General features: G+C 40.4%; 1 protein-coding gene across 12 annotated transcripts; it reads left to right on the plus strand.

Annotated features, from left to right (window-relative positions):
• Positions 1–25,528: 25,528 nt before the first annotated feature.
• On the plus strand, positions 25,529–53,626 carry pax2b (paired box 2b). Of its 12 annotated transcripts, none has more exons than XM_070926518.1 (15): positions 25,535–25,577; positions 25,826–25,828; positions 27,240–27,405; positions 27,986–28,183; positions 31,165–31,244; positions 31,337–31,456; positions 32,178–32,187; positions 34,439–34,460; positions 35,581–35,593; positions 39,397–39,602; positions 42,431–42,545; positions 49,640–49,645; positions 50,409–50,510; positions 52,626–52,712; positions 53,505–53,626. In XM_070926518.1, the coding sequence occupies exons 1-15, from the start codon at positions 25,535–25,537 to the stop codon at positions 53,624–53,626; spliced, it is 1,293 nt and encodes a 430-aa protein (XP_070782619.1). The 12 variants fall into 12 exon arrangements, with proteins under 12 accessions (XP_070782631.1, XP_070782619.1, XP_070782620.1 ...); XM_070926519.1 differs by having other exon boundaries at positions 53,486–53,562; XM_070926530.1 differs by lacking the exons at positions 32,178–32,187; positions 34,439–34,460; positions 35,581–35,593 and having other exon boundaries at positions 25,529–25,577; positions 39,427–39,602; positions 53,486–53,562.
• The last annotated feature ends 16,874 nt before the right edge of the window (positions 53,627–70,500 follow it).

The following is a 70,500-nucleotide window of genomic DNA, read 5'->3' on the forward strand; positions in this document are numbered from 1 at the left end:
AATTCATAAAATGTGAAAAAATACAAAAAGAACATTTTTCAGGCTAAACTTCTTAGAGGGCATTAAGTTGCAATCGAGGAATTTGGACTCATGACCTATTTTCAAATTCATGCTACATCTCTGCCTTTTTATGAACACTTTTCTTTTAATATGGCTGTTTTAGTGGCTTGTTGTCTTGGTAATAACTCTGCATATATCATTATGTAACAAATATCTACTCTGTTTCAGGCATATAGTCTCAGAATATAACTACGTCTCTTGGGATATCCTAATTAAAATGCTAATTTCATGAACAATGTGAAAGTACACAATTAGCTGCAAATTAAATCACAAGGAGCTGCTTCAAATAAAAAGGCAAGCATGAACTGGTTAATCCTTTTTGCTCTGTTTAAAATGAATCCTGACCTCTTTAACTACATTTCTGAGGATATTAAGAGAAGTAATGGTAAAACAATGAATATGTAAGAATGTCATAATCCACAAAAAAGACACCATTTTAATCCCCAGCCACTCAAATATGGTATGATAACCATTGGAGGCAGTGACTTTTAAATCTGGGACTTAAGAGGGGAGGGGGGAAAGGATCAAACAATGAACAGGAAGTGGAGATGAAAAGAGAGGCTGCATTAATTAGATGACGGCGATGGGCTACAGCAGTGAAGACAAGGCAGGGAGAAAAGGGATTGAAACTGTTTGTAGGGTCTGCCAAACAAATGGTGCAGGTCCCTGCGGGAAAGAGATTATTATGGGCTCTGTGTCTGTCAAACATGCGAACACAATACAAAAGAGGAAGGGAGGTGGGGAGGCAGGGGGGGCCCGAGGCGGTGCTGCAGCCTCTGAGGGCCCACGAAGACCCGGGCTCTCTCCGCAGCAACACTGGCCCTGCCAAAGAATGTCTGTAATCCGCAGGCTGACTGAGGTGATCCTGTGGCTCTCCCCGGCAATGCAGCAGGCTTCCCTATTGTCAGCAGCGCTCAAAGAGGACAGGGAGGAAGCCAGAGAGAGGAGAGGAGGGGGAGGTGGGGGGGAGGACTGGGGAGGTGGTGTCCCTTTTTCAGCCCAGCCTTATGAGAGCTCCCTGCCATTGTCCGAAAATTACAATTGCACTTTTCTGATCTTTTGTGCACTCCTGTTGACAGTGGTTATTGACTAAGCGGTTGGACATGGAAAGGATATGACCCCCACCCTTAACACCCCCCCCTCTCCCTCCTTGCCTCCCTCCTCTCGTTTTTTTTTTTTTTTTTTTTTTTTGTCGTCTTTGGGGGGCCTCCATGAACAAGAGAGGAAGCAGGTCCAAGGTTTACATGTAGCATTAGACTTAAAAAGGGTTTGAGGAGGCTTATGTGAAAAAGGAAGACAGAGAGGGGCGGAGGCTTTGGCTCTGACAAAGACGGCGGCAGACAAAATGAGCAAGAGAGAAAGTAAGAAGAAGAAGAAGAGAAGGAAGAAGAAGAAGAAAGAACAGACTTTTTCCTCAACAAGAAGATTTTTCCCCCCAGTTTCTCCCTTCAAACAGATGCTAAGGCAGATGGTGGTGAATTAGCAGAAAATGGGTGAAGAAGAAATGAGACAGTATATTAGAGGACGGGGAGGACGGACATGACGAAATAAAGATTAAAGTGCCACTGCAGAGGGGAGGAAATCTCACCCAGGGGTTGTGGGAGGTCTGAGGTGTCATCGCAGAAACATAATGTACAGTGGCTTTGGTGATGAGCGATATGCTCTGGGCCTCATGCAGCAAAAGACCCATCACACAGCAGCAGCAGCAGGACACTGTGTTTCTCAGTGTGGGACTCACAGGGTGAAAAACATCTTATTAATGTAATAACGGGGATAAATTAGATTGGGTTAACAATGGAGAGAGACTCAGCAAACGGATGTTCAATTCATACTCTTTAAGTGAGAAGATGACCTATATATAATTTTCATGTATGCTTAATAGTGTTATCAGGCCTTTACAAGAAATATTTCCTATTATTGAAAGTGGAAAAAGAGCTAAATCACAAGGTAAAATGGTACAAAACTCATGTAAGTATTCGTCTAACCTCTTTTTCGCCTTGTACTACATTCTATAAATCTATAAATAGAAAGCGGTCCCCAGCTATTTCTGCTGAGTATCCATTAGTTTGAGAGATTGACAGAAATAAAAATAGTGAAAGAGCAGACTAGGTTAAGACTACACAACATTACAACCAGTAATTCTGGCTGCCTATTAGATTTATCTGTTGCAGGCTGAGGGAAAGCATGCACTTTGTCTTCAGACATGAAAACAGCATCTCAAGTGTTACAATTCCAGAGGGGGTAAAGTGGAATTGCTGTTTTTACATTTCTGTATCATTTTTTGCCCATAAGGAATATGGATAACAAATGAAATATTCAGCCCCATTGTCTGATTTATTTCTTTTATTATCTGCAAATATCACCCCGGCAATTTAAAGGATAGCTCGCTTCATCCCGGGCCTTTTCGCTGGGGGCTTGACAGCCTATCAACTTTATACCGCATAAACAGGTCAGGATTGTATATGTTATACTTTAAGGTTTTTGAGCTCGCAGAATTTCTAAATAGAAATTGAAAAAAGGAAAAAAAAAAAAGAGAAAGGATCCTTAAGGGGATGCTAGAGAGCCCCTTGCTCAAGAAATGATAAATTTGCACTGTGTCCGTTTTTGAAACGGGGGAACAAAATGTTATTAATTTCAAACCAACTGGAGACCTCCGTATCACAATTTCTCAGACTGTAAGTAATATGACTCTCCTGGAGAGGATGATTGACTGACAGGCGGCTCCGGCTCGGCTTTTTGTGCGGGCTGAGTGTTTTGGAGCATCCCTGCGCTCCAGTTTGTCTTGAAGCAGTCAAACGATATAATAAGCCCCAGTTCTTGTCTTCTGCTGCTGCTCTGACTTCACAAAAACTATTAGTGTTTCATAACTGACCACAGATATGCAATTAGGAGCCTGCATCCAGGCTGAAGAAGTATATAAAGAAATGAAGGATTTCATGAGAAGACTTGGGCCAACCAAGACCATTTGTACTGGAATTGTATTTGATTGTGTCAAATGAACACTTCTAGTCTCGTGATACAGCCACAGGTTAGCTGTCACATATTCAATCCAGTTGGTATCAAATTAATTGATTGTGTAATTTGAGAAAATAATTGCACTGAAAAAGAGTTGCTGTACAAGTGACCTCTACATTTGTTGCTAAAAAGAGTTTGACGTCCTGGAGTCCCCGGGCTCAAAAAACATACTCACCATTGTTTTACCACCTTCTTGACTTTACCTAATATTATGAGAATAGGTTATAAATATCATTTTGAACTGATGTCATTTTGAACTGCTTAGGGTCTCAGACAATATTTGTTATGCAGCACTACACCTAGTAGTGGTCTATTTGGATTTCTGTTATTGGAGTTTTGCAAAAGTTTGTTCATAAGAGGCCTTATCCATAGTATGCCTTTGTCTGTGCATGACTTTTTGGCTAACAAGAATATATAATATACATTTGTTCATGCATAGCCCATATAACATATGAAACTTATTAAAAGTTAAGTTATTAAAGTATTTTCTTATGGGAGTAAATAACAATGCTTTATGGTAATTTTCATATGTCACCTTCATCAAATGTGGAAGTCTAGTTTGTAGCAAAGGGAAACGTTACCACTTCAATACTTTTCTACATATTGTGTTTTCAGAAGAAAATAGAAATATATATTTAAAGAAAAAATGCTGATTTTGCAATTAGTATCATTATTATTATATTTACACATACAACAGCAATGCCAATGTCAACCAAACACAGAATATTTGGCATAAACAAAGCCGTAAGACAAAAGACATAAAACTTTCCCTTTGAGAGCCAAATAAAAACAGTTTCATTGTTGTTGACCAATAACTGAGACAAATTTATTGGACAGTGACCCGCCTCATAATAACCAGGATGCATTCAGTAAAAAATGTATCATAAACTTGGCCAGGAAGGAAAAGGTTTGGCCTACGACCTTGAGAGGAACACTCTGCTGCAGGTTGCTTTGCCTCTCTGTTCCTTCCAGGTACGCTGTCCCTCCTCTCTGCATTTCCAAACACGCTGCATGGCTAAAGATAGTTATTCCACCTTGAACCGATCTACATCACCTCCCCAGAGAGCACAAGTCCCTCTTGTGAAACCTTACACAGTATAGCATTTCTCGCTTCCTAAAAGGGGAATCGAATGGCAGGAGGGGGTGGGGGGTGGCACGGGGAATATTCAGCAAGCCTCCCTTTAAATCAAGATAAAAGACAGAAATGGAAAATAATAGAGGGAACAAACCCCTGGACGGCCCAGGGCCCCTAATGGAAACACATGGCTGAAGGCTGAGGTGTTGTCAGGAGCCAACACTGTGACATTCCTTTTTGATAATCTGGCTTGCCATAAAATTAGAATAGCAAATACCTCCTGACAAAGATGCATGTTCCCCCTCTATTGTGCCATCATAAAAAAAGGGGGGAAAAAACTCCACTGGTGACTCTGAACGCCACAAACTTCAATTTAAATTTACAGCGCTGCGAAAAAGAGAAGTGATATGCACTCAAAAATTTTAATAACCTATTAAGTTACGACTTCAATTTCATTTTATGAATATTTTCCTTGGGGAGCACAGCCATCACCAGAGAAAGATAGAAATTTAAAAAAGATAAATAGTGCCATTAATCTACAACATTTCTCTTCCATTATCCCTGAAAATGAGGAGTTATTTTTGCTCAGATCCTCACATAATTAGCTCCTTACACTTGATTCACTAGCCAGAAAATGACCATGTTCAGAAAATTAAAAATTTGTCATTAAGTGGAATTTAACATAATATCATTTATCTTTATATATTCCACAGCTGACAAGCGGCAGCCTTGGATGTTGATCAGGCTTTTGTGTCAGAGGCAGTGTGCAAGGACTTAGCATTACGAGAGGAGCAGGGCTGTTAATGTGTGCTGGGTTACCAGGTGAATATTGGTTTTTAGATGCTTTCACTCAGAATATTTATCCTACTAATGGTGCTGTCATTTGAAACAGGGACTTGCTATTTGTGTTGAAATGAGAATAGGACTGAAACACCATGTTAGACTGTTAGATTCTATTATGAAGACAGATGTTAACTTTCAGTTATGATGGTCTAAAAAGGCAGTTGTGTAGTAAGGACTCTTAATATCCAACTTAATATTGTACCTCAAGACTTGAAATAGCAATAAACCAAATAATTTGAGGTATAATTCCAAAATAAAACTGGAAAATTAAAGTTGTATTAAACTGAATTTAGAGTACATTTTTGTTAAGAAATAAATATATCCTTTGTGTTTGTTTTGATTTGTGTACTAATGTACAATGTACAATGTCAGTATTGTAATTGGATTGGTTGAATGTATGTGTGGGCGGCCACTAAAAATGGCACTTGGTGAAAGGTACGGAAAGGTCATGGTCTTGGTTAAATACAGAATCAGAAGGCAGAAAAAGTCCTCAGTGACTTGAGACACACTGTGTTAACTAACATTTAACTGAAACCTCAATCTTTCCCTGACCTTAACCAAAGTGCTTTTGCTGACTACACCAGACAACAGATGGTAGTCTGGATGTGAAGCCCAGACCCCGGAGTCCAAGTCCTGCACTTTGTACGCCCACCATCCGCCCTGACCACCTCGCTATGACTCCGGTGTAGTACATAAATGTAGCGCCACCACAACGTAATTGGGAAAACAATTCAGTAATGTATAAATGTAATTATTAAAATACCATGATCCAAAAGTAACGTCCAGTGGGGATCAGTGCTAACATTAGCAAGCTGGGCTAACCTAGGCTTTCCGTGTGGAGGTGAGTTAGCTTCTACTTTATGAGTGAAATACAAAATTAAAAGCTGATGGATCCTCCCAAATGTTGAACGTTGTAAAGAGGCAGACAGCGATATGTGGGCTAGTTGAGAAAAGGTCAAGAAAACGTCTTGTATCAATTTTTGTTGGCTATACAGGACTGTGGAACGATTTTATTCTGTCCTCTTTTGATAGCCGCAGAATGATTATAGTTTAAATTCACATAAAAAGTGAGACGTAAAATTTCAGTTCGACTTTGAAGAAGAAGCTCAGCAGTCAGCAACGCCGAAAGCCATAAAGGATTTACTGGTATAGAAACTTTCATTAAGGCTCAAGAAGTTAATGTTCATTTTAAACACCAACACTGGAAATAAATGATTCCAAAATGACAAACAAAACCACTAACAACACATTTATGATGATGTAATCAATGACTGAAACATATAGAGACAGATTTGAATGGGACGTTCAGTTCGGTGCTGCTGGCTGCTGTGTGTGTGTGGTTTTGTCATTTACTTAGTTCAACACAAAAACATGTTGGTCATCATCTCACAGCACAGCAGGCTATCCATTAACATCTAATTGATCATCAGATGGAATGGAAGGAAGAAATGGAGTTGATAATGGTGAGAGAAATCATTTTGTCTCCCTCCCATTAGAGTAACAACATTCTTGTTTAGTTATTATTCTCCTGTGACTATGAAAACAAATAGTGAGGAGCCACATGCTGCACTTTTCTATTGAAAAACTTTTATTTCTCATAATAGACCTGTGCAAATCCTGTAAACCTTTAGACGCCTGTAGATAAAGACGATGAAAAAAGAATTACATGAAAACGCATGACATTGTGACAGGAAACAATGCACGATTTGTTCACTATTGCAACTCATACAATCATGTACCACAGCTGAACTGTTTTGCAATGTGCATGATGTCACGGTGCTGAACCAAATTAGGGCTACATGTAGTACAATGGCACTTTCACGTCAAGTGGTTAATGCAGGTTCTCGTCACCCATGCCTGCTCCCCTAAAGCAAAAGCACATTACTGCTAGCTTTAAAACTAATAAACTCATTTCATAATAATATGTGCAGCTGGGCTGGTAATAAATCATTATGAGACTCCTTGTTCCCCTGATACAGTATTGAGGCACTGACCCCAATCAAGTGCCTGCGACAAATATTTGGAAGTACAGGGTGGAGATGGATAATTTCACCAGATTCTGGGATTCTTTGAGGAGATAAACTATAATAGCTTCTGCTTTAAGAGGAGAAAGTCTACAAGACCTGACAACTGGAAAGAGGAGGTTCATGTATATTCATCAGAGGTAGGAAGTACATTTCCTCACAGACTGTACTGCACTGTGGTGAAATATTCAACTTTTTACTCCACTGTGGAAGCTGGAATTACTAATTACTTTGCAGATTCAGATTCATTCACATCAGATCATGAGATAAAATATTGACTTTTAAGGGACCATAAAAACAGTAATAGGTAATTCCTCAATCTGTAGAGGAACATGCAATCTCATTTGAAAACAGGAAAATGCCAAGATGAAATATTGTTTGGGAATTAACATAGCTCATATTGCATCAACACTACTCTGACAGGAACAATTCTTACAAGTGAGAACTGTTACTTTTGATAGGTGAATAGATGCCAAACCTAAACACTAACAAACACCAACACCTTTACACAACTAAATATTAACTCAAGATCCATCAAATCTCTGAATTTAATGCTTCAAATTTCACCTGATTCGGGGACAGGGTGCTTAAATGAACCTATTAGCTGTTCATACTTAATATAAGAGCAGATTGAGATGCATAAGCAACATTTAGGGCTTCACTTTGGTCACATGAAAACTTTAGGGGACTTCTAATGTGTAATGTCTAATGTGCAAAACTGGTCTCAGACTCCATGGAGTTAAAAAGGCAGATATTCAAGATGTCATCTTAAGTATGGGCGCGTGCGGGGGGGGCTGGTTGACACACATTGAGAAAGCGTGAACATGGTAGTCAATCACTTGCAATAGCAAAGGAACAAATATGCATCCTGAGGACGCGCCAAAGTCCACCACGCACATTTTTCACCAGCCCCTCCCTCCGAACAAAACCGAGCAACCTTACATGCAACTCACATCCATTCAGCTCCCTGGGGTTCAAACCAATCTCTCTTGTCTCCAGCCAGTCTCTCTGCTTCAACCTGCAACAGCCATCAAAGCCATTAATCCATCCGCCGAAGATGACTGTGACTGATTTGGCCGCCAAACAATCAATTTGTATCTCTCTCGCTCTCTCTTCTGGTGTTGATGCACAAAACATCATGAAAAAGTGTCAGTGGTAATAGTTCCACCAGAGTGAAATAATAGAGTAATAAGACAATCAGCGTTTGACCTTGGAGGACAGCTAATTCATCCACCCATCTGTCTTAATTATTTCCTCTGAAATGGATACAAAAGACAAACTGAACATTTCATTTGTTCTCAGGTGACAATTTCATTTTTTATCTGCTGGTAATGCCTCCTTTTTTTGACATGATGCAGCATTTCTTTGCTATGAATTCTGGAGATTGGTCAACAAACACTACACCTGTACAGACTGAGTAGTTCAGCGTTGCCACATTTCAAGGCCAGGACCTCTTTTGGAATACAGTGGTTCTGATTCAACGTCTCTACATATTATACTGTACAATGATCCGACACAACAAAGTGTTGTCAGAGGAATTATTCCATGACAATTTAAAGCTATTCAGACTCATAATCCTCTGGCAACTTTACTTTATCAATTTCTCATTTTCTCCGATTGGTGTAGATTCAGCAGACCCTCCAGGAATGAACACAAATTAAACTAATCCCAGAAATATTTGGGAGATCTTTTTCATATACTTCTTTCTACAAAAAAAAGAGTCATATTTAAAGAATCCTTGGTCATTTTAGCATAAACTATTCATCCAATTCAGAGCTAAGTCAATTGTATTTATATAGCCTAGTCGAAAATCACTAGTCACAAAGGGCTTAACAATATGTACAACACCCTCTATCTTTAGGTGCACTAAGATGCCCCTTAAGGCTCAAGTGACAGGAAAAATGCGTTCAACCTGGTTAGCTAACTGCACAGGCCAGTGGCTGCAGACATTGCTCTCACCAAGCCTCGGACAGACTATTTTCAGAGTTACAAAAACTGAACCATCTCCTATATAGTACTGAAAATAAATTTACTGGCACAAGATGGCTTGGCAGGAAGGGGAAAATATGCGTCTAACTTCCTGGTTAGCTAAATGCTAGCTACTGACATTGTTCACACCATTTTCGAAAGTTACCAAAACTCTCTCATTTAATACAAAAGTATGTTTGCTGGAAGACCTAAAAGCATGGAAGCACAAAGGTGCCCTTAAACACGAACAAAGAGTTCATTCAAATTTCTGGCTAGCTAAGTGCACAGGCTAGCTGTTAGCAACAGAAATGCTAACAAACAGAGCTTTCCTGAGATTCCTAAACTAATTTTTACTCTCACTGGAGATTATTACCATATATATTGTGATTACCAGTAACTTCTGGTTAACTGCTGGTTTAACAGCATTTTATTGCTAAATAACTTTTTGGAAAAGGGGCTGCAAATCTGGAAATGTTGGGCCACAATCACAAGAGGGACTGATTTAGTGCAAAATGAAAGAGAATTTGTGTGAAGTTGTGAACTGTGGATGGCTGCCAAATAATATTCCAAACATAATAATTGGGAAGAAACTCCTGTTACTCTTTTGGTTTTCCATCATTTCCATCAACCTTTTTTTGATAAAATGATCATTTTTATTTAATGTGAAGACTTCAGAGACTGAGGTGTCCTGCTTTTAACTTTATTGGGGCAATAACAACTGTGGCTCTGTCTGTCCTTCAACACTGAATCGCTCAAGGCTAAAACTGTCGGCTGTCAGCTACAAAGTGCTGGTGAGCAGCAGTTTGAAGCACTTGTAGCTTGTCAGTCTCAGTTGGTCTCCGTCAGCGGGAGTTTTTGAGAGTCTGACAGATGATTCAACATGTAGGTTCGGTGCTGGCTGTCGGTCAGCTGAGGGCAGAGGCAACCAGTCCGTGTTTGACAGCCCTAAATGATGCTGTGGATGGAGGAAGAACAAAGCTTTTCTGGTAGTTGACTGGTTTGCCTTTATGTGTTCCCACACATCCTCCTGGTTATCTCTTGACATGCTGGATTTTCTGTTTGGTCTAGCTAGCTATGTCCATTAACTGAGCTTTTTACTGCATATCTGGTTCTTGCAATTTGTTGTTATTGTCTTTCAGCTAACTGCAACAGACTGCAGCCAAACTGTTCAAACAAAACTGCTAATTCAAGATCAATGGATTTGTTTTTGTTTTTTTTACTTTATTCTTTCTAACTTGTGAGATAATCCAGTCAATGGTTATTTAAGAGTTACTTTTATCTCACATCAATATCATTTAAATTACTAAAATAAAGATGACATGGAACAGAAACTATGCATAGGTACATGCAGAACCTTTTAAAAAATAGGTTGAATTTTGCGAAATCAGTTGGTTTATTTTCTGTTGTGTATGTTTTTGTTCTGCATTTTCCATCTCACAGTTAATGTGATTTTCAAATTGCTGTTTGCTTTTCAATGTGAGCCCCAGTAAGACTTACAAACACTTAGTGGAAGTCAATGGGTACCCAAATAAAGAATCAAAAATTAAACAGAAGCCTGATAGAAACAAGTTGCATGCTACAACATTTGTACTGATTAGCTTTCTAAATTATATGAAAGGACTTCATCAAATGGCCCATGTTTGATCAACTTGCATTTGCAATTACACAAAATTAAGAAGACGGTAAAGCCCCTAAAAATCCCAGTTTACCCTTGTTTATATTTATAGAATAGCGCTCCCCCACCTTTAAAAGCTGACTTTTTTTTTTCATGTAAAATCCAAGCATGCATTATTGTAAGAAGTATCAAATTGAAGAAAGTTAAACAGATTATTTGATGCCTTTTCTCACCTTATAACTGTTTATCGCTTATACCAGTAGTTGTTTGATTACTGACAACTTCACTTCCCTCCCCATCCCTGCAAATGTAACGACAATCACGTACCTTCCATTCATAGAATTTACTTTAAAAAACGGTACAAAGCTTTTGCATAATAATCCCAGTTCAAAGCTAAAGAGGGAAACAAGCGTTTGGCAGTTTGGATACTGACACTGTGAATGTGATATAACCCTGTCTGATGCTGGGCTTCCAGCAGCCGTGGAGATAAAGCAGCTCATAGTGAGCCATGCGGGAATGCAAAGCAGGCCATCTGATAGCAGAGAGCAGAAGGTAGGAAGGAGGCATGTGTCTGGGAGAGGCAGCCGAGGAGCATTTGTCAGGAGACAGTGACAAAAGGGGGTTGAAGGGGCCTTGCTCGACGCTATTCAGAGACAATTTGTAAGCCCGGCTGTTGAAGCCAGGCCAAAGACTTGCGAACAGCTGGAGCCCTGCCGTGATTGATAAATGTGGGCCTCCAAGAACTTCATTTTGATATGAATGAAGACAAAAGCGCGACAACATTCTGTGAGTGTTTAATATTACCGTCATTAAGTGGCGACAGTGGACAAACGCCCTGTCCTCAGCTGGGGATACACAACAGCCAAAAGGGAGGTCAGCACCCCCTGGTAATTAACATTTTTATGACAAAATACACTTTTTTTTGCAGCGGCAGATTTGTAATTAATTCAGGTTTCAAGCTGAGTGATTAAAAGAACATTTAATCAGGATTTAAATGTTTTGAATTACACCAAGGGATAATTAACAAAGAAACTCAATTTTATAGCTTTAATGATGATGAAACATTATTTTGGCCTTTAATATTGGTGGAGATAGCATCAGCTTTCTTCTATATATGTCCAAAATTAACAATATAAACAGGAAACATGCCACTGATATGTCATATTTTACTATCCATCCAAAATGTTGAATTTTCTTTCTACATCTTCAGAAAGTATAAAAAAATAGAGAAAGGCCTCTCTTTTCTCACATTGATATGTATGAACACTAATCTAATTACACTGCAGGCAGTTTGTCATACTAATCATGCAATAACCAAATTTCAACACGTATTGACAGCGCACCATGAAAAGAGTTTCACTGCCTCTCTGTCACAGGCTTTTGCAGATGTTGTGACCCATGCTGACACGGGTCATTGAGAGCGACGGTGACCAGCTATGATCCATTCACTTACTGGGTTCACTGGCTTTTAAACCTGCTGGAAACATCTTTATCAACAGCTGATTTGTATTTCACCATATTGCTGAAAAGTGAAGAAACACAAATAAACAGGTAAAATGCAATGAGGTAATCCTTTTTTCTTATTGATTATGCTTTTTCAAATAAGCTGTTTTATCAACATAACACAGGGCTTCCCATCTCTTTTAAGGAATTGAGAGTAAACTATGCACAGTCATCCCTGACCTATTTAATGGCTGGATTGCGCCAAAGACCTACACGGGAAAATTGAAAAGTTTTCCATCATTAAGTGATATATATGGCTGTGACCGGAGTCCATAAAAATTGGGAATTGTTCTATTCTAATTTAAAATTCAATTTCAGACACTCCTCACAGTGACAAAGGAGAACATCCATCCAGTAATACAGTCGAGAATTTGCTGCCAGGATTCACGATGAATGAGTGAATATTGATGAAGTTGAAAACTCCACCGGGTCCCTTTTTCTACATCCCTCCATTGGAGGATGGGATGGGGGGAAGGGTGGGCTCATACTGGGTTTCCATGGAGTGAGGCACCTTTCTCAATATTCAGAATCCCGGTGTTCTGTGCCGAGTCTCAAAAGGAGATCAATCTCACTTTGAAGCACTGGGGGCTTCATTTGTTTGTGAAGGATGTGAGGTGCTGCCTAAATGACTATGCCAATTCTTCAAAACCCACTTGCAGTTGACACTCGGTGCCTCTGCATTCATTGTTTTTTGGGGGGCTCAAGTTCGCAGACACATGATTGAATCCGGCCCACTTTGGAAAAGCTTGCTCAGGATAAAGACCTGAGCACTTGGAAGTCATATTTGTTACTCAACACCAGTACTGCGCAGGTCGAAAAAAAGAGGAGAAGGAAATGTAGCTGTGTGGAAAAGAAAATCTGCAATAGATGTGTCAGATCTGCAGAAGACACCACCATTGTGAGTTTAGTGAGTCTTTTTTGGAGATTTTGGAGTAAAAGATAATTATTGTGGGGCATCTGGATATACTGAATTATCCAAAAAGATTAAATAAGCAAGTCATGTACTAATGCAAAATGTGCTTATAATGCTTTTGACCCGCCAGCAGTGGAAATGATTACTGACATTGGAACTCGAGTTTCAATCCACAGAATACCTTTAATACCTTGGTTTACTTTTAAATGTCCCCTCACAGTGACTTGTTTGCATGCAAAAAAAATCTATATTTTGGATTCAATTTTCTTTTGAAACAAAGGTTTAACAAATTAGAAAGTGCAGGTGAGTCAACTCCACCCATTGCATCTTTAAAATAACAAATAAAGGGAGACTATAGGTAACTCAATGTAACCTCTCCCATATGCACTTTTAAACAACATTTTTTTGCTGTCTGTTTCATTGTTGTTTGTCTCTGAATGCAGAATCTTCCTCCCGCAAACCAACTCTATGAATAAAGAACACTTGGACCTTGACCTTGATGTGGCATTTTACATAAATTCATATAATGCTGTTTATTTATTTATTTTTTTTCAGAGGGATCAGTACATTCAGTACAATGTGTGTCTGCCAGTGGAGCCCAACATAAATAAGTCCTCCCTCAGTCGCCGGTGCTTAAGTAGCAGCGCGTCAAGCCATTCTTCTCACAGTTTTAGCAGTGCAATGGCCCATGCGGTTCCCTCACAGTGTGTTTAGAAGAGGACCCTCCATGTCTGCTCAGTTGTGCCTGGTTTACCAACACTATTGATTGCAGGTGATGTTCTGGACAGAGTCCATCTGACCTCTGGAGGGGCTTAAATACATCATTGTCCAGAGACAGACCTCCTGAGACTCTGGTTATACTGTGTGTGCAGCCCTGGGCTTCACTCCCGGACACACTGATAAAGTGGCAACAAAAAAAGTCAACAGGACACATGGATAAGCACTTCTTACTCCTTTTCAGTGCTCTGCAAAATCTAAAAATACTGCTGGAGGACAGACAACTATGTTGGGTGATAGTCTACTCCACAGTGAAGCAGTTAACACATCTTATGTTTGTCTTCCTTCAACCTTTGGACGTTAAAAATGTGGTATGAAATGCTACGGCCGAGCTGGTTTATGTATGTTGTGATTCTTCAGACAATCCCACTTGCTCTTGTCATAATCACGCTGATCTGCTCTTCTCGTTGCCTTGCTGCGAATTCTAATTGGCGTTATTAATCAGCAATCATGTTAACACTCTCCCTAATCTGTGTGGCAAGCTTTTGTTCCATACACACCTCAGAGCCATTGATGGAAATCCAATGAGACATAGGTTTACCTGCCATGAAAGTACCTCAGCAGCAGTCATCAACACATTGTGGGGAGTGAGGGGGGAAGTACACTTTAAATTAATTAACATCAGACCTCTTGTAGCACTTCATTTCTGTAAACAAACATTCTAATATGAGGTAATTAATTAGATATGCCAAGCTTCCTCTATGTTCCTCTTGTTGATCTTTCTTCGTGCACTTTTTTGGGGGTCAAATTTTAGGGTTTATCTCAAACTGCAGGACATGTCAGTCCTCACAAAGGAGATGCAACACTTGGTCTCCTTATTTTCCTTTTCAGCTAAACTAACAGAGTTACAATATACTGAACCAGAGGAAATGCAAGGAGCTCATCCTCAGATGTCAATTTTATTTAATATTACAAATAATATAGATATTACATGAGTACATTGCAAAACTACAAGGGCACATAAGAGTAAATACTTGAGAAATGTAGTAGTTAACATTAAATCAGCTTTATTAAATTATTAAAAGGCAGAAATTGTCAATATATTAAAGGCCTAATGCTTCTAATGCTAATGCTGAAGAAATATTTTCAATTAAGTTCAGCTTGCATACAGTAATTGAGAAGTTTGTCCTAATGAAGAAAATAAATAGTATTTTATGTGGGTTTTTCTTTTATCATAATTTAAATTTAATGTTTTTGAACATTACAGATATAAACAAACCTTTAAAAGCATCAGAAAACATTCATAACTTATATCTATAACTATAACTTATTATAGTAATTTATTTGTTATGTAGTGTATTAGCCTGTCAATCAATGTGTTTTGGTGGAGGGTGACCTTTTTGTTTAGGGTTAAAATCACAGATTCAATCATTTTATTTTCGTGCCTAAACCCAACAACAACTGTGAGTTTATTTCTCAGTGACACTTATTCCAAAAATAGGGCCCCACTTTCTGTTTTCCTGATTTCCATTTCATATCTGCAACACACACGCGCCCAGCTCTGCATGATAGCTGCTCATGGGTGATGATTTTCGAATCGATTTGCCATTCTCACAAACGAAGGGCACAAAAGGCTGAGCAATCAGTCCAAGGCTGGCTGCTTTTGGCCCAGAGAGAGGAGAGATACTCTGTGAGTGGAGGGCAAGCATGGCTGATCTGAATCATGAAGAATAATGTTTAGCCTGGCAGATGATTAGGGATGTTAATTTTTTTGGAGGGGGGTGGGGGCAAAGGGGGCTGGCACTTGGTGATGTCACTTTGGCTATCTGAACAATCTGGCAGGGCCGATCCTGGCGAAACGCTGCTCAATTTGCTGGGGCTCCTGCTCCATTTGCCTGTTAATGAGCACTGTTGTTGGAGGTACCCATGTGTACCATGTCATGAGGCTAGCAGGCAGCACCTTCACCTGACGCTCTGACCACAGAGGAAAATGGCAGCCGCCGTGACAGATGTTTTCACAGTCCTGGGGAGAGAGCCATGGGAGACCTGTACAGTCAGAGGGCCCCGATATATCGCCGGCAACAACTGCTACAACATGTGTCTGCTTCAGTCTACATCCAGCATGCACCCAGAACAAGGAGTCAGCTCTTTTCTCTAAAACAACACCAAAAAGACATGAGTGGGTCCAGTGGGTCAGTGTGACTACATTTAACTTTGGGTTTTAAAAAAAAGCTACACAAATATTTAAGTTTGAGTGGATGAAGTGCTGTTTCCTGGTGTGTGATTCAGTGGGAGGAGCTCTCAGTGTCACAGGATGGATGGCCGGGGTAAACTCATTACGTCACAGCATGACAACAACACTTAATTACTAATGAAAGAGTGAGCTCTCCACAGTCCACCTCTGGTGAATGAATCTAGGATTAAAGGACCGTACCAGTGACATTGATTGTTTTAGCCATTACACGTTACCACTGACTATTTCGCAAACTATACTATCATGTTCCTGATTTTTCTTTTCTTTCTTATGTTTGTATTTTGGTTATTTTACCTTTATTGACAGCAGGCAGTGGAGACAGACGAGAGAGACGAGGGGATAATTATACCTTCTTAGTTTGTTTTATCATAATACTTTTTAGAGGGCTGACAAGTTAAAAAAGATTCAGTAATTCAGTTGAAAAATGAAAGGATTAGGAGAAAGTCTAAAAAAACATAGCAGAAATATTTTTTTCTGCTTTTCTATCCATCCTCTGACCACTCAGACTTGTGTTGCGACCCCTTGGATGGTCCTGACCCCCAGGTTGGGCACCTGCTGCTGAAGACAGCAATTGGTGTCCATTCATTTCTTTATGGCATGAAAATCAATTGCGGAAACTTGCTCGACTTGTGTAATTCATCACTGTGAAGGCTGTAAAGTCAAGTCAAATGTAATGCAGCGAAGGATTCAAGATTTTCATACCATTCTGAAATCAATGGAAATCAATAGCTGTCTGGAAAGAAGGAAAAATACATTCAAAAATTTTAAAAGTCTACAGCCATGGTTTGGAAAATGATCGGCAGCACTTTGAGGAAAATAACCAAGTGCATTTACTCAAGTACTGTACTTAAGTACAATTTTGAGGTACTTGCACTTTACTGGTACTTTATACTTCTACTCCACTACATTCGAGATACAAATGTTGTACTTTTTACTCACTACATTTATGTGACAGCTATAGTTACTTGTTACTTTTCAGATTTAACATACAAAAAACAGGTTCTTCTTCTAAAATATGACACACTATGTCTCCACCAGCTAACATTAAAATGCTGCTTACACGTTACAAGAAATATTATGAAATACTGCAGTAATATAACAGTATGAACGGGACCATTCTGCATAATGAGTACATTTACCTTTGACAACTTTTGTATACTTTGTACTGATAGGTGGAGTTTGTACTTTTACACATTTTGAATGCAGACCTTTTACTTGTAATGGTGTATATCTTACACTGCAGTTTTTCTACTTGAGTAAAGGATCTGAGTATTTCTTCCACCATTGATGGAATATTGTACATGATTCGTTGTTGGGGAGCTAAAACAAAAACGACAAGAATTGTGGGATACGAGAAGCATCTGAGTTGAGATGAAAGTTGAAGGTTGCTGTGGTTATTTATTGACGCCGCTGAGTGAAATGTGCCAATAGCCAGGCTATACATTGTAACACTATTACACAGTGCATCATTAAACAGATCCATAAAACAGACAGGCAACCAGACCAAATTTTAATGACAAATGCGCTGATCTGAGATAAGTATAAATACGGTGTAATTCAGCAAGGTTTCATGCCTGGTTAAGCATGTACATCTTTTGGCGGGCCCACTAACTGATATTACTTCAGTGCAATATTTCAGAGCACATCAACATCCCGCTGAAATTAGCTCTGATGTGTGAGCAGACCCGGGTCCGGCACTCCAAACTGTCTCGTGATTATATCGAGATAGATAGAGCAAGTCGTGCACAAAACTCCCCACAATCTACAAGCTGTCCTGGCAAATTTAAATACGCCTCGGAAAAAACAAAACAAATGGGAGAATCACTCTCTAATGTTTGTGCTGCTGGAAAATAGGTAATAGATGCAATGCCCCGAGAGTGTTTTTGGAGGCAGTTGGTTTTTCGTCTGTCTGATTACTAAATCCAGGCTTGATATACAGATGTAAATATGCTGCTTAGGAGCCCTCGTCCTCCTCCTCTACAATCCCTCCCTCCCTCTTCTCTTCCATCTGGCAGACAATAGTTTAAAATTCTTAATCCATGAGCAACCATTGAACATTAGTGAATTGCAAATTACAGATGTTTTACTGTCTCTCCCTCTTCTTTTTTTCTGTTTTGATCTGTGCATCCCACTGTCACTCAGTGTCGGGTACGCATCCCTCGCTCCTCTGCATTCATTAGACACCCTGTGCCATCATGGCACCATATGACACTGTCATCATTTGGTAATTAAACCTTTGCTCGTTTAAATATGAAAAGCTGGCAAGGGTGTGATCATAAACAATGTTGCGCAAACCAGATTTTCCAGACTAAATGAGAATTCAAGCGACATCATGCCAGAGATTGATTCTTTTTTTTCTGTCTTCACTTGGAGCAAATCAAAAAATGAAAAACAAACATTGGAAAAAGTTGCTTTCTTGCCAAACACATCAGACTGTCACACATTAAAATTCATACAAACAGACACTTTATTTAAAGCACAAAACAAACTCCAGCTTTGTGTCTAATGTGACTGACAGCATAAAAGTGTGTATTTTTATGGTCATAGTCACAGATTACAGCTCTCCTCTTTCAGTCCAGGGGTAAACAATGACAATAAACCAACAGCTGACAACTTCCAAAGCACAATAACATCTTGATGTGATTTTTAAATTCTACACTTAAATGGTAAGCACAGGACATAACATCAATGTTGCACTCTTCTATCCCCTAAACACAGTTATGTGCTTTATCATGTTGGACCACCAGACAATAAAATCTCCCCGGTGCCTGAGGACAAGCGTCAACATCTCCCAGAGTCTCATCTACATTCACACAGGCCTCCATCACTGAAGATTTAGCCAAATGGCTGTGGAGAGGAGGAATGCCCGAACCATTACAAGCCAAACTACTGGCTTTTTATTACCACTAAACAATCTTCCTTGGAGCCGTCCTTTAGCGCACCTCCAAGCTCGGAGCCGGTGAGAAAGTATGTGGGAGGAGGCCATTCAGTCACATTATGGCTTTCCATAGATCAAGGTCACAATTTTCATGATCATTACACCACTGAAGGTGACAGGAAGCATTTACAGAAGTGATCAGGAGCTTATGTGAGAGCTGCTCATCCGTAGATTTCTGGGGAGAGGAATATATGTGTATACACAGCCTCACACACACACACACACACACACACACACAAACTAATCAGCAAATCACACTGTGCAGCTGACAGTCCTCAAATCATCACATCATCATTACGACAACTAGGAAAGACAAAGACAGAAAAATGAAAGATAATAACAAGACAAAGAGGGGGAAAATTTAAGAAATCAACTTGTGTGTGATGGGAAAAAAAATCAACATTTGTGAGGTCAAAGCCTGCCACCAGGAGGTGACTGCTACATTATGCATTCACATGCCATAGGCTAACACATGTCAGCAGCCCAATGGACAGAAGCTCTGTTTCCCATATTGCTGACATGTGATTTGAAGCTGTTGGCTGTCTGGTTGGGACAGAGACAGCTGGCGGGACACCTCCGAGCCGCCTCAGGCTGATCTCTGCTTCACTCACACACACACTGATCCACTGAAGGATCCAGACGTGGGATCAACTTCTCCCCCAGTGATGAACCCAGGGCCTTATGGGAGGACTGGCTGGTGTGCGTGCTGCCTTCATCCAGTGGAGCAGAGGCTTCTCATGGTGGTTGTTGGAGGTGGAGATGATGAGGATGATTTGTTAGTTTAGCTGCTTGTTTGTGTAAAATAATAAAAGAGAAAAATTAGGGAAATGTCACAGTTGGAAATCAGGATGAACTTGAAAAGTAAAGCTAAATGATCAAATCTTCATACTTTAATATCCCTGACTTTAGTTTCCAATGCCCTTAAATTGTTACTGTAAAGCCACTCCAGTCTTTGTTAAGTCCCAACCAGAGGGGCACATATTTAACTATTCATGTGGAAAGTTTGATGGGGGGGAAGAGGAGGGATTTAGCCCTTGTTCCCAGTACAATAAATGCAACACGGAGGATACTTTTGAAAATGACAAGATACAGACCTATTTTTAATCCAGCACTGCAGGGCATATTTAACAATTACTCGCAAATCTGCATAATGAATGAGCAGCGAGAGTGTATTTCAAGTCTTTGGCGCTTTATTCCCCAACTTAGTGTGTAAATGCAATGGAGATGGAAAGTGTCAGAAATATGTAGAATATTTCTGGTCATTTAGAATTTTTTTGGACATGAAAACAAGGAAATAAGATGCTTAAATTAGCTTTAAGTAGTTTTATATAGCTTGTAATAATAATAATATTTATAATAATAATGAAAATAATATGTAATGTTGGTTTTTTTTGTAATTCGGTCCTTCTTTCACGTTTAAATGCAAATGAGATGTTAATTTTTCTTAATGATTTGCTGTACCTGAGGCATGGAAAAGCTCAGAAACTCAACTGTCTGACTGCTTTTGTGCTCAGGGTATGAAAAGTAATTTAACAAAGTGTTTTCTAATCAAAGTAATGTAACCTGATCTCACTTGCATTTGGATCTTTAATACAATACAAAAATCACTGGGATCACTCAGTGTGTTTGTGTGTGTGTGTGTGTGTGTGTGTTGAGGACTAATGACGGCACAGATCATCAGCTGAACAGCCAACCTGGAAAAACATTGCAGATATAAGAAGAATTGAATTGGAGTTAACAGCAAACCGGATGCAGGATTTTTACAGTTACAGTGCAAAGAAAAAGTGAGAGCAGCTCAAAGTCCTTCCTGTGTGGGTTTTATCATCTGAAATACGACCCTGACAGCTGTAAACTTCAGCATTGACTTTTACGCCTATTCTTAATTTTTGATGATTTCCCATCAAAGACAGTAAACGGTTAAATCGGCTGCATTAAACTGACATATTTAGCTTTAAGTACATTGAAATACAGAGTGGCATCAAATTGGCAATCGAACCACCAAAAGAAACCAAACAAAAAGGCGACTTTGTTTTATGGTGTAGTGTTTGAATTCACCCTTTAAAAGCTGTATTTCAGCGTTTACTTTTATTCTACTAACAAAAAACAACAATCTCAGTTCAACGTAATTGGCTTGACTCACCAGCACAATCCCTGATTTCAAAGTAAAAGACGACTGCAAATAATTTATTGTTCTATCAGTTTCTCACAATCCTGCCTGTCACCTGAAAGTTGAAAGCAAAAGAAAAAAAAAGACTTTGTATTTGAGGAGTTACAGTCAACAAAAGCACCGTTTTGTCATGTGCATGTTATTCTCTTTATTTACAGAATATATGTATAAAGTTATTTTTAAAGGTGCATTAAAAACAGATGCTGATGACAAATTATCGATTTCTTACATCAATGTCCATAGTAATCCCATAATAAAACTACTGGAAATTTACAGGGACATAACTGGAGATATTATAGGAATATCATATATGCAAAACTATCAGAAAATATAGAAAACTACGAATATTATAGCGATTTTTCGTTTTTTAAGAGATGCTGCAGATGACCAGTGTGTGTCTGTGTTTAAATCAATAGGCCACATACTGAGGTTATCATGAGTTTAAAACTCTGTAATATTAATATTCAGTTTGGGTTTACTGCATTATAGAGGAAGGAGACGCTCAAATAACCGATGAACGATATTAAATTATTAAAAAGAGGATTTTTGTTGTAGGGGTGTCTTCCACAGAACAAATAAAAAAATAAAAACTAATCAAACTAATGATAAGAAACATAGATCACATTCTAATTTTACATTTAAACGAGGGGATCAATGGAAAACAGTTGTAATGATCCAATTAATTATGGGCAAAATTAAAAGCAAGTGCAAAATCAATCTTTCACGGTGTCGAGGATGGAATCAAATTGATGCTCCATCTGTTCACGCCAGCAAGATTTGTAGCCCGGAGTATAGTAGCCTCGCTGCTGGAGCACAGGACACAGAGAGGAAATCCAATATACAGTAGAGTGTCAAGAGATATTTCTGTTAGTGTAACAGGATTATGCTGCAGCTGAACTTCTGAGATCTCCTGTTCATTCATACATACAGATATTATAATTATTACTCGTCTGTGTATATTGTAAGAGCAAGGAGATGGCATTTAATGTATATTTCTGACTCATTTAGGCAAATAAAGAGCCTGAAACATATATTATATGTTATTTATTTAAGCATGCATAAAATATATATACTCTACACATTTTTTTTACATTATTCTCAGATTGACAGAAAGTGCAAATAATCCAAAAATCAGCCACGAACTCATCTAAATCACCACAAATCACCTGACAAGACCCCTCCCTTAAATCCAAGAGGATTAATATTCAACTTACAACCAGTGGTGTCAGCTCCCCTCTGCAGGGAAACTCAGATCGATTGGTGACGTTGGAATAACGCGAGACAACCAGCAGAGTCTGCACGGGAGGAGGAATAAAAAACAACAACACATAAATGACACCTCTCCTACCTCTATAAATAAAAGTTCTTTACCACCCAGACGCCTCGATCATCCTCCCCACAGTTGCCTGAAAGTGTGAGCTGATGTTCGGCGGGTGGAGCTGCTGGACCCCCGGTGTTGCTTCTTCCCTCCTCCTCCTCCTCCTCCTCCTCCTCCTCCATGCCACCTCTCCTCTCTCCTCTTGCACAGGCCATTAGGAAGCGGGGCAAAAGATAAATTGCTCTCTGTCAATACATTACACCTCTCCTAATGGGTGCACCCGTGCTCCAAAAACATTTTCCAAACTCTTGACATGGAGTGGCGTCGTCTTAAACACTGCAGTTGCGTGTCAGAGTAGAAATGAGTCAGTTATTGTAGGAAAATGGGTGCAAATTCTTTCAAATTATTGTTTTGTTTTGTTTTTTACAGAAACTGGTGAATTCGGGCTGTTTTCTGGCTTCAGGTGTCAGATGATTAGAAGTATCACGGTTTCATTATTTCAGGTAAAACTGCCAAAAACTAAATAAAAATAAAAGAGGCGATAATTGATTCAGTCTTTGTGCTGTTTAAATGGCTCTTTAGGAGCTCTCTGACCCCGTGTTGTAGCAGCTGAATGGAGCGAGCCTCTTCCTAAGAAGAGAGGGCTTATAAGGCTCATCTGACCACAGTCAAACACGTGCTGTTCAAACACAAACCAAACAAAGTAAACACGTGAGAACGGTGTGTTCGTTTGGATATCTGTTCAAAACAACGACTTCAGCATTTACCCCCCCCCCCCCCCCCCCCCCCCCCACCCTCCATCCTCATGCTTAATTCTTGCAGTGGGGAGATCAAATTGTGGGGAGCAGGAGGGCATGAGAGAGGGAGAGAGGTGGTGGGGAGAAAACTGAGGGAGGGGGTGATGATGGTGGTGGTGGTGAAGGTGGGGGTCTTATAGTGGGGAAGAGGAGAAAAAAAAAGAATGTAGCTTTAAGGGAAATGTGCAGCCGGGTGTGAAATTACAGCCTATAGTGCTACATATTGTACCAGAAGCTCACTCCAAAAACAGTAACAAAAAGAGAAATCATCCCCTAACCTGACCAGGAGGCAGAGCGCGAGATGTGGCCGTCTGCCCCTAAGAGATGCCCCCCCCCCCCCCCCCCACCAAAAAAAAGGCCAAATATGTGGCGAGAGCACGTGCATAAAAAAAAATAACAAGGGAGATTAGCAAATCACTTGAAATTCTGTATTTTATTTTTATTTTATTTATTTTTATTATTGTCATAAATAGTAAAATTATTAATTTACAGAAATTTCTATCAATTTGAGATTTTAATTTATTCATTTTTAAGTATTTTGTTTTATTCCTTGCTTTTTAGTTTTACGCTGTAAACACTTAAAAAATAAAAAAGTGCAATCAAAATGTAAATAAAAGTGCTTCACAAATTATTATTATTATTATTATTATTTATTCTATAGGTCATTTATCTATTTCTCTAAAGAATCATAAAATTATGAGGTGGATTAAAACAACTTTTTAGATTTTTTTTAAATAATACAAATTTCCATTGACGAGAGATTTAAAGAATATTACTAGGATCCAAAACGATGCACCTTGACTTTCATATGACTCCATCATGCATTGTTTAGTTTAATTTCCTATTCAGATGACTTCATAGTGCAGGTGGAGCCTATTATCTGCTGTTTAACACCCTGCGTGGATCTGTGCTTATGGATAATTGTTCCAGAAGAATATTTCGACTCATCAGGTTGACCAGAGTCACTCAAGTGCACCCCAAGTTTTACTTTTTTTGGGCTACTTCGACAGCACCTTTACATTTGAGAAACTATACAGCGCCATCTACAGAAGCTGAGCGGCACTGCTGGAGTTGGCGTTTCACCTCAAAGTACCAACCACCACCACTGCTCCCAGTTAGGACCAGTGCAATCATCACACCATCAGCTGGATGTGAAAAGGTCAATACATCTTACATGTAGCCACCAGTTTTAACATCAAACTGAAGCGAGAAATACAGCTATAAACAAATGAGTGTAGGCCTACTTGGGTTCCAGCGGACAACAAAGACAGACGAGCAAGAAAAGGAAATAAAAAGATCAAATTTAAAGAAGGATCGAGCTGGATCCGAGCTGTGAGGAGACCTGCACACATAGACATCCTGTATATTCCCAGAGACAGGCTGTCAGTCCGTGTAACAAAGGGGGGGGGGGGGGGGGGGGGGGGGGCTCAGAAAGAAACACAAATTCAAAAAATAATATCTATTTCATTGATTCAAAACTTCCAGTAGGCGAGCATACAGTGCACAGCTGTTATAATGTCTAATAAATTCAGATATTTGCAACTCCGAATCCATTGCTTATTTATCTCCCTCCCCTTCCTGCCGGTGTGTCAGACCCAGAGACCTCCTCATTTGGACCCCCGTTTTTTTTTTTTTGCGTTGGCGAATCACAAAGTGTTGGCATCTATTGCCTTTGTCTGACAAGTCATCCATATAAGCAAAAGGGGGGTCTGCAGAGGGGAGGGGGAGGGGGGTGTAGGAGGGGAGGGTTGCAGCTTTTAGAACCACAGACACAGAGAGAGGCTTCATTCCCAGCCCAAAGATCCAGCCTAACGCATCCAGCGCAAAAGAGAAACCCGACGTGTGTGTGTGTGTGTGTGTGTGCGCGTGTTTCTCCGCCGTTTTCTGACGCGTGAATCAAGGCCACCAGGACTGAGGAGATACCGGGCCCTGCACGCTCTGGACCTCAACGTCTCATTCCGCTGACAGAAACGCGGTGTGCTCGCCGGCACGCTGAGAGAATTACGTCTGGTCACTCCGCGGCTTTGAACAAAAACAAAAAATAGCGATAAACTAAACACAGGTCGTCTTCCAGAAACAATCCTTCGGTCATGCTGCCCACCTGCCAGACCTCCCAGACCTCCGCTCCCGGACCGGACTGCTGAAGACAAGAAAGGCAACTTTTGGGGGAAGAAGTTGCCGTCAGATCGGCTGCTGAAGCGGGGGTGGAGGGGGCAAACTAAGTCCCTCCATCGAGTAGAATCACCTTTTTTTCTTCACATTTTCATCCTTGACAGGGAGGCGAAACGGCGACTTCAGTTGATTATCTGTCTTTCCTTTGCTATCCAATGGATATTCACTGCAAAGCAGACCCCTTTACAGCGATGCACCGTAAGTAGCACAACCCGAGCTCCTCTGCCACTGCAGCTCTTACATGTATGCGGATAGAAATAACGAGGAGAAACATGTCATTTCTGCATATTATAAAAAAGGCCCGCAGCAGAGAGCGTGCAGGGAGTTTCATGTGCTAACAGCATCTTGGCGCATGAAAACAAACAGTTGCAGGATAATAAACTGGCATGCAGGCAAACATGGAAACACAAGGCTGATAGTGGAATAAATAATCTCATATTTCACAGCTCGTCTTATGTGCGCAGATCACAGCCGATATACTGCTGAAAAATGTCTCAAAATATATAATAAATGACAGGATTTCTGTGCACATGCAGAAATTAAACTTGTCATAGTAAACAAAGAACATGCGTTGGCAGGTACTCTGTAATTTACACGTGTATCACCCTCCAGCTTCCCGCGCACTGTCTGCGTGTGTCTGTCTGTGTGTGTGTGTGTGTGTGTGTGTGTGTGTGTGTGTGTGTGTGTTTAGGCCTAATAAGTCAGGACAGTAGTTACACATGTATTATTCAAATTATTCAAATAACAGCAAATGGTCTGCAGGTCCAACGTAAGCCCACATACAGGGTGGTTTAGCCCACTTGTAATTTGGTGAACGTGTGTGAATAATTGATGACCTCTTCATTTACTAAATAATATGTAATATGAGTAATCAAAGCTCGTTCAATTATTTAAAATTACCGTGCAGGGAGAATGAGGGAGCGTGCAACTTAATAGCCGACATGAGCCGCGGAGCTGCTAAGAAAATGTGAGCTCTGTGTTTTGACTGTGAGAAACTTCAGAGAGCGGAAATAAATGTGTTGATTATTTTTATATTAAACAGCAATTATTATGGCACAGGCCCACATACACATGAGTCAACGAAGGTTGGATTTAATTGTACAAGCTGCACAGTAACAGTGTGACAGATAGAATAAATTAAATAATATATGTGCTGCATAATTAGGTGTTCAGCAGTTTTTGTTTTATTTCGAAAAACACTATTATAAAGACATTATTGTAATTAATTTAAAAGGTTAAAGTTAGAGATGAATTGCTTTGTTTTAAACACAGGGAGTAAAAAAAAAACTGACCAACAAGCTTTAACAAAAACGTGCATATAAATAAGACAAATCTTCAGCTGAAATGTGCATTTTTGTTCCATTTAAAAAAATATAGTGGCAGTGCTGTGATCAGCTCTACTCTTTGCTCTCTCTCTCTCTCTTAAATCCTCTTTCATCCATTAATTATTTGGAATAATGGCTGATGACAGACAAAATATTATTATTTGGTCACTGTACTGTATTAATGAAACGTTGAAAACACAGAAAAGTCAGACGGCCCAATGATGGCAGCAAACAACTTCCTGATTACATGAAATTAAAAAAATAAAATAAGGTGTTTTTTTTAAATGAACGAGATTATTTTCAAACAGGAATGTTTATGTGCATCCTAAAAGGTTTCTCCATAACACCATAAATGCATGTAAATCCACCTGCTCCATAGAAACAAGTAAGGCAGCTTTAGTTGTGCTCTATTATAGAAGCTATTTCCTCCTTTTTGTCTCCACTATAATCAAAAACACACTCACCTTCCTCCCTCTGCCCTACGACTTTATGTAATGTTACGGTTGTGTGTGTGCTGCTGTTGTATCCCACGTAGGGCACGGAGGTGTGAACCAGCTCGGCGGGGTGTTTGTGAACGGCAGACCCCTCCCGGACGTGGTGAGGCAGCGGATCGTGGAGCTGGCCCACCAGGGCGTCCGGCCCTGCGACATCTCCAGGCAGCTGCGGGTCAGCCACGGCTGCGTCAGCAAGATCCTGGGCAGGTGGGTGAAGAGTCCCCGGCCAAGTCCTGCAGCCAGGTAGACTCTGCTGGGTGTGAGGAGGTGGCTGAATACACAGCCATACAGTGGGGGTGGTGGGGGGCTGAACGCACAAGCTCAGTTATTCATCTTTAAACAGGTTTAATTGTATTTGAATCGTCCTAAATTACAGATAAACACTGTTTTTGAAGCTCAGTTGAGTTCAGCTGGGTTTCTCGTCCATTTCATGTGTGTGTATTTTCGTGTTTATTGAAAATATTCAATAGCAATTTAACAGAATGTCATGTCTGCCGTCTGTTCATGCATGCACAAATGCATTTTAATTCGTTTTTAAGGACATTTGTGTTTGTTTTGAGACATCGTGAATGTTTAAAGATGCCAATTATACTCATAAAAGCCTAAAGTGTGATGGTTTGCTGCAGAAAAGTTTGACTTTTGGACACTTTCTTGTAAAATAAGTAGTTCTCAGAGACACAATCCTCAGTTTATGCGTTTAAAATGATATAAATCGTCTATCTTCGGCAGAAATACATCTTACATATTGCAAGCTATCGTCTCATTGGACAATAATATTTTTTTGCAGATACTACGAGACTGGCAGCATCAAACCAGGGGTGATTGGTGGGTCCAAACCTAAAGTGGCCACGCCAAAGGTCGTGGACAAAATCGCAGACTACAAGAGACAAAACCCAACCATGTTCGCGTGGGAGATCCGAGACAGACTGCTGGCAGAGGGCGTCTGCGACAACGACACTGTCCCCAGCGTCTCCTCCATTAACAGGTAGGAAATACACATTTAAATACAACCTGAAAGATAGATGCAAAATTAGGATATTCTCCTTTTTTTCCCCCCCTTTAATAATTTAGTTGGTTTAAACAAACAAACGCTGGAATGAAGAGGGCCGATCATATCACAGTGAGTCTGTGCTGAGCGCAAACACCCACAACTGAATATTGTTTGACCAACTTTGTGCTGCCCGGCACGCCGAGGCTGCCTGCGGTCTCAGAGGTGCAATTCAATCTTTCAGACCAAACTCCCTCAACAATCAGCAGTACATCCAGGACTGAGTGAATCTGTCGAGATGAAAACCGATCAATATTCGGTGACCAGATCCCGTGGCGCTATAAAGCAGGCCAATTTTCTTTAGCACATCTAATGTGCTGGAGCTGCCGCACAGAAAGAGAGAGAAATACTGGCCTTTCTGCAAGATTTTATTTTGAAGAAATGGTTTGAATTAAGGGGAAACCGATTGGCTGTAATTTGTGACATAAAAAGGTGAAAAATAAAATGCACAGAAAGATATTGTAGCATCCTGTTTATCAATAAGGCTCCTGATTTAAATCCTTGCATTGAAATCATATCTTGCTATAATTAATATTGATTACGATGATGCTTTAAAGTGCATCAATTTTGTCTTGATTGTGGCATTAAAACTCACTTATGTGACATATTATCATATAAAATATCCATATTTAACATTTTAAGCATCACTATTTATGCTATAAAAGTCATAAACAGCAGTATAGTCATAGAAAGGCAGCTGCAAGAGGGCCCAGGACACCCCCCACACCACCCCCAGCCCTCCTCACCCCCCACCCCCACCAGAGATCCCTGGTGATGAACTTTGGTTAAGAGGCACTGTTCCATAGAGCCAGCATCAGCATTACATTTTAATGAGCTGATGGGAGAGCATGGACAGCTCCACACAAGACATCTTTTAAATAGAGAAAAAAGGCTGAAGAAAATTCATTTCATGCTTCGTGGCTGCTTAAAAAGCCCCATTTAAGGAGGCTCAGACACATGTATGTGATAAATTCAAAACGTACATTAATATCATTAAAAGAACCCTATAAAGTTTTTTTTTCAATTCCAATTAAAGCTTTCCATTTTGGACCGGGGGGAGAGACTTACGCGTCTTTGTTTATGTGGGAAATTAAATTGTGAATACAAAGAACTGTAATTCTATCAGCCAAATACAGTATGAGAGCTACTTAGAATTTCTATTATGGCTTAATGCTGTTTTTTTTTTTTTTTGTAGAAGAAGAAATGTAAGATTTCAATGGTTGGCTCTGTAACTCAGTAGCACATACACACACAATGGAGCACACGCACAAATGAGAGGACACACGCATTTGTTTTGATTTAGCTGGAGGTTAATATTTCAATATTTGAATTTCTAAAAGGAGCAGTCCACAGAAAATCAATGAAAACATCCTCAGTGCTTCAATCACTTGACTCCAGATCAGCTGACACTACTTCAAGTTCCCTTAAAAATAGAAGAAAAGTGAGTTTGTCTTCAAATAAATGACGAGAAGTTTTCACTCAAAGTGTTTCCCTGTTAAGACAATTCAGGGGGAAAATAAAAAGACTGGAGTTGGAGTCTTTTCCAGTTGGATGATCCTGACTGAGGCCAGACAGTCTGACCTCAGGACTGTTGACAAAAGAGGATGCTCTATTTAAACACCTTTCCCCTGCATGCATTATTAAATGCGACAGAGATAGTGTTGTACTACGCGTCAGGGCCACCACGACCAACAAGTAACGCGACCCTGCTGGTAGACATAAAAAAAAAAAAAGCTCCTCAATGGTGCTAGATATTATTGATTCAGAAGGGAAAGCAATTTTAATATTTCTTCAGGGGATTTTCAGCAACAGCCAGGTCATTAATTCATTCTCCCAAATTGCTTATTCAATATCAAGAACATGGATACCAAATAAAGTCTTTGAATTTATGTAGCACACACAAGTCAAGGGGTCGAATAACTGTTATGGGGAGAAGTGAAAAAAATGAAAACATCAATATGAGCTCTCTGGGAAGGCTTGTTGTTAGGTAGCTTTGCCTCCAAGGGGATTTTTTTGTGACAGTGTGTGATTTATTCCCTTGAAGCCTCCTGGCACCTACAGTAAACATCAATATCCAAATCATCTGATGCATTTTTCTGGATAATAGGGAGAAAAATAAGAGAGGAGTGTAAAGAAAAATGTAATCTGAGCGGGAAAATACATGCAGAAAAAAACAGAACAAAGGAACAAAATCTGACTCGTGCAAAGAAATCAACCCCAAAAGGCTCCATAGACCTCCATCGACCTCTTCTCCTTGTGCTCTAAAATAGCTCTCGTGGCATTCATGATGAATAGTTTTAAAGTTTACAAATTATTGTGACAGCTCCCTTTCTCCCCAAGTGCCATTCAGATTAAAGGAATCTAATGCTGGCGTAAGCTTGTGCAAGGCAATAAGGAACTATTGCTTTCCTGTCACATATAATTTATAGCTTTCTATTTGCATCTGTTTGCCCGTGTGACTAATCCCCAACTTTTTCTCCCCAAGCCCCGATCAATACGACCTCATCCGCATTGGCACATGGGGGCCTCTGGTTCTACAGAGATGTTTGATCTGGGAGGCAAAGGGCTGCTAAAGGGCTACGATCGAGCCCCAGTGAAACCCCCTCCACAGTGGGGGGGGCGGGGGTGATTAGTGTGGGCCAGGTAGAGTCAGTGAAGCTGATCATTGAGGTGAATTGATGTGATTTCATGCTTTGTTTGCAAGATCACCCAGACCAAAAGTGCAATGAAGACTTTTCTCCACCCCTCACCTTTAAAAAGGTGGAACCACTGACCAGATCCCCCTCTTGCGTATGAGTTGATATCTTACTCACACAATATCTCAGCACAATCACATTAGGGCCAGTTTGGGAAATCTCCAGGAAGAGAAGAAGTCATAGAAAAGCAGCAGTGACATCTGCTTTCCCTTTGTTCCCCAGGATCATCCGAACAAAAGTCCAGCAGCCTTTCCACCCGTCTCCTGATGGGACGTCCCTGTCGACACCAGGCCACACTATAGGTAACAGTGCAGCTCGCAACATCATATGGACTCCTAGCACACACTGTGCAAGCATGTATTCATTGCGTTCATGTCTGTACTTTCCCCCCTAGTACCAAGCACAGCCTCTCCGCCTGTAACCAGCGCCTCAAATGACCCTGCAGGATCCTACTCCATCAATGGGATTCTGGGTATTCCACGATCCAATGGTGAAAAGAGGAAACGAGATGAAGGTAAGAGAATTTTTCTTGCTCAGGATTAGCATTCAGAAATGTCTAAAATCCTAAAAAAAAATTAAAAAAAAGATGGAATCCATTGCAGCTTTATGCTATAAAACCCACTTTGCTGAACTTGCAATTACAGCATTAAAACCTGCTTCAGTTCCAGTAGATGACCCCTATAAAACACCTAAGTCTGAACTCTGTTACACCGCTGTGTCAATCTGCCAAGGAGTCTTTTGATTTGAAGACACGACCTCCGCTGTTGTCTCCTGCAATTAATCTTTATGGAAGTGATTAAAGGGCTTTAGATAATTACATGTCAAGATGATGTAGCCAACCACCCGGGTCAGTCAAGAAAGCCGCTATAGCTCTTTGGAGGCCTTTCTTTTTTTTCTTGAACAAAAGTGGATCCACTTCTGCTGCTGAAGTAGTAGGTTAGTGGATATAAGGGGGCCTGAGGCGATATAGATTATTGGTCCTGTAAGCAATAGGCTTCCTTAATGTCACTACATAAGTAGCTGATGAGGATAACTAAATAGATGCAAGCATGTATGGGTAAGGAGGGTATGGCTGCTGAAAAGGGGCAGCTATTTCAAACAGGGTGGGGGAATGAGTGCCTTATTTCTGCCGTGTGCTCTGGAATGAGAGCTAATCAGAGCACGGCGGTAGTTTACATAGCGTCTTCTTTGTTCTGCCGTTTGTTGAGAAGCACGAGGGTTTGCGGGATATTGAGTGGAATTGATGTTTTATGTGCGTGCAGGGAGGGAGGGATGACTAATGACCTGTCAGAGGTAGATTTCCTGGCAAAGATATAAAAACCAGCATGACGTGGACATGGCAAATGACATAATCAAGTCTTTCCCTGTAAGAGATGCTATCGCGGAGGCATAATGCAAACGTCTGGTGTTTTCAAGGGTTCATTTTCAGTCGTTCGAGGACCTCTCATATTAGCCAGGGTGTAATGTCTAGTCACTGAATGATAGAATGCACACATTTCTATGCAGATTGCTACTGAAGGGCAAAGAGGTATTAAAGGGCATAGAGAGGAATAAGGTGTGTGTGTGTGTGTGTGTGTGTGTGTGTGTGTGTGTGAGGCGGAGAGCTGGCCTGTTTTGTGGAGGTCTTCCAGGTGACAGCACCATGTTTCTATGGCTATTCAGTCTCAAATGATTCCCCTGATGTGCTGCCATTTCTGTGATTTAGGTGCTCGGCCAGCATTACGATGAAAGAGAAGAAAAGTGTGTGTGTGTGTGTGTGTGTGTGTGTGCGCTTGTGTGTTGTGTGCGTCAGGGTAGGACTTGTACTGAGGGAGCTGTGGTTCTTATATACTCTCTCAACGGCCAGCTGGTGCCTACCTGGAACCACAGGGTCAGGGATACTTTATCTTTCCAAAACATAAACCCCAGGCCTTGGCCTCCCGCACACGCACACACACACACACACACACATACACACACACACACACACACACACACGGCTGCAAAAAAGCAATGTCTCCCCTCGAGCCACAGTTTGTAAGAATAGTATATTACATACGATCCCTGTAGACACTATTGTCCTGTTGCTGTCTTCTCTTAAAGTGCACCTTACCCCGAAAACAAAAAAAACATCTGAATTTCAAGATTTTGCAACTGAAGTGTCCTCTGAAAAAAGGCTGCAGCTGTCATTTAGGACACTTAAGTTATGTCCGCTGTATTTGGGGGGGGTGTGGAGAATTTGCAACCATGAGTAATTTCCGATTTTGGTGAGAATTGAGTTTTATTTTGAAATTTAGGCCGCAGCTCCAGTGCGTCACAACCTGGGGGTGTATATGGCCCTGTATAACCATGCATTCTTATTTTTGGGGTGTATTGTTAGGTGTATTTTGCCATATTTGCCAGAGATACCATCAACTGTTTCAAGGGACCTTCTTTCATGCATTTTTTGTTACATTTACTTTGAAAAAACAAGACATTTTAGGACTTTTTAAGAAATATGTCTGGAAATGATCAAATGCTATAACCATAAGCGTACTGGTTAGTCTTTTTTCTAACCAACAAGGGCAATAAAGCCACATATAAGACCTCAGTATATGGACAATCCTGGCTCTGAAATCAAACAAACAGAAGTAAGAAGCATGTTTGTGCAGCTATCGTTGTGTTTCGTGGTTAGTTTTGGTTTAAAGCTGAAAGAGTTCTGTGTTTCAGAGTTGCCTTGTTTGCTATTCAGACATATTTTGCTTCCCTCAGTAAGCAGTAGTCTATACCCAGTTAATGCTTGGATTAAATTTCCTCACAGCACAGTAGCTTGCCTGAGCCCTATTTAACTTGGTAAGCCTCATGATGATTATGGCACAAGCAGTCATTATCAAGGGTTGAAAACATGAACAAAAAATGAGCGAAGGAAAGGAGGTGGAAGGGTTAGGGAGGGGAGGCGGTGTGCAACACAAGCCCCGCTGAAATGGATTGGCTGTGTAGCCCGGAGTATTTGTTTTAGGCAGTCGCTGTGGCTCTCTGCCAAGCAGCCAGACAGCTCCTAAGTTTCCAAGTCAGCAGTGCCCTTAAAAAAAGGTCCCCCATTACAGGAGGGATGTAGAGATAATGTAGTGTGACACACGTTATGTACACTGGGTCTCGGCAAGAGGAGCTTCAGGGACACAGGTGTCATAAGAGCCATTAATCTGCTATTGTCACGTGTTATTGCAAATTAAAAGTAGCATGTTACACTTGGCAGCCATTGTTGCGGACGGACAGAGTGGGGGGAGAGAGAGAGGGAGAGAGAGACCTCTGGAGATGGTGTCTGCGGTGACCACGGCTGTCCGCGCGTTTTTACAAAGTGACATATATTAGAATTTGCAATTCTGCAGAGAAAAGCTATTACCTCACAGATTAACATCCCAACTCCTCCACCCCCACTGCCTCTGACACTGTGGGCTTCAGAAAAGACAAAGGATAAGCTTAAGCTGCTGAAATAATAATAATAAAAAAATCTTCCATACGTTATCTGATGTTTAAGTACAAACCCTGCTTTCATGCGTGTTTTTTGTTCACCTTCTTGTTATTAGTGAGCGTCTGAGCGAGCTGAATTGACCTGAGCAGGCAGCTGGGAGGTCTGTTGAGAACATGCAGCGTCCATGAAGTGTGTCCGGCTCTTTTTCAAAGTCATATCACACGTTCCTTTCAGAGCGGGGCCCCACAAATTGCACAATCAGACCTGCAGATGATTCTTAATTTCAGCCATTCTGATCGCTTTGTTGGCTTTGTGTCGGGCTTTCTTCTTTGATTTATGGGAGAAACACCAAGAGAGAAATTTCATGATAAGATGATCATCATATATTTCAAAAGCCAACAACAATAGCCAGTGGCAGTCAGAATGGATGTGATTCTGTGCTTCAGTAGCTGTTGAATTAATTATTTCTCCTCTCTGAGCGTCGTGAGGACTGAGCCGATGTGTGTGGATGGAGATGAGTGATGGAGCGGGCCGCCGTCACACCCTGCTCTGTGTATCAGCATCTGTTTTGGGAGGATGGGGGGGTGAATCAACACAGGAACTCAGAGCCCAGCAAAATGTCAGCACCAAAGTGCAACCTCCAAATTAGATTAATAAAAGCCTTTAAAAGCTCAGGAACATCACAGCAAAATTGATGGCCGACAGTAAGCAACGTTTCCAAAATGTTAGCCTCTGCATTGTAATCTGACATAGGGCTGCGATATCTTGAATATCTTAATTCATTTTTTTAGCCTATAAAATGTCAGAAAATACTAAAAAAAAATGCAGTTTCCCAGAACACAAAGTGACGTCTTCTAATTTCCTTCCTACAACGATATAAAACTGATTAATTTTCCATTGATCTACCAATCAATTTATCGTCTTTAATCCCTTTCAGCACTAATCACCAGATCTTTGGTGATGCGGAACGAGCATATCACGTCCCAAATACAGTATTTCGTTTATGTTTACATAATCAAAACATTCAATTAGAAAAACAAAATGCAGCTGAGTTCATCCAATTTGTTTTAATTTGATTTCATTAGCCAGGAATTGAATCAGGCGGGAAATTATAGAGGTGTATTATTGTGAAATACATAACAATGTGTTAAGGGAACGAGAGGGTATGTATGTTGACATGTTATTTAAACAAGGAGCAGGCTGAGGAGGGGGGGGGGGGGGGTGGAAGCTCATTCATCTGAGGGGGGCTTTCATGACCTCAAGGTGCCAGCTCACCTCCCTGTGGCTCTAACAAGAACTTAGAAACAATTTTCATAGCGTGAAAAAGTTTCAACTTTTATTCTGAAATCAGTCTTTTCCTTTATTAGAGCCAGACTTTCAGAAAAAAACTATTTTTCATGCTCAGTCTGCACTTCATTCATGATATTTGTTCTGTTTTTGTTTGGCGGGCAGTCACTCAGACTCTCTCTCACTCACCAGAGTTGCTGTTGGCTGAAGCCTCCTGCTAGGGGTCGCGACTTCTGGGTGCCAAACCCGCAGAGAGGAGTCTGCTTTATAGAGCTGGTTATCTGATCTGATAGAGGCTGCTCCCTCGTTACTGGAGTGTTAATACAGGCCGATGTCAAGATGAATGCACTCAACTCCGCCGATGATCAATAAACGACCACAGAGCGGGACAAGCGTGTAACGGACCGACAAAGCCACTGTGGTCAAAGATTAGTATCACTGATGCATAATGGGCAGATTTGGAAATGTCCAAATAATGGATCTGACTTCTTGTAGCGACGTTAAAAAAGCTTATAGACACTCAACAGCACCTTAAAACTATTTCAAATGGTAAATATTTCTCTGCAACATTGATTATTTGTGAATAAATAAGCAAAAATCAAAGTTAAAGTTAGAAAAAAAAACAGAATTGGTACAAATTGATAAGAATTTAATGCCCAAAAACTCAACTAATCTGCTTTATCGGGTGTGTGCAGGTGATCATATTTGATTGACAGCCAACATAGAAAACAAATAACCCAACATCAGATTTTTATATTGTTGATTTCTGATTCATACCACAGCGTCACATTTTCTGCCAAGTTTGAGCACTGTTGTTTTTTTTCTATTTTTCTTTGGAGGACAGTCTCGAAATTATTAAGGCTGCATTAACTTAATTTGGAGGACGTGTAATTGCACCAGAATCATCTTCATAACCACAACACAGTCGGTGCTGATTTGTCAGACAGGGATCAGTAGCTGGGAGGGCAGATGGGACTGTCCTCAGTCTGAGTGGGAGGAAGAGTGTGCAGGTTGACCCAGGATGGTTTGTCTTGTGTGTGGGAAGTGTATTCCACAGTGGTGAATGACAAAAGTGGTGGGGGGGGGGTATTGATCAGGTGTTGTGGCTCGGGTCGGCTGATGGAAAGTAATTAATGAGTCTATTTGCTTTGGTAGCAAAGAGAACAATTGAGTTTGATACAGTGACAAGCAGCAGCTCTAGTAGGTGAGAGGCTTCACTGAGGCTGAATATTCACCTGAACGCACCCAAACGTTCAGATGAGCAGCAGATCAGAAAGCTGTGGTTTTTTCCTCATGTAGCAGTTAAACCTGTTCACTTTCTTCCCAAGAGTTGGATGAGTCATGTCTGTCCATTAGATATGTAGCTACAGACGGTTAGCTTAGCTTAGCATAAAAACAGGAAGCAGGGGGGAGCAGCTCACAGTAAATCCACCACTTGTGGATTTTACACCTCGATATTTGCACAAACAAGATATAACATGTCAATAAGTGAGCTTTAGAGGTGCTGGCAGGTTAGCTTATGCTAAGCTAAGCTAACCTCCTGACTGTAACTTCATAAATACTCAGACACGTGAGTGTTGCTGATCTTCTCATCAAACTCTTGATTCCTTTATATTCTACTGCATCCCACCAGTGTGTCCATTTTTAAAAACATAATGTTTTGCGGTCGTGTGTTGTTCGAAAACCACAAAACCTTCTTCCAAAATCTTTCAAGATACAAAAGTTCAAAACACTACTAAATATCTTGTAAATGTGTATAAAATGATGCATCAAAACACTAAAAAAAAACTAGAATATTTTCAATTTGATGCAATGGCGTAGCTCTAAAAACACAACATCTTGGGTTTGATTTCATCACTTAGTGTGAGCAAATGTAGCTTCATAAAAAAGGTTGAAACAGACAGATACATCACACATGTGTGAAAACTACAGAATGAATTTCCAGGAAAACAGCCAGCTTTTAAGCTAGACATGAATTTTTTGAGATGATATGGTGGATTTTGAAACGGTTGAGAAGCATGTAATCCTTCAGTTTGTGTCACAAAATTTGGAGTTGTATGGTTTTCACTTGAGAGTGACATACAGTGTGGAAAAGGTTGTTTCCTCCCCAAATATAAGGAGATGTAAGGGGTAAAATCACAAGCTAAACGACATGAAAGATGATACTTCAAAGTGTAAACGATAGTGATGCACCAATCCAACTTTTTCTCTCCCAAAACCAATACCTCAACTACGGGTATCTGCTGATATCGAGTACCGGTGCTCTCTTTACCCTTATGTAAAGTAACATGAGGACAGATTAGTGCAGCACCAAAACCTGATGGGGCAGCCTGCCATGACTGAATGTTTGATTACTACAGTGACAAAGAAACAAAATTCAATGTCGATCTATCACATCATGGCCAAAACACGATCGACACAATGAGGAGAGTATCGGCGCTGATAACGAGCCGGCGTATCGGATCGCTGCATCGCTTGTAAATAAGTCCTGCATTCATTTCTGCAGCGAAAATAGAATAAACAGTTAACAAGACATTGTTAGCAAACTCATGACGTATTTATTACTTGCCATTTTTGCAGCTATCAGCACAATTTCAGGTTACACACACACACACATGCTCAGACACACACACACACTCCCACTTTTATAGCTCCTTCAGCTCTTCACAGGAGAGCCGGGTTCATCCTCTGGCCTCAGCCGGTGAAAAAAGGTCAAGCAGCAGAATAGAACGGCAATAACCCTCCCAAATGGTACTATCACACAGACATGATTGATCAATTGAATTCCATGGCAGAGAAAAATGTGGGATTAAGTGGAGTATTATACGCACAATGAGTTGAGGCATGATGTTCATTTCAAGTTCATTTCAGCTCCCTCTTGCCACCAGATCAGGCAATCAATAGGGGCCTTGCATATCATATATCACCACTCTCCCACTGAGGGGAGAACATAATCTGCCGCAAATTTAGAATGACAGATTTGTAAGGGAGCTGAAGCTTTCTGGGATCTGGGGAGGAGACCTACAGACACTGCAGCCAGGAGAGGAGAGGTGGGGGTGATGGAGAAGGGCTGGGGGGAGAGACGGAGGGAGGGAGGGTGGTATGCTAGGATGGTCTGTAAAGGCTTTAAAGCGTCGCGCACAAGTGACAATGGGAAAAGCTAAGGCATCCTTCTCCCAACAGTCAAGTAATCAGGTCAGGAGTCGGGAGAAAATTCCTGTGTTTGGAGAGCAGGATGATTGAACTAGACTGTACGATTTTATTCAGCCTCTTGTCCTCCGCTGCTGTTTCCAAATGGAACCACACACTCACAGTGAATGAAAGCAGTATTGAATTGTGAAAGGGAAATTGTGCTTTTAAAAAAAGAAAAAACAGTCGTGTTTTGGGGAGGAAAGAAGGAGGAATGAAAAGGCACTATAATGGGCTAGCTGCTGCTTTCATTAGTATACATGCTTGCCACAACATGTATATATTTGCAAGTGATGGTAATCCATCAATTACCAGAGGGCTTTCAGATCATGATGGTGTTACTACTGTGGTGGGGGGTGCAGGATAAAACCTGTGTGATGTAGCCAGTGGCTCACTACAGCCATTAAGGAGCGGGGGAAAATAAAAAACCTGCACTCCATCCCTTCCTGTCCTCCTCAGATCCCCCACAGAGGTGGTACAGAAAAAAAAACATGAGGAGAATATAAAGTGCATAGCTTGAAGTAAAAAGGCCAGCTTCCCAGGGTCAGTGTCTCGATTGTTGCTCTTTCTTCTTGTAGATGGTTCAGATGGTTCTGGTCCAAACAGTGATTCTCAGGGTAGTGTGGAGAGTTTACGGAAACACCTTAGGGCAGATGCCTTCACCCAGCAGCAGCTGGAAGCGTTGGACCGGGTCTTTGAACGCCCTTCGTACCCTGACGTCTTCCCCACATCGGAGCATATCAAACCTGAACAGGTTAGTAGCGCTGCAACTCACTCACCATTCTTTTTCTTCACATACAGTAAATACACCCCAATTGTGCATGTGATGCTGAATGAAACACAAATAAAACAAAACACCTTTGTCACAAATATTCCCCAACCATATCCAGAAACTAAAGCTAATTAAACACACGTCTGAGATATCCAAGCACTGGATTACAACCAAGCATGTATAATGCTGGAGGGATCACCAGGAAAACTCCCACACATTATTGATTTTGTGATGAAAAACACATTCCTTGTATCCCCTATAATTGAGAATAACAGTAAGGCTACATGGAATTAATCAATACCTAGATTTTTCTTCATTTTCGCTGTGTTCTTCTTGCCTTTTGTTGTTTATTTTCCCAATTCTGTGTCATATCTTGATGTTTAATGACTGACGCGGTCTCGAAGGCTGCCTTTATTGTGACATGTATTCATGAAATGGATGTATGAAACCGTATATTCCTGCTCCTTCCTTCTGACATTAAAACCACACTCGCCATCCATCCTCATTTCAAAAAATTAAGAGGCATTCGGGGAACAGCCACCCCCTCCCACCACCACGCAAAAAAACGACAGCCAGAAACCACCGCTTATTAAAAGCTCTGGGCTTATTACAATGGATAACCTTTATTTACTTTCATTATACTATTAAACAACAAGAGACTATTAATTTCTCCCACCAAACTACAAGTCGGACCCATAAAGCAAAAGCAGTCGCCTAATTGAGTTCATTTTAATTTCTCTCCAATCGGGGCGAATTACGCAGGTGATAAATCAGTGGGACAGGCCTCACCTCCAGAAGAGGGCCTAATTTGCAGCTAATTACAAAACTGATTTCTACTGGAAGATCAATACCAAAACGAATTGGAAATGACTTGCAATCACAAAGAGCGTCAGGGAGAGTATTAAAAGGGTTAGACTAAAAAAGAGGGCAAGTAAGGAAAAAAAGGAGGCCAGGAACAGTCTAGAAAATTCAGGTTTAATTTAATGCAATATTAATCAGAGCACTTTCCCTTTCATGGGTGCCTCACATTTTTTTTCTCTCTCTCCTCTGGAAAATGTGGCCCTATTAGCCAGTGTCTGGGTTCTGTAGCGAGGCATTAAAAACCCATTCTGGAGATGCAAAACTCAATGGATTCACCCCTCCCACACTTCTGCTAGCCATTTGGTCATCCCTTTCAGACCTATCTTTTCAGTTTCCCCCCTTCTGCCCTTTATCTGCATGATAAAACGTTCTGTTTGGCGTCTGCAGCCTCTGAGAATAGAGGAAAACATCCGACATTGTGCCAGTGAACAGTTGTAGCAGACAATTAGAGTTTATCGGTGATAGTGGCAGACAAGAGCGGGGTCACGGGCGTCCCCCTGTGGGAGCGCGGCCCACTGAGCCACTCAGGCTCACGCTGGGCTTTGGACAAACATTGTCAACACTCAGACTGCGGAAGTCTCATCTCATTAAAAAAACCTGCTAACATCTGCCATGAGTGTCTTTTAGTGCATTTACAAAAGGAAACGATGAGAGACGAGCTGGGGAGAGATTATTTTTAGTAAAAAGTGAAAAACATCAATCCACCCAAATTACAAAAAGACACATTTGGTTTTGTTTATTGAGATTTTAAGATATCTGCCTCTGACATTTATGCCTCCACTGAATGGGATTTTGTTTGTGTTCAACAGCAACACATCTTTCCAGAAACAATGTCCCAGTTACTCTGGATAATCCACAGACTTGGCTGTGAATAGTTTGTGCTGGAACTACAATGAAAACTGATTCCTGTTGATTATCCAGAGTAATCAGGACATTGTGTTAAATATATCATCCGTAGCACTGAGTATCAAAAATCTCCACTAACAAAAGTCTGCATCAAATGCCTGGTCCGATTCATAGTCTTGTTTACTTATTTCTAAATCACATACTTCTGATTTAAATAATAGTTTTGCCAATTTTAGACTATTTAGGGTTATTAAACATGTTCAGAAACACTTCTGTTAAACTAACTAAAAGGTAACAAAAACATGTAAATAAAAGTAAAAAATAAAATAAAAACAAAGTAAATAAATAAGTTTTGGTATTGGTACTCGGATAACTCGGGTGTCATATTGGCACCAGTATCAAAACTTATCGAGCCCCCACCGTTAAATTAAAATTTTCAATGTTTTTTTTCAAGATTAAAGCAACACAAATAAACAAATTCCACCATAGGGCTGAGATGGAAGTTGGACATCTCAAAATCTGAGCGTATAAAACCAAATCATCTGCATCGCTAGATACTGCTAGCGCTATAAATATGTGTGATTTTGGTGAACTAGTCCTTTAACAACAACAAACAACATCTGAATGCACACAAGAAGCAAATACTCAGTTAAATGGTAACAAAAAGGGCAAGTTGTACAAGTGATTATATTCAGGGATAAGAGGTAATGAAATTTAAAGGTGGTTTAGACTCCAAATTAAAAGCAAAAAAGGCGATTGGTGTCTCTCAAACAGGGCCACATGGTGTGCCTGTAACAAAGCAGAACTGCTTTCTCCCTTGGCTGATCAGGGGTAGGACTGCAGTCAAGCACAAAGGACCAGCTGACGCCTTGGCTTTTCACTCATCTCAAAATCCCACTTCCTCTCAGACAATACCAAAATACATTCATGATATGCTTGAACTGTCACCCTGCAGCTTGAACACACACACACACACACACAATGCTCTCATACAAATTTATACTCGCACAGGCCTGTGTAGAGCGCTTAATGGAGGAGGAGAAGGGAGGATTTCCATCTAGGTATTGTTTGGTTGTGTAATGATTCAACTGTCCTTTTCCCAGGCTAATGAGTACTCGCTCCCTGCCCTGAATTCCAGCCTGGACGAAGTCAAGCCCAGTTTATCCTCTAGCGCCAACCCAGACCTGGGCCCCAGTGTGTCGCAAAGCTACCCTGTAGGTAAGATCAAGTGCCATACAGTACGCCTTTATGCTGCCGAGCCACAGCTTCAGCTGAGGGGGTTTTGAACAATGTAAAAGAACAACAACAACAACAACAAAAACAATGCTTGTGCAATTGACAAAACAAATGAAATGTGTGAAAATAAAAGCAAACCAAAAAGTTAAGTGTGAAGACTTTTTTAATACCATTTCACTCTGAGCTGAAAAGGTGGTACGATGATGCGATAAAAGCTTAGCAGCTGTCCTCCGTCTGGTTTTTTGCTGAGCAAGCAGGGCGGTAAGAGAGATTGTTGGGGGGGGGGGGGGGGGGGGGGTGTGAGATGTTCAGTCACCGCTGGACAAGGACCTTTGGGTGTCAGCACATCAGAACTATGACTGTGTATCAGAGCAAGGTCTCGCAAAAAAAAAAAAAAAGGCCACCATGCAGGACTGACTGCTTGTTGGCTGCTGCTGTGTTGCTCCTGTGATTTGTTCGCCGGGAGACAGTTTGTGTGTCTCAAAGCACGAGTAATGTGCCTCGGTAAATACGCTCTGGCATTTCTGCCGCCTAACTCTAACACCATGATCATTTATCCCCCCCCCCCCATCTCTCTCTCTCTCTCCTCTTTCTCCCCCCTCGTCGTCTCCTCTCCTTGTCACAGTTAATGACTGCCTGGCTAATTGAAATATTGTTTCGTTGTTGCCGTGTTATTACCAAGAAGAAGGTTAAGTTTACTGAAAGTTTACGATGACTGTCGGGGGCCTGAGATTAATATAAAGAGCTTTTATTAAAATTCATATAATTATGCAGCAGCCATCAAAGGCAACGAGTTCTGCGTGGGGGAGGACAGGGTGATTGAAAATTGCAGCGGCCCCCCTTCTCAAATGATAGCCAAGCAGTCTTATGAGAAAAGAAAGGGTGCCTTTTCTCATTAATATGTGGGAGGTAGATTTCCCCTGTAAGGCAGGCCTCCTGAGAAGAAAGGTGTGTGTTTGTCCTTTGTGCACTGATGGCCCCCGCAGAAAGCAGGCCTGGCTCTGCAGGCGGCTTTGTTTGCACCTGGGATATTTTAGATGGTCTCTGCAGAGAGAGGGAGGGTCTCCTTCCTGCTTTGCAGGTGCAAAGAGACATGTAGAGGAAGAAAGATGGGATTGTATGCATATCAGTGTGTGTGTCTGTGTGTGTATGAAAAGCACATTACCTGCTTTTGTGTTAGTAAATATGTTTCGTCCACGCCCTTCTCACTGGAGGCAGAGAAATAAAGCATACAGAGGTCAAACTGATGGAACAAACATCACTTCCACTTGATAATTAGTATTTAGTTAGTGGCTCCTCTGCTTGGTTTTCCCTCAGTGCCTGCCTGCGTGGATATACGGTGATATTCAGGTGTGTGGTCTCTCTAATGGCTGAGTATTACAGTTAACTTGCCAGCGATAAGCCTACCAGAGGAATTTTAAGCCATGCAAAAAGTAGTAAATTATCTGCAGTATTTAGGCCGAGATCCAATTTCAAATTAATTGTGTCTTTACGGGGGAAAGAACTGGAGATTATGTTCATCCTTAAAATGTTTTCGAACACCAATTAAAACGCCTGCAGTTATTGATCTTGTTGATTTTATGTCCTGGAATTTGCATAATCTATTAAAAATGAATGATTCATGAAGTGCTCATTGCCAGAGATCGGGATTCTCAGTGAACTGAAAGACTTGAGAGATAGAAATCTTTTGTGTCCTCTGCTTATCCTATTAAGGCTCAAAAGTACCTGCAAAGCAGGCTCAAATAAGAAAGGGATTTAAGGGCATTGTGCACATCATCGAAATTCAGAGGCAAGAAGCCACTTCCATTAAAACTGTTTTTTTCTCTTTCCCTCTCCTCCACATTAATGCTGTATTACCTGCTAAATAGTCCCTCTTACCCCATAAAAACACCAAAGGGTTCCATGAATATGTGGATAGGACAATTGCATATTGTGAGGTAATTTCTATTGTTGATATGGGAAGTAATTTCTTTGATGAATTCCCTTCGAGAGATGGATTTCATCTCAAGTGCTTCTTATTCTTGTTCATTCGAACTGCTTAAAATTCAAATAGTGTGAGCCGTGGGTGAATTTATGAATAGCAGAAGGAGGAGCTCGGAACTTTTTTGTGTATTTTGAGAAATAAATGGAGAGATGGCATTGATACGGCCAATTGTCCACTATTTCTATAGAGAGTTTCTGTATTTCCTGAAATTAGTCAGAGCCCACCTGTTTTCTTCATGGTGCTTCAGACTTAAGAGCCATCTTCGAGCGCTGAGTGGATTCCCATGAGCACTCAGTGGGAGTTTTACACATTGACTGCATACTGAAGACTCTTTAAACATATTCCCTGCTGGGCCTGTTAATGGAGGCCTCCAAAGGCTTAAAGCCCCCGTGTCAATGACACGTCTCCTCCTCAAGCAGCTGCTTCTGTACACTCCTTTGTCAGTTCTCTAAACAAAAACTTCACCCAGCGAACACAACCATCCACACTTAACATTCAATTAAGGTGAGTGAGTGCTCTCAGGGTGAACTACACAGAAAGTATCAAGACCTGCCGTTGTCCAGTGAGCAGCGAGCAAAGATCAGACAGCGAACCTGCCGTCAGTGATGTGTGGCCTCATGACAAAGCGCTCGCCCGTCTCCCCACAGGGGGAAACGCAGGCCTAGGCTCCGAAATTAATGCTTATTTTGTCTTCACAAAAGCAAACTAACCTTTGAGCACACATTTGATAATGAATGACTTTCAGCCGGTGTTTGGGGAATTAAAGCAATTTGGCTCTCCAAACATTCTTTACTTAGTTGTAATTAATTAGGGTGCTGAGATTTTTTGGCTTGTGATAAATTGCCCCATTCTGCATATAGCCTAGAAAATGGAGGTCAAAGATTTTTGGTTGTTGTTGTAGCAAACATGAAGGTGTCCCTGTCATGCTAAATTTAATACTCTCGCAAGCAAAAGAGTCATTCACAAACGACTTTGTTCCTGTGCCAAATAAAGAGAAGGTCACCCTGCTTTTCTGTTTGTGTTTTAAGAAACTGAGTTGACGTTAATGTAAAAACTGAGCATAACGTTTCTTGTCACGTTGTTGTGGGTTGAATCTTTGTCTTCTCACAGTATAATCAAGGGCTGTTTTTTCAGTGGTAAAATTGTTTAAACTGTATGATTTTTTCAGTCACTCTCAGTTTTTACCCTTTTGTCAAATACCTGCAAAAGCACAAGAAACTATCTTGTCTGTAAAACTCAGATATTTCAAGGCACACCGAGAGCAGGAAATACTGTATTCCCAGCTCAGCAGCGAATGTTACAAGCCACCTCTCAAATTAAGAAAGAAATCAACAGGCTTTTGTAACAGCAAACCAAAAAATCTTTCAATTGATTTTCGCAGAGAAAGAAAAGGAGGGCAGAGGAAAATAAATAGCTTGATTTGCTGGCGTTCAATCTAAGGGGACTGTCAGAGGAAGCAGACAATATAAAGAAGCCCATCTTTTAATGAGAATCTGGACACACATCTCTGTTGTAAAAACAACAAAGGCTAGGAAGCAGCTAATGAGGCTATCATTGCTGTACAGAGAGTTCTCCGAACCGGCGCCTCTCTGAAAGAGGGCTTTAAAGCGGACATAAAGCAACAGTCACAGAGCTGCTGGCAGTCACTGCCAACTGTATCCTGGAATATACAAAAACAGGATTCAACAGAGGCTGTGATTATTATTATCAGAGTCAACATGTGATGAAAAAGATTCAAGTTGATGGCAAACGTTCAGCACACATAGACTGCTGCATTTATTTTCTCTGATTGGGTGATACAAACCTTTCAGAAAATATATTCTGCACATCTCCAATCTTTTGCCTTTCGTATATTAAAACAATAACTTGTGATTTTACTAAAATACATGGATGATTTTCACTCATCTACTTCAGAACAAAAATCATCACAATGTGTGTTTATTGTTGCTATGAAGATTGAAGGTTAAGTTGAAAGTATTGATGCCCTGATCAGATAGATCGGTATCAGCTAATATTGATCAGGTATCGGCTAGAAGTGACCGACCCACATTAAATACAGTTTTTCAGTCATTCAGTGATGTTCTAAAATGTTATAAACCTTCTAGACAATATCATTAAAATTTGCACAAACATTAATGGAATCTGGTTTATGATAGTGTTCACTTATAGTTAAGAAGTGATGATCGGATCAGTGTCAGCCAATCGTTCTTTGAAGAGGAAAAGTAGAGGAAAAAGTGTGATTGGTTTATCCCTAGTTATCTCGAGTTTTACCATATTTTAAAGAGATTAAACTAGATGTTTCCCTTGAGACTGTACAGTAAAGGCAGAGATCCTGTGCTCATTATATATTTCTTCTCTTTGAAGCAAGGTAATGAAGAGATAAGAGCATTTACTCTTATTAAACATGTATGACTGCTGTAGCTGCTGCAATAATAATGAAGAAAAGATTGGGTCAGTATTTGCTGAGACAGTTGGACAATAGTTACCAATGTCTACACGCGCACACACACACAGACACACACACACATAATGGCCTCACCCTTGCTGGACCCCCCACCTACAGTACTCCCACGGCTCCCTTTGACTTATGTGCACTGGCTTGTGGCTAACTAATTCTTATTATAAATGAAAGGTCCAGCATGACCTCACTCTTCTCTGTAAAGCTCTTTAACTCTGCAGACCTTGAGTCTTGGCACTTTAACCAAAAGACACATCATACAATACAGCCATCAGTGCTGAGATTTGCAAATAATAGAGAGCAGTTGTTCAACATTAGATTGAATCGTTTCTTTATCATACAACTCATGAGCACAAATGGAAAAGTTCTCTTTTTTTGCATGTGTTTTAAGGGACTTCAATCTTGATTTCCCTGATGTATTTTCTGTTATATTTTACAGTTTGTGACTTTGATTAAATCTCTCTTTGGTTGAGCAACAAACTTCATCCAGAGACAAATCTCCACAGGCAGCCAATAACAACTCTTCCTAGTACTCTATGACAACAGTGGGGTATTTTTAGTAAGATACAGGTACATTTTCTGATGCAGACGTGGAAGCTCTGCATTAAAAATGGTGGTAAAAGTGATGGAAGTAGTATTCAGTAGCAACACCACAATGAAAAATACATCATTACAAGTCATGCATTAAAAAGTATATATAACCAGATGTGCAGACGTCTTATGAGCAAACTGTGCTCATGTATCAAAAGTCACCCATTATGCAGAAAGACTCCTTTTCGAGCAGTGTATTATTATTTACAGTATATAGTAAATGATTGAACCTTTATGATATATGCTTTAAAATGTAAGCTTGATTTTTATGAAGTAGCATTTCAGGGTGGAGCTCATTTTAAACTTTAAATACTGTTTAGTAGTTTAATCTATAGTAATCCATCATATTCTATTAGCCGATCATACAATTTATTTTGTGCATAAAATCTTCATGTATTGAAGAAGTAGTAAATTAAAAGTACCTCAAAACTAGTAATGTACTTGAATGAATGCACTTAATTGCTTTCAGCCACTGAGAATATCTAAATCATATAAAACCACAAAATGAGTCAATACTTCAATGGACCAAATGCCAGAAGTGTCACATGACAACATCCTTGAAAACAAGGATACTTTCTCGTACTGCTTCTTTATGTATCACTCCTCCATTTACAAAAAAAAAGGCCTTCATCCACCCATACTCACCCTACATTAAGAAAGAGCCATACAAGGCTTCCAAGGCTCCTTCCACCCCCACTTCCTCCTCCTCCTCCTCCTCCTCCTCCTCCCTGGCAGGCCTGAGTGCTGTGGACCTCCAGGCCTGCCACCCTGCCTGTTCACCAGATTCACCAGCCGTTTTACTTCCCGGCCCCCGTGGCCCCCTCTGCAGTCAGCATGCCTGCCAGCCTGCAGTAGCAGGTACTTCAATACCCAAAGGGTTCATTCGCTCACCCTCCATTAAACAAATAAGTTGTTCATTATATTGCACATGTATGAATTGGATTTTTAAGTCAATATCTAAATTTGCCTATGGTTTATGCACTCATTAGCAATGCTAACTGGCAGCACGATTCAGTTTTCGATATTCAAAATGTGTTTTGTTGCAATAGAGTTCTATTCTTAGTATTTTCCATTAATTTTTGCAGATGTTTTTTGTTCTATCATATAATATTTTTCTTTGCATATCTCAGAGGTGTCACAAACAAACTGAGACCTTTCAGGCGTGGTGTTGTCTACCAAACCCAAAACATTGTGGTTTCTACCAGGTGCATATATGCTATGTCTTCATTTGAATGTATTTTCCTTTAATCAGGTAAAGGTTTAACAGAAACGAAAATATCTTTTTCAAGAGAGACCTGGCCAAGAGGGCAGCATAAAAGCATTGTTACAACAATAAATACAAACAACATGAACAGACTAAGACAACTGCAAAACTGCAAAAGAGTATCAACAATATCCATTTAAGATGAATTGACCATCCTGATCTTGTACTGTATGTGACGAAAAATAGAAAAACAAAAAGCTCCTCTTCAAAAGATTCCAATGAAACAAGACTCCTCCTGTGAATTCACTTTATTTTGGATCATGATAAGAAGTTTTCCTTTAGATAGTCGTGAGTTTCACTCGACTTTGATTGTAAAGGCAACAACAGTCGTCTTGTGGTGTTACCGTGCGTTTCATCCACTAGTTCCTCATTAAAGCTCCAGTGGGAGACCATTTCCCCTTTGAGTCCAAGTGGCCCTCACAGCTGACAATATAACAGGGGCCTCTCTTACCCCGGCCCCTGTGCAGATTGGGGTTACGTGCCGTTGTCCAAACGTCCCCGTGGCTAGCGAGGACGACCCAACCGTCACTCTCAATTACAGAGCTGAATATCTGCAGCCGCTCTGCAGAGGGGCCAGTGTGCCCGCACTTTACAGCCACAGTGGAAAAGAGAGCAGCCTTACAGGATTCAGTAAAGGCTTCCATATTTAGACGAGTTTGAACTGTGTAATGAGGGGACATGTGTATGTGACCAGTATTCAGTTGCCTCAAAGCGGCAGCAGGTGTTCTCTTGTTTTTAGCTCATGTGTCAGAGACGGACTGGTGCTTTCTGGTGTTCAGTAACAGGTTTAGCTGACACCACGTTCTTTGAAACGTTTGACCCAAACTACAGTGAAAATCGAGTTGTTTTGCTGACTGACTTGCGGTGGTGGTGATGAGGCATGATGTCTATAGTAACATCATATTTTTGGAAATGGCTGTGTTATATAATATTTAAGTAGCTGGTTTGCATTTTGAAATTAAACACTAAAAGCAGAGATACAAAGTAACTAAGTACATTTACTATTAAAGTATTAAAGTATTAAAGTATTTCACTTTATACTTCATTTCCAATACATTTCAGAGGAAAATATTGTGTTTTTTTACTTCACTACTTTTATTTGAGAGCTATAGTTCTATACTTATATTCAAATATGAAACATCAGGTTTAGGATTTGTGCAGATTTAACTAACCAACAGTATATATAGCAGATTAGCTCCACCTGCTACATCAATAAAATGTTGCTCACAACAATTTTCCAGCAATTCAATATATCTAATAATACTCTGAAACGGGGCCAATCTGCATTATGAGTACTTGATACTCACAGTAAGTGCATTTTGATGATAATACTGAATGCAGGACTTTTACATGTAATAGATTATGTATTGCTATTTTTACTTAAGGATCTTTCACTACAGGATATTCCATCCAAAAAGTTTATTTTAATGCAGAGCTTCCAGTTCTGAATCAGAAAAAGAGCCAAAATCTCAGTAAAATCACCATTTCTACACAAACTGGAACACACTGACGAAGTGCATTTTGTTTTGTTTTATCGTCTCTCTCCAGGTCGAGATATGGCAAACACAACCTTACCTGGATATCCCCCTCACGTTCCCCCCACCGGCCAGGGCAGCTACCCGACCTCCACGCTCGCTGGAATGGTTCCTGGTGAGTGAGAGACGACGTCGCTGCTTCATATTGTCATTAGGGGGTATTTAACAAGTGGCATTGCCCTCAAAACGAGCAGGTGTAGAAGCTGTAAAAGCAGACAGAAGAGACTTTAGCGCCAAATTACGCAGAGAGGCGATAAATATTGACCTGCAGAGTAAGAGGCACACACATCCTTATATTAGCTCTGTGTGTATGATTGGATTAGACAGGCTGAATAAGTGATCAGAGACAGGGGAGAGGACAGTCGCTCTCCCTTCCTTCCTGCCTTATTGGCTCATTATCTCCCCGCGTGGCTGTTTGCACCGGCCGTCGATAAACAGCACTACCAGGCCTCCCCAGCCTCTGCGCTCCAAAGCACATCCCTTTCCCCTCCTCTACTTAACCTGCAGTTCAGGTTCACAGCAAACAGTTAAGGGTCAAAAGGCAGAGGCATGGGAGCCCGGTAAATATTCAAATCGCTGTCTCTCTGAGGAGGTCAGGCTTGTGTTTCACTGCCAGGAACAGAGCAGGGATGCGTGTTTTGGTGCTGAGCCTCTACGCATCTTCAGCTCCAGCATCACCACACACACATTTTCACCAAAACACAGCCGACATTTTGCTTTGATGTGATTAAAACCACATGGATGGGGGAACCAGTGGAGTGTGTCCTGTGTTAGCATATCATTTACCAATCACACAACCCATCACGGGCTGCTCCTCTTTTCTCCTTTCTGAAGGGCTGCGATGACGTGTTTCCTTATCACCTCAGCCAAGAAGGCCACATTAACTGTCCCCATTTGTTTTTGTCTGTTAGTAAGCAAACACTTGCAAACACATTTCATTCAAACTTGAAAATTAGGTCATGGAACAAGAAACAAGTGCTTTTGTAAATTATTTTAAAGGACTTCTTTAAGTATCAGTTGACCCAAATTAGAAATATACATATTTCTTCTTACCTCTGGATGTATCTTGCAGTGCAGTTTTATTTGTTCCAGTTTTAAGATATCCATCTCCTATTTTTCGTCCACATTAAGACAAAGAAGGTGAATTGAATTGTGTTTGTGGTGTTCAAGATGGAAAATTTGCTTTTGTCATTTGGTTGAACTGGCCCTTTAAAACTGCCAGATCCAGAATTTTCAATAACTTGGTATTTTCCCATGAATTACTACACTAACTTGAATAAAATATGCCACGTGTATCCCATGATGCTTTGTAACTATGTGTATTTTGATGCAGATCTGTTTTCTAAACATTTTCTATTATCAAAATGATTAATTCAGATTAGCCGTTCAATCTAAATAAACTTTGGCACACAGTAGGCTGTGTAGCTTTTCTCTCAGCTACCAGTAAAAACAAAGGTGCGGTAGAGCCCAGTGGCAGTGCAGTTCGGATTTACTTTTGGATTTTGACTAATAAAACTGTTAAATCATGTCAGTGTCAAGTCAAACATACTTTTACTTTCCATTTGTTCTTATGTGGCCCAAAGCAAAAGATGAGGGCCTTAATCCCATGGCTTGTGGTTTTGTGTTACAACCCATTCATCCTATATAGGCACAACCACTAAGATTTAGTGACAGGCGCAAAACACTGTTAAAGCAAAGTCATTTTTCACCAGCTTCATATAAAATCTAGCCTTTATTGTCTCATAAAAGAAAGAAACGTGTTGAACCAACAGCAGTGCTCACACAAGTTACTTCCCCTGCCGTGATATTCTGTCGCACCAAACACCAGAGCTCAGACCGGAGGGGGTTCAGATTGGAGAGGTTAAAATTCCTCCAAGAAAGGCAGCAGGATTTATTGCAGCATATCAAAAATGTATGCATGAAACTGTTTATTACCACTCTGTATTTATTGGGCCAGTTTGGAATATACTGGAGGAAGAAGAATGGGTAGATATCCATAAATGGGACAGGGAAAGCCGCCTTCAGTGTCACATCCTGTATTGTTCAGTGTTGCATAACTTAAGTGAAATGAAAAAGAAATAAATTACTTGCTTGACTGGTCGCACAACGATGACTATCATTTTTCCCCCTCAAATTGCATCCTGTTTTGAATGACGAGAAATGACTGCATGTGAAGGGGTAATGGTTTGATGCATTGAAATGCTAATTGATTTGTTGTTTTGTTTTGCAGGGAGTGAGTTTTCGGGGAACCCCTACAGTCATCCACAGTACACAACCTACAATGAAGCCTGGCGATTCAGCAACCCAGCATTACTAAGTGAGTAGAGACTGAGAAACAGGATGAGAACGATTAATTGACCGTTCGCTAAACCCCTCCCCCCACGAACAGCGATTGTCCAATTGTAGCCTTAGCAACCGTAACTAGGCACGGCAGGTTTAGGATTTCAAGCTTTGGGTTTCACCACATGCCAAAGCGGTGTCTTTAGTCCTTTCAAAAGTGTGTTTATCTGCTCTATCCTGAGCTACAATTGTTAGCATGCCCTGCTAACTAGCTTACTATTTACAGTTGCAACAGCCATTTCTTCTAAAGCCAGGAGCACATCATTAACTACATTATTATGTGGGATTATAGGTTACCAAAAAAAAAGTCCTGTGATGACTGTGTGAAAGCTGGACCTGGATGCTATCAGGGTTCAGGCTAGCGTTAGCGTTAAGCTTCAGTCTTTTTGCACGATATCGTGTATGTAGCACTCAAGGGCATATTTAAGACCCCAATTCTCTAAAAAGTCAGCTGGAGATGTTTTCAGCCAAGTCATGGAGCTAACGTTAGCTTAATTAGAAAGCTAGCTACAGCTGATAATGACAGTATTAAGTGCTGTGTAAGAACTGAAAGCTTGACAGGCGTAGCAACAGTAACTAAGGGGGTGGGGCTCAAGGAACGGTCAATTAACCATAAACATTAGTAAAAGAGCTTTTCAGTATGGAATAATGTGTAAAACCACTAATACTAATGATGATAAATGTGGTAAATGGCAGTAAAACCTGTATTTGTTGTTGTTTCAAATGGTTCATTCTTCTGTTAACTTTCAGGTTCCCCTTATTATTATAGTGCCGCATCGAGAGGCTCCGCCCCTCCCACTGCTGCCACTGCCTATGACCGTCACTAGTTACCATGGAAACCAAATCAACCTGCAGGACCATGGCCTTAGCCTCCATATTGCCCCGGTGTGAGCGGCATGGTCCACTGGACACTGAGCAACTGCGCATAAAAATGTTCCCGGCTCACACAATGAGAAACTTTAACCTTTTTTTTGGGACTCCAGACGACTTCTCTCCTCTCTCCTCGCAGCTTTTTTTGGACACTCAAAGCCAAAAGAAAAAACATCTGCAAGACATCGCCAGAGACACTGAACGTCGCTACACATACATGATGAAAACTGTGGATAATTGCAGTGGTTTTAAAAAAAAAAATGAAAAAAGAAAAAGACTGAAAACAAAAATAACAGAATTTATTTTCCCCCAGTAGCAGAGTCAGTTTCATCCCATCACGGATCAATACTGTACATTCCTTTTCTTGACGGCTCTCAGCAGGGACGCTGTCCGGAGCTTAAAATGTAGCAGCAGCCTTTTTTTCCCCCCTTTTCCATTCGTCTCCCTCTCGATTCAGATGGCAGCGCAGTGCGATCAGAGGAGATTAGCAGCAGCACATGCAGGCTGTGGCAGGCTAACGTTGTTTTTATCCATCTGAACAGTCACAGACCAAACATCCAGCATGAGTAAACCGACCGCTTTTGATGCCATGAGAAGATTAGGACACGTTCTCTGTGATACACAATCAAGATGTAAAAATGAAAATGAAATAAATAAAGAAACATCCGTTTGAAAATAGAGGGAGCCATGACAATATATCACCATGGCCCGCTATTTGCAAGATCTCAAGAAACTAGTAAATATATTCTTAAAATAATTTTTTTATTTCATTTTTTATAATTCGTAACGACTAAACTGCTGACTGCTTGGCTAGTGTTTTACTATTTCTTATTTGTCAGGATACAAGAAGTCATCAGGCAAAAACCCTTTGTGTTTTGTTTTTTTTTGTTAATTTTGCACTATTTTGGAGGTTTGCAACACTGGAGCGTTATTATGCAGAAAAATGATGATGCATATTTGCTTTATTTCATGAAACTTGACTGTAAGTCTAAATGAGTCTCAGTCTGAAAAGGCACTTACAGTTTCACAGTTTTTCCTGTAATTCAAGGCCCATCGTGTCACTGCCTTGACGTGCACTACTATGTTCTCACAGCTTACGTTTTTATTTAAGTTGATTAAGTCTTTGGCATTCAACCACAGAAAAGGATATAACAGCCATCCCAAGTCAAACCTGTATCATCATCTGTCTAGTTTGGTACCAGAAGCGTCCAGATTCACTCTGATTGGATGATTCTGACGACTCCAATGACGTCAAAAAGCAGGGCGACGGTTTCAGCTAAATGCCTTAAACATGTTCCCTCCTAACTTCAGCTCCCTCACATGTTTCAGGCCAAGTTGTTTCTTTGAATCAAGCTGGAATGATGGTTTCCTCATCTGTCAAGTGAATGTATTTGCATTTGCCAAAGACTTAGTTCTTGTTAATGTTTATTTACAGGCCGCCTATATGCATCATGAGAGCAGTATTATTGTTATTAGGAAAAACCCACGTTGTTCATGAGAAAAAGTATATGTATAAATTCTATGCAGTGCAGAGATGGTCATCATATGCATATTCAGCTGTAAACCTAAAGGTAGGTGGAGTTTATTTAATTATGTTATTTACAAATTGTTCATTTTGTAGAAGGATTTTTTGTGTGTGATGTGAAGACACTTCTCTGTAAATACAGTAAGAAAAAATGTCTTTCATGTTCATGGGTATTATCACTTTCATTATGCTGGTCTCACTTGTACAATAATAAAAGTGTCTGAAATCTTTTACGCAAAAAGGGGCTGAATGGTGTTTCTGACTGAGCTGAAACGATTAGTGGATAGAAAAAAGATTAATCGGCAAGATTTCGGATGCCTGATTAATCATTTAAGTTATCTATTAAAAAAAATGCCAAAAAATTTACTGGTTTCAGCTTCTCAAATGTGAGGTTTCTGTTCTATATAATTGTTAATCGAATATCTTTGGGTTTTGGACTGTTGATCAAACAAAAAGCAAGTTTATTGAAAAAATTATCAACACATGGAAATAATATTTATTTGTGGCCCTAATTTAGACTCAAATGCAAAAAAATTGTAAAACGAAAGCAAGGACAAACAGAGTTCCTGTTTCTTAAAGGGAAATCCTGCACGTTTTATGTGGATGTAAACTCAGTGTTGATGGTAAATGTAGTCAACTGAAGCAATACATTCCTCAATGCGTGCTGTTGACTGAGGAGCTGTGGTCTGAGTCCTCTGAGTAAGCGAGCTGCAGCTAAGTTACACAAAGTTGCCATACAAATGCATTCCTGCATATTTCCAGCGTAGCTTTATCGTTACCTTCAGTGCATGTCTATTAAGTAAATTTGCTAGCGCTGCAGTATAAAGTTCCACAAAAGCCAACATGAAAAAACACTTACTGGCATCCAACCTGCTACTTTCATTATTTCGTTGGCTTCAAATGAGGCATCCCTTTCACACCGTTTCTCTTGACTGTCCCTCAATATAACAACATCAGTGTACCCCAGCCTCTGTGAGCAGCATGCTAGCCTATAGCTATTACGTTGTGGGTCAAAACATTAGCGTTAGTTGACAAAATCACTCACTCAGTGGTCATCTGCCCTCTCGGCCCTGCTGGTCTTGGTTGTCTTTTCCAGGTGATCTTCTGGATCCTGAAGGAGGTCTCCAGCACGCCTCTGAGTAAAACTTTCATCCACAGTAAGGCACACACAGGCTCTCGGGTTGTCGTCAGCAACAGCATCCAAGAACTGCCCCGTGCTGAAAGTCATTGCAGCAGAATGATGCAGTTTCTGTTGGCAACTTGAGAAAAGGCACCACCAGTCGCTGTTTAGCTCTCTGCAGCTCAGGTTGGCCCTCCTGCACAGCTAATGCCGCTGCAGCCTCTGCCTCTGATCGCTGCATTTCTTTTGCCATAATACGGCTGAATATCTGAATCAACGCTGCAAAATGTATCCATTATTGCTCCGATTGACTACATTTACCATCAACACTGAGTGGACATCCACATAAAACGTGGCACATTTGTAGCCAGTCTATCGTAAGCTTGACAGCTTATGTTTTCTTTAAAGACAGGTGGTACATGGCAGTAAGAAAACCTAATTTCTAGTTTTTTCAAGTAGATATTCGCACATCCAACTGTCTCTGATGCGTTGGAAAGTATCACTTCAGGCTTAGAAAAAGATGATCAATAAATTGTGGTGCTGAGCAAGAGCAGTGTGAGGGATCCTCTTTTTCTAAGCCTAAGTTACAGGAGTTGACAGTTATTACAAGTGGTGTATAAAAGATAAGTGAAAGAAATAAATAAACATACAGAATGAGGAACTCAGTCTATCTTTATACAGGTCCAAAGGTCCCATCTTCCAAACTACCTTCATACCTCTATTAGCATAGACTCTTAGGAAGAAGTTCAAACCTGGAGCTTTAGCTGTTTTCCAGTGCCTCGAAATCCTTCTCACCATAACAATTGACACATTTTGATATATTTGGTATTTGAGATCTGTTCCCAAATAAACATAAAACAGGAGTCAAATCAAAGGGATTGTTGAACCAAACCAACGGCTAACTAACTCTGAACCAGAATAATGTAGGAAAGATAGATCCCACTTCCATTCTGCAGAAGTTATAACTGTTGTGTACATAACACTTAAAATGTCTTAATTGTTGCTTAAAACTACATTATAGTGTGTAAATAGTGTTTCTATACTGCTTACAAATACTTAATAATAACAGGTTAAAATAAAGTGTCACCCTGCAAAGTTGAGATGACAAATAACTTATATTCTGAGTGTTGATGGGTAAAACAAACAAAACAATTCCTCAATGAATTCAGGTACCTAATGAGACTATTTTGAAACGAATGTATTTACTTTTCAGGTATAAAGATCACACGGTGCACGGGGGCTACAGTGAGAATGCCTCTAAATGTTTTCTCCATGATTTGGATCACTGAGCAGCACATAAAGTGTTTAACCTCTCCTCGCTTTGTAAAGCTGAATTAATTTTTCTCGCAGTGTGCCTGAATTCAATTTGTGCTAAGTTACAGGGAGAGATTTATGCATGAAATCCCTCTTAGAGCTTATTTTCACTCTTTCTTCGCTCCGTAATCCCTCCGCCACCGCCGCCTTGTATGACTTAGTTATATCATTATTGATTTACAACAAGTGGACACTGTCCTGATTAGCGCTGCACGATTTGCAGAGGATTTGGGCTGCGGGAGCACTTGATAAAGCAGCATGTACATTTGAAATGATGTCAGACAGAATGGGAATATATAATACAGTTGTTAAGCTTTTCACTTGTTAATTCAGACGTTCATTTCTTGCTCCAGACACTATTTCCAATCTTGTTTTAATGGCGAAAAAGTTAGTTTTACTCTCTGATCCTGCACGGACAGCATTGTAAAAAGATAAAATAAGCTCCTCTAAAACACACTGAGCTGAGCCGTTTTTTGTGGTGCACTCTGATGCCTCTGGGTCCACGAGGAGAGACCCCCTTTTTGCTTTGTAATTCAATTTCTCTGCCTGTTGTTTATTTCATAGCTCCCCTGTGAAGCATCAAAAGCTGATGTTCTGTCAGCTCCTAACTGTCGTATATGTTTGTCATTCACAGCCCTTGTTAAAGGAGGAGGGGGTGGAAAAAAAAGGGAGCTTGACTCTTTCCTCTCCCCAGCTGAGAATTCCCAGAAGCAGAATTATTCTATTTAGATGGAAACTTTTTTGTCACTTTCCTGTCTAAATTGGCATATCTGGCTCTCTCCTCCGAAACCAATAAACTGTGAACCTGGATGTATCTGTCAATCAAGCTCAAATTGACTGCAGCATGCCAGATGACAACAGCATCCTGTGGAATATAAATACATATATTATTTACTGTGTGTGTATATATATATATATATATATATATATATATATATATATATATATATATATATATATAAAGAGTAAAGAGTGGCGGGATGATCTGGTTGGCTCTAATCAGCACCTGTCACTGTCTTTGCTCATCAAACACTACTAAACAATAAAAAAACATCAGTAAAAGCACAAGAATGACTCAAACTGATCTTAGTGTAAGCTTATGTATAAAATTGCATGTATGATCTTAAAAAACAACAACAAAGTAGAAGCTCAACTTGAGGAGGATTGAATAAAGAGATTTTTATTCTGATGAAAAACTAGTTCAGTAATCAAGTTAAGCGCTGAGCGTTGAAATCTTGATTTACTGCACATTTTCTACATGAAACAGGCAGCTACGATTTTTTAATTCATCTTTTTATACTCAACTTTTTGCTCCACATCTTACTGTGACATTAATGTTATTGCTCCTCATTGGATAAGCAGTAATTATCTAAAAGTGTGGACCTCATTCTGTAGATTGCTCCTGAGGAAGTTGAATTATTGCACCCGAAAGCCACACAAGACAAAAACATGTACATATGGAACGACTGATCTTGAAGATTTATGACCTGTTAAATACTGTTCATCATTTAGTTTTAAAAAGAAACAGGTTGGATCTCTTCATGTGGTAGGATGTGTATTGAAATACAGTTTTGGCTGTAATAAGAAACCCTCCTATTTCAGGTATAAACTGTAACAGTGAACCTCATCATGCATAACTTCAAACCACAGTGTCAGATCTAACTGTTGACCTTTCCGAGCTGCTCCGCACTAATACATGCTGACTGAACACTCTCTCTGTGCGATTTGTACAGTGGTTCTATGAATATGCCGCAGCAACTGAATTATAATTTGGTTACTGGTGTGTCAAATGTACAATAAATCCTCAGGATGTTATCATTTGCGGTGACACGCCAAGACGAGGGGGGCCGCGGAGAAAATATGAAAATGCATTTCACGTCTTTATATCTGAGCACTGAGTTTGGACGTTATGAAAAGAGGGAATGGATCTGCTGCTTTATGTGCTGTATCTAATTGGATATGGCAATATATAATACGATTCTCCAGTATCCATCAATTCCTGTGTTAGACCTGTTTGTATGGCCATGTCACTGGGGCAGCCTAGCTTGTTATGATGCCTGAGCAGCAATTATGAGGTAATTTTTGACTCTTGCTGTGTGAGGCCATCCAGAGGATACTTGAGGGGAGGTTCCTAATGAGTGAGCATTGATTGATTGGACATAATAAGTGCCCTGCTTGACTGAAAGCGAGTGTGAGAAAAGAGGGAGAAAAGAAAGGGGGGGGGGGGGGGGGGGTAAGAGGGGTTTGGTATGACAGGATATTTCCAAATGAAGCAAATGACCAGCGATTAGATCTGTTAGCATATAGGTGAGCGCCATACTTCTGCCAAAACGAGGCTAGCTGCCTGGCTGGCTCAGCCCAGCGCCAAACCTCATTTACCCTTCACCAGTAAATAATTACCCTAATGGCTATTTTGTGATACATGATGCAATTAAAGCCTAATGCAATGCACCTCTCTTAGTGAACGTGTCAGGTCCCACATAACAGGCGCTGGTGGTCCTGGGCTAACGGGGCTTGCTACCTGACTGGCCAGTAATGAGGATATCCTCCAAAGCAGACAGAAGAGCTCCCTAATCAGCTGGATCTGTCAGCCAGGCGTGTTTGTTTGCAACCGGGGGGAGCTGGGAAATATTCAGAGAGAAGTGAGGAGGGGGGGAAGCAGAATTTGATGCAGGCTATTCCTGTTAGCAGAAGAGGGAATAATAGAAGCGGGTAGAAGAGAGGGCAGAATCATCAACTCCCATCCTTTCCCCCTTATAACCCCAGCTTCTCCTGCGGCTCCCCTCACCCTCGCCTCCCCCACCACCACCACACTCCCAACACCCCAGTCACTGTCAGGCCAAACACATGATGAATTGCCCTGTCAACAGAATTCATTCAGGGACCAATTAATTCAGCAGAAATGAACTAGAGCCATCAGTCGCTGAAAAACTCAGAGCAAAGAGAGCAAAGTAGCTCTCTTTGGAAGAAAGAGTGTGTGTGTGTGTGTGTGAGGGAGAGAGAGAGGGAGAATGAGAGAGAGGGCGCCAAGGGAGTACAGTGGAAGTTAGCCTGACAGGAATTGGTCATTTAATGCTTTAGCGCACTGGAGACAGCCCCTGTCATAGAGGAAGCCATGACAGGACTCCCCTGGTACTTTATTTATTAATTATCCAGAGCAGCAAGGGGCATTTAACTGTCTCACTCCAGGCCTGTCAACTCGACTTCTTGTCATTTCCTCTCCATAAACAGGTCCTTTAGAAACAAACCCCTCGAATCAAAGCGGGAGAATATGTAATTATTCACAGAGCAGACAAATATTTTTGTTGCGACGGCTGTTGCATTTTGGGAAAAAAACAAATTCAATTGTCATGCTCAGAGATTCTCAGAAGTGTGATCACGCTTTAAACACTCGATAGTCATCGTGGAAACAAAATCTGGCCTTGTGTTGTGTCAGCTGATCAGCTGTCAGCAGTGGAAGGGCTCCAGAGAGTCAGGTCACTCTCACGACCTCTTGACACGAACGCAACACAAACATAAACACCCCTCGAAGAACGCATGCTCCTGTTAGAAAAATGCATCTAATACAATGGTTCCCAACCTTTTTTTATTTTGCTTTTGACCCCTCGATACAAAGCAATACCTCCTTGTGGCCCATGCATGTGTATAAATTCAGTCAAAGGGAGAGGGAGGCCTGTACAGTATGTACGATCGCAGAAAAGTCTGATAAATAAAAATGGCATTGTGTAGCAGAATTTGGTTTTTTTTCTTATTTTCTACCTGTGTGATCAGCTAGCCACCCTTTGGATTCATCTTGTGATGATCTAATATACTTTCTCTGGTGAAGAAAAACTTCCCAAAAAGGCACATTTGAATGTCAAATAATGTAGCAAACAAAAATATTTTTTTGTCCTTCCTTTATTCGTAATTCTTGTGAATTACATACTTTTTGAAAAGCTCCATATTACTGCTCTTTACTGTAAATTAATTATTGTCCATCAAATATAAGTCACTTTGAGTAAAAGATCTGTGAACTGAGGGGAATTAATAAATGAATGACTGACTGACCAAGCTGTTATAGGACGTCCTTTCTAAATGTGGAGCCCATCTGAAAGAAAACTGGGATGACGTCAACTTAGCGTACACAGGTACATGAAAGCTAGAGATCTTTGGACCGGTAATACAAAAAGAAACTTCTCTAAAATAATAAAAGACGAACAGCATGAACATTTCCACAGAATGTAACAGTGCTACTATTGTCTTCCTACGGCTGATACAGGTCTATTTTCTCTGCTGGAAACTCAATGAGTCTGTGGTTGACCTATTCAGTCAAAGGTTTGATCTTTCCCTATTGTGTTGTGTTGATCAGATGGTAAATATTTGATGAAACCTTTTCTGTAGCACATTATGCATCACAGTGTAACAGGAGGATGGAGTGGCAGCTGGGAAGCTGCTCATGCCGTCAGGTATTCCTTACCAAGATGACACAACAGCCCATCGCAAAACAACTACTTCACCTGCCCTAACAGCATTACAAAGCACTTTTATGAAACAGAAAATTCATTGAGACTTAATGAAAGAATGTTTAATGATTCCTCATCCTCTCCTCCCTTCGCCATGGGCGTCACAAGGCTTTAAACAAACACCTTTTAGAGAGTTGATAATCCAAAAAGTATGTTAAACCCATACACTGTCATGGTACTGGCAACCCTGAACTGAGCACCAAGACCTTTTAAAGAGCTGATCTTCTCTACAAGTATGAAACAAAGGCAATGAAATCCAGAGGAAGGCAGAAATAAGGAGATGTGCTGCAGTATATAATTAATTAAATGAGACTAATTAGGAACATGAGAGCAGGTGCCAGGCTACGGGCTGACAGCACAGACAGCCAGACAACAGGAAGAGAAAAAAAAACTATGGGTAAGGGGTGTAACGTGACAAGAGGAGGGACAAAGCAACTTTCTGTGTTTTGTCACATGAAACCTCCAAGGAATATATGTGACAGAAACTGTAGACCCAGACGCCATGTGGGTCTTTCCCTTTGTTTAAGACAGATTTTCATTTTGCCAATTTGAGGTTGATGCAAGCAAGAGATTTTCCTCCTCATTATTTCTGTGCTGCGTGGATTGAAAAAAAAAAAAAAGAAGAACTGTACGACTGAGGGACTAGTACATGAACATGTGCAGCAGCTCACCAGAGACAGCATAGAGATGTCACGCATTTAAAAATACTATGCATATAAATGGTAACGCAGGGCTTACATCACAGACTGCACAGCCTCTGGTGTAATACTGAATTCCAGCATTGAAGATCCTACAGAGCTCAATGTTATTTTTCACAATTTTTGGGTGATAGCTCATTAGTTCCTGTTCCAGCGTGATCTCAGGACCCCTAACATTCATAACATTCACAAGTCATTGATATGAAGCATTCTGTTACATATATAGTGTACATTACAGAAGAAAACCTGTATTTTTGCAACAAAAAACACTTATCATCCTCCTTTTCTTCCATACGGATGTGGTTCCCAACATTATGGACGGTCCAGCTTGTGCAGTCAGAGACGCTCAGAAGGGGCATCAGCCTATTTTATCACCATTTGCTCGCTAACCAGTTACAAATGTGGCATGTGATGACAATAATGAGGCTTGATGTCACTTAGCCTTTGGACCGTGTGTGTGGAATAGCAAAGCAGGATGTCAGGGTGCTGCTGGTCCTCCACTCTGAGAGGCCTCCTGCACGCGAGGTGACAGACACCTCGGTTAGAGAGAGAGCCGCCTCTCTAACAGCATTATAAATTACTGTAGATCCTATTTGTGTCAGTGGAGGCAAGTGAGGGGAAAATTCAACATCAGCCTATTTATTCATTTACTTATTCCCTGGCTCGGTCAGGCTCAGTGCTGCCGGAGAGGAGCTCTGCTCCGCGCTGCTGTGCTACTCTGCCTCAGAACAAATGCTGTGTGTTTACAGGGACACATGGGCATTTTATTTTAGAGGCACTGGTAATATCAGAGTCAATCAGGCCAGAAAAGGGAAACCATTACAGTACAGCTGATTTTCTTTTTCTCTGGATGGAGCCTGAATTTTTAAACTACCATAAGGAGCAAATAAACCTGCGAGTGTAGAGCATGTCCACCATGGGCAAAAACGTCCTTCCTGAGACAGAAATGTTGAAAAGAATTTACTCACAGATCTTTTAAAAAAATATTTATTTACAGCAAGCCCAGGATATATGAAAGAGTGTGTTATGTGTGGATTGTTTTATGGCAGAATAAAACTAAACCAAAACCAACAGGTTATTAGTCCAAAATGACCATTACAAAAACTCAAACTCAAAAATTCATATGGCCGTTTCTGATCTGTCACCTCTATGTTTAAGATTTGGTTTAGTTTGGTCTGGTATGTTTAGTGAAAGATCATGGTCATGGATGCAGGTTTTAAGCATTTTAACAAGTGACAGCCGGTGGTGATTCTTTACTTAACCAGGAAAGCCTCATTTTTCAAGAGTATCCTGGACAAGACAGGCAGCTATAACAATGAGTTACAGACTAAAAACATAAGACAGATCACACAAAATATGTCAGATGAGAATCATAAATGTTCACATGCTAGAAACAACCTAAAGTAGAACCTTAAGAGCAACCTAAAATCATTCAAAAGAAACAAATAAGAACAATAAATTGATGAGATGCACATGCAGATTCTAATATTACCCAAAACATTGACAGACCAAACGTCTCAGTAAGTGAGAGATTTTCCAACAGATGCTGCATGCTCAATAAACAGGCTCACCTGACTAAACGTTCAAAACAAGAATGTTACCAGTTCCTACTTTCCGTAATCAATAACAGTGATAGAGAATGGATTCTGAAAAAAAAAGTCATTTCCCAGCTAACAATGCCACAAGTGATTTAAAGGAACAAAGTGGCCGCGGCTCGATATGTTTTTGCGTGCACCTGTTAATTCACAACAAAAAAAAGAAGCTAATACAGGAAAAGAGATGGAGCTTTCGTTTAATTATCAAGGGATGGCTTGGACTGTGCATCATCATTAGTTTGACTAAATAGCGTCGGTCAGTGACTCAAGTAGTGGTAAATGGCACAATTAGCAGGCTGAGCAGGGAGAGGTATATTCAATTTGAAAGCCTTCTTTCTTAATCCATCTCCTGTGATCATGAGAAATGCTGAGCTATGGGCTTTTACGCTCATTGACATTAATCAGGTTAATTCCAAGTAAAATGTCAACATTGTAATCAAGAACTAGCACACTCCAGCAAAATGTAAATGTCTATGGATGCTAAATTTAACTGTCCAACAAGCTTTTATCTTCCCCATCTCCATCTTAATGTCGTCATCTTCTTTCTGCACAGATTCCTCTGTTAGCACGTTGGCACATTTCCTCTTCAGCTGGGCATATTTGATTAACAGCTAAGAAAAAAAAGAAGCAGAGATTAGTTTGAAACCTACGTAGCAACCAACAACAATGAATAGCTTAAGTACAGACACCAGGGAGGTGTTGACATGCTTCCTTAACATGAATCTGTTGTTCCTTGTTCTACTCCCGGTGCCCCAGTGCCCCAGTGCTTAATCCCTCAGTGCACTTGCTCCGTAACCCCAGCAGGTGCAGTGGGAATCTATAAACACAGCTGGTGCGTCTCAGCGTCGAAAACTCTCAGATCTACCGTCACCTCGCACCTCACCCCCGCCGAAAAACCCACAGTTTACCCAGAATACCACGCATAACCCAGATTCATGATGCTGGCTGATTCTTTTATCAGGGCTTCAGGCAAGACAAGGGTTCATGTCAACTAATTACAAGTACTCAGTGTTTCCGTCAGGATTTTTAGAAATTTGTCAGGGTGGAAAAGCCACTGAAACAGCTTATAGACTATTATGGGACACTAAATTAATGAAATTCCTCTCTCTGGTTTGCACCTTTTTAAAGCAAGGTGACACATAACACATATTCACTGCTTGAGGGAACTATTGCGTTATGATTTTAAGCAATAGATACATTTACAAAAGTAAAAGCAGATTTTATACTGATTTTATGTGGCGGTGTTCAGGGACAAACCTCCATTTTATTGGCACTGACTGAAACTGACGAGGCTAATGTCAGTACTTGATAAAAGTGACATTTAATATATATTTATGCCACGCAGGAACGATGATTTAAATCAAGACAAAAGACAAACATAAGGTCATAAAGTTTAACTCAAGCTCTGCGTAAAAGAAGAAAAGAAACTACGAATAAAACTACGATAAAAACCTAATACATTCACATCTATAGGGAATTCATTATGGATAAAAAAAAGAAATATGTATCGAGTTGCATGAGTTCTAACTTTCAACTTCCAACATCAACCTTAACGTCAGTGCCTTCCAAAGTTACCCATATGAGTGTTTCATATGACAGTCTTCTGGAGTTTTGTTCAAAATTACAAATTTTCCATAAAATGTTATATAAATGCACATATCCACAAATTACGTGCAATACACATGAAGTATTGTCTTCTGAGTTTTGTCCAGTAAAGTTTTGCCAACATCTAACAGCAAAAGTCTGAGAAGAAAACAGTGTAAGTAAAATATACTGGAAAAGTTCAGACTGGACTATAATGCTTTATAATGTCTGTTCATGTACCCACTGTCTCTTGTCCTTTCTAGAAGCCTGATGACTCTGGGTATCGGTTGTCTCATTCACTCTGATTTAATGTTCTCCTTGGCTTTGCATTTTAACTCGTTAAAGTGTCGTAGTCTATACCTGGCCTGGGAACGGTGAAATTCACTGCTGCCTGTCTGTAATGAGAGTGGACAGAGGTTAGAACAGCTCAATAGAAGAGATAACCAGTCTTTGATCCAAACAGCCATGCAGAACATACAAGGCAATACCATCAGAAAATGTACTGTCAGGAATTTTGGATTTTAAATTACACCTGATTAACCTGAAAGGAGGTGGAGGAAGAGTTTGGTGGACTTGGACAGGCTGAAAAGAAACGTGGTCACAAAACCTGTCAACTTTCCTGAAGACTATAGCCGTTAAAGATTTGGACAAAGAAAGAATTAATGCTAAACATACACATTTAAAAATGAAATGCAAGCTTGTGGTGATGAGGGATTTTATTTCATGCACCTGTCATTCACTTCCATCTCAAGCGCTGCAGAAGTGTGAGAACAGCCTTTGCTGATCAAGATCAGTGAACAGTCTCATGTCTGCAGATGTCTGCTGTGTTATTATCAGAAAAAACATCTACACATCAGATTGCTGCCATGAAACATGCACATAGAGAGGTTTGATTCAGTCTAACTGAAATTTGGATTATCCTCTCTTTTTGTGTGAGGAATAAACTATATTGATGCTGCAGCTATTGTGCACGTGATGTGTATTATTTGATACTAATCATAGAGGTAGTCTTTTCAGACAATGATATGTAGTACAAAGTTGCCATGTATGCAATGTTCCAGGTAAACAATTAACAGATGTTGGGGCACCTTAAAGATAAGATGCATTGTTGTTTAGACGAGATCTTCCTTGGTATGTGAAAAGTTATCTCTGAGAGGTTAAGGTACGTGAAACATCATTCTGAGAGGTCTCTTTTCCTGACCCCTAGATAGGGAACGGAAGTTTACAGACTTGTGTGTTGTAGTAGGACCCCATGCATGTCTAAAGGTATAAAAGATGAGCTTGGACAGTGTTCGGGGCAGCAGTACTGATTCGGCTACGGGTGCTGTCCAGGCTAAGATGCGCATGCCTGTTGATCCTGAACTTTGATGCAAATAAAGAATATTATGTGAAAAGTCAGTATCAGCGGAGTTTCCTTCCATCATCGAATCATCGCCTACATCCGGGGAATGAAGAAGAAATTAACTACACACGTTTTCCATTTTTCAAAAGAGCATAAAACTTGGACAGTTTATGGACATTTTCGAGGAAACTCATGGCAGCAGGTGACTAACATCTGATGGCCAGTGTTGCGATCAAATTCCACTCAGAAAGTGGAAGCTCGCCAGCTAGGCTAACTAGCTTCCTGTCAGAAAGTGGAAGCTAATTAGCTTAGCTTACTAAGGTTAAGGTTAAGACATTACTTGCCATTATTTCTGCACTTCTCTATTTTAATTGTATGTTATTTACTATTCTATGTTTGTTCATCTTGTTTACGAGTTGTTTTCGATGCCGTACCTAACTCTGTGATTCAAATAATGCAGAGTCACAGAATAAAGTAGGGATTAATTGTTTATGTTGTTGTTATAACTGAAGGGACACCATGAACTTTTTTTTAATGCCCACCCACATAGATCAATTTAACAGTACGGACATTGTCAGTCGGTCCACTGATACAAATATAGGGGCTGCTATCACTGGACAACAGTTTTGACCATATAAGTTCATAAGTCAAAGCAGACACCAAGGATATATACTAATTTCTTAGCAAAAATGTTTTTATAATTCAGATTGACTTTAAATTGAAATGTCTTACTTAACAATAAACCTGCTTAAAACTCTCGGGATAAACTGAGCTAATAAGGATAATAATTAAAAAGAGGAAAGTGATTTTTTTTTTCTTCTCTATAAGATAAAAAAAAAAGTATTTCCCAGTAGGCCGGCATGAAAAACATATCTGTTGATGAGATATGTCATGACCTCCTGTAATTAATATTTTTTCTTTAATCAGGATTATGTATTTGACAAATCTCCCTGTCTGACTTTTATTAAAACAGCAAATTGATACTAAACATTGTCTCGAATCCCTCGGCTCTTGAATATTCACAAGGGTCAGCTAAATAAAGAGTCGCCACCGCAGCCACAGTCTGACTGTGCGTTCCAAAACACCTGAGGGGGAAAATGATTTTCTCATTGCCAGGCTAATGGTGTTCATTTCTGTTAATCTATGGCCCAGTGTTTTCCAATTTGGAGGGTGTATCCTCACTCTCCACTGTCTATTATGCTCCAGGGCCAGGGAGAGGCCACTTTCCCCCCATCTTGGTGGCACTTGAATTAAATGGAAGCAACTTGATTGCTGGGAAGCACAAGGCTAAGCGATGAAGCAATTAAGACACTCCCAATTCTTAGCCAAAGGACGGGGCAGCTACAGCTCAGGAGAGAATTAATTTGTATATAATGATATCCTCTAGTCTTTTTATTCACATTTTTGTTTCATGGTTCTTTTGGGCTTTTTTGTGTGTGTGTGGAAAGTACACTTCTCTTTTGGTTTGTCGGAGAGATGAAAACAAATCTGTGGTTAATGGGCTCTCTGTGGACGGAAGAGGTCTATTAGAGAGTTGTTTAGGGATGAGTGGGAGGAGTGGCTGAAGAGACCAGAAGAAAGGACGCGAACACTAATAACAGAGTGGACTAACAACCAAATTCAAATCCACTGTGAAGACGTTGTAGCTGTTTCAGTTTATTGTTAGTTTACAAATGTAGGCACCAGTGTCGGCCCCCCCTTCAAAGGATCTGTTCACCCAAATTATGAAATACAGATTTTCTCACTTACATCTACTGGCTCAACCACGCAGATAGTTTTGGTGTTTTTTGCCCAGGTTTTAAGATATCTGTTTCTGAGATTTCTATCCTAATACAATTAAGGTTGTTTTGGGGGTTCACAGTGCTGAAAACTGACTGAAAACATCTTTTTGAAAAAGACTCTGGATAATTTTTGTATATTTGGTAGAAGGTAGTTTAGTTTTTAAATGTTTAAATTCAGTTAATATGCAACTGATTTTTTTAAATCAACATAACAAAGAAAACATTTACACTGAAAGTATCTGCAAAGTGCCCACTTCTAATGCAAAATGTTCATACTGGACTGCAAATGTTCATTGTCAAAATATTTCATTGTTTTCCTAAAATATTCACTTCTGGCAACCAAAACATGATGAATGTTTTTATGGTTATGTTTAGACAACTTGAAACACTTGGTCAAGTTTAGAGAAAGATTGTGGTGTTTAAAGCAGGACGACCTTTTCAATATTTAACCAAAGCCAGATCTTTTCCTGACTTTTAGTAACTGTTTGAGTAGCATAAAGCTAACAACGTGGGACGTTGTATGGAAACCCGGGTCTCCTGTGCTTTGTACCAAACATCCACCCTGACGTCCTCCACATGACTTCTTCTAACATTTCCCGGAGAGGAAGAAATGTCAAAGTGAATGTAATCCGGGCAGAAGTTACATTTCCTCAACACCTATTTGGCAAAACCAATTAGTGTTATGATAATAAGCACATTCTGAAGAAGACAGGGTGGTTTAAATGCCAATAATAAATTCCCATTCATCTCCATTGTATCAGGGTGGAGACAGACATCTCGAAACCTCAGCAAATTAAACATGTCTATAGACATGGATGGATACCAATGGCGGAAGAGAGAAAATGTTTAGTAATTTGGGTTAACTGACTTTTTTACTTGTAGTCAATTTAATCTGCACAAGGATGTAACTATACAAAAAAAAACTACAGCATAAAGGAGTTCAAAGAGTGATAATCCTTTTCTAATCACGAGTGTGATGGCTTATAGACACTAAATGTTTGAGAGCAAACAATTTTCTCTCCAGCTGGCCTCTTTATAGATCATGAAAATATACTACTTAAATCAATGGGAGACATCCCACACACAATGGCAGCCCTGCTGTTCAATGATGGCTTTTGTATTGGGGATAATCTACTAAGGTCATCAATCATGTCATGCACCCTCCACTCTGAGAAAAAAAACAAAACACTGGCTGATGTAATGGATTGAAACATACCTATTATAAAACAACTCCCTTCATCTATTGTTCACAAAAACAAAATCTGAGTTTTTGTAAAACATCTGTAAAAATATATATATATGTTTAGCACCATGCAAGGGGAATACTTTACACCAAACACCAAAGGAGTCAATAAGGCAAACTGTTCCAAATTCACTGTCAGGCATGTGGCGAGACAGGCATTTTCACAGCAAAAGACTCCCTGGTTGAGCTGG

Source organism: Enoplosus armatus, chromosome 20, assembly GCF_043641665.1.
Source record: "Enoplosus armatus isolate fEnoArm2 chromosome 20, fEnoArm2.hap1, whole genome shotgun sequence".
NCBI classification, from domain to species: domain Eukaryota; kingdom Metazoa; phylum Chordata; class Actinopteri; order Centrarchiformes; family Enoplosidae; genus Enoplosus; species Enoplosus armatus.

Excerpts from the sequence above, each read along its gene's own strand:
- pax2b (XM_070926518.1), top strand. The coding sequence starts at position 25,535 with ATGGATATTCACTGCAAAGCAGACCCCTTTACAGCGATGCACC. Across the intron at positions 28,184-31,164 it reads AGCGTCTCCTCCATTAACAG|GATCATCCGAACAAAAGTCC; the intron begins GTAGGAAATACA and ends TTTGTTCCCCAG. Across the intron at positions 31,245-31,336 it reads GACACCAGGCCACACTATAG|TACCAAGCACAGCCTCTCCG; the intron begins GTAACAGTGCAG and ends TTTCCCCCCTAG.